This window comes from Pipistrellus kuhlii, unplaced genomic scaffold (genome assembly GCF_014108245.1).
Source record: "Pipistrellus kuhlii isolate mPipKuh1 unplaced genomic scaffold, mPipKuh1.p scaffold_m20_p_14, whole genome shotgun sequence".
Taxonomy (NCBI): Eukaryota; Metazoa; Chordata; class Mammalia; order Chiroptera; family Vespertilionidae; genus Pipistrellus; species Pipistrellus kuhlii.
The window spans coordinates 42,532,333-42,604,421 of record NW_023425449.1 but is presented as its reverse complement, the minus strand read 5'-3'; positions in this window follow the sequence as shown (position 1 = coordinate 42,604,421).

Sequence of the window (72,089 nt, the reverse complement as noted above, 5' to 3'; positions counted from 1 at the left end):
GCCGAGAACCATTTTTCTCAAGCACAAGCAGACACAGGCAAGGAGTCATGAGCCCTGTGCTGAGAGCTGGTGCACATCACTTCCTCTTTATTCTATTGGCCAAAACCAGTTTCGTAAGAATGAGCCGAGAGGAGGGGCAGCCACCTGTTTGTGGCAGTTACATGGGAGGGGATATATTACAGGGAGGTCAGAAGACCTGAATTATTAAAACAATAAATCTACCTCAATAGTTATGAGTTCAAGAGCTTCACTCTGGTAAAGACCCTCTTCCAAGGCTATAATAATGCTTTTCATTATTTGTGATGTTATTAGAACAAGCTTCCAGGACTTAGATCATATTATATGACTACTTCCGCTTTGGTCTGATTATTTGCGGTGCCTCTTAGACATAATAGGTATCACATAAATAACAGTACCCTTATGCTTTATATATTGGGGTTTTCCAGTATAACTCACAAGCAATCCAATCTAAAAATTTTTTATACTGTAACATTAAGTTCTAAAAATGATAATAGTTATGTCACCTTAAAAGGTATATTCACATATAACCCTGTACATATAAAGAGAGAACATAGAATAACTGCTTGATGTAAAATAATACAAATGCAACACCTATGCTCTCTGAATGAGAATTGTATGTATGTGAGGTACACATTAAATAACAAAGTTGAAGATCTAATTATTTTCAGTTGAGAAGACAGGTTGTGGATGTTGGTAAATACTTTAAAAAAAAAGAAAAACAACTAATTTGTCAGAGGGAAAAGTACAAGGAAACTAATTCTGTCTTTTATATTTAGCAAAATCATTTGAGCAAAATCATTTAACCTGTCTGAGATTCATTTTATTCAGCCACCATATATATTAGGCTGCATTATAAGAAATTGCCAATATTCAACTGTTGGTGATTCTTTTCTTTTAAACAGCAATTTCATGTGATTTAATACAAAAGAGGATGTCAACCCTACAATGATTGTTAGAGGGTTAAGAGTCAATATTAGCAGATTTTGAGTCAAACTAGGACATATATAATGGTAAACATGGGGAGAAATACAGAAATTATGACATTCTATCAGGACACTCTCTCAGCAATGGCACCACAGCATTTGCCAGGAAGCATCTGCTCCTTTTTAATAACTTTGATCAAATTCCAAATGACAAAGATGAGATCACACAAAACTTTGAGTTGCTGGAAACAGTTGAAGGTGGCAACAAGATGGAAAAAGTGTAAAAGAAAATAAATTTTTCTTTAAAAACAGAATGAAGAATAGAACAAAAGATTAAAAATGAAGTCAGGGTTTCTTCTGAAATATTCCTGTGGGGGGATGGATGACTCTATTTTTTGGATTCTCTAAAGCAATCAAGTTACCCTAGAAATAGACACAGCTACAATGCTGCCTTTTGAAGCTGGATAAAAAAAATAAAAATAAGTCAATGAGTTAAGTTTGGAGGCAAGTTTCCTAAAAAGAGAATTTAAAAACAACGAGGTGATAAAGAGATAATATGCGCACACATTGTCATTAAATTCCTTCTTAATTATAAGAAAAGATGCTCAATTGTGACTCAGTTCCTATACTCAGTTTCAAAGGACTACAAAACTCTTCTTTAAAGAGCAGTAAAAAAAATGAAAACACTGTAATACTTAGATTAGTGGTTCCAAAACCCAATTAAGCATGAGCGTTACTTTCTTAACATAAGAAATGAAGTACAAAAACCACACCCCAGTTGACAGAATTAGAATCTTTAAGCTTGAGGTTAGATCTCCCCCCCAACCCCCCAAAATCCACAATTCATTTCAATCACCCAAGTTAGAAAAAAGCTCAGATAAACCTTATGTTCTTTTTCATTTATTTTAACTGATCTTGTTTCCACATACCAGAGGCCATCTTTTTCCATATTCCTTTTATTCTCACTCTGGTGGTTAATCACTATCCATCTTGCCAAAACAGAACACAAGAGAGTGGGGTGGCGCACACAACGGAATTTATCTTCTCACAGCTCTGGAGGCTGGAAGGCAGGGCACAGCCTGGTTGGGTTCTTGGGAGGACTGTCTTCTTGTCTCGTGGAGGGCCAGCCAGCTTCACACTGTGTCCTCAAATGGCCTTTTGTCTGTGCGTGAAGAGATACAGAGGGAGGGAAAGAGGTTGCTCTTTGGTGCCCCTTCTCATAAAAACACCAATCTTCTGGAAGTGAAGTCTCACCCTTAGGATATCATTTCACCTTAATTACTTCCTGTGAAGCCCCATCTCCAAACTCCATCTACTCAGGGGGATTTTGAGGACACAAACATTCAGGCCACAATAATAACCAATTAGTTCATTCAGCAGAATTAATCTAATTGGTTTCAAGATGTTTTAGAGTATCATTTAAGATGGAGAAAAATACCTTACTCCGAAATGAACTGTGATTAGTACATAATTTGTCTAAAATGCACAGGTATCCAGAACATTGTACAATGTCTAAAACATTCAACAAGTGGTTGCATATTAAATATATTTCTTCTCTTTAGGGGACCAAGGAGAGTATCATGATGTCCCTCCCTGAAGCACTGGCCTGGTTCTCTAGCCTCATGGGCAGAAGGTGGGACTAATGTGTTCCTTATAAAGGGACCTGAGAGCCCTGGCTGCTGTGGCTCAGGTCTGGGCTATCGTCCTGTGCACCACAATGTTGTTGGTTCCATGTCTGGTCAGGCTCATGGAGGCAGCCAATTAATGTTAAGCTCTGACACAGATATTTCTCTCTCTGCCTCTCCTTTTCTTCCTCTCTCTCAAAAAAAAAAAAAAAAAATCAATAAAAATATTGAAAATAAAAGGAAGGAAAGAAGGAAGGAAGGAAGTTAAGAAAGGACATGTTGAGATGAATCTGCACGTGAAAAAGTCTCCATTTATGAACACAAGTTATTGGATTTTTTTCTTTTTAGAAAAAGATCTTCTGGATTTAATCCATTCATGCTGTCTTCCTGATTAGTTCCAGATTAGATTGGATAAGAAAGATTGGATACTGGTCGAATCAAAGAAAATAAATCTCAGCATTAGTCACAGCAATTTCTAGGACTTTACTTGAAGAAAATATTCAGACATGAGGTTTGATCAAAGACACAGATAAAGGGTGGTCACCAGAAAGCAATGTCCTCCGTCATTTCCTCCTTCTTTCTCAGCTCCCCTCTGAGTGCCAGTTATTCTCAGTTTCGTTCTTCATCCTCCCCTCTTGCCTTGTGGGCTTTACAAACAGAAGGACACATTTCTGCTGAAAAACCTATGCACATTCCCGTAGCTTCAGCATGCTTCCCTGAAAAGTTGACTTGCAAAAAACATGATAGCTATGGCTATTCAAAAGACATGAGATGAAACCACCACCCAGGAAGGGGGGGTCATCGGAAGCTTAGAGAATTCAATTCATTCCTGAAGAAAGAAAGCCGAGACAGAGGAGGAAGTCCGGGGCAGATGTCTAGTGGGCCAGCACCTTGTGAATGAGTTATCCGCTGCCAGCCCCCGGAGCCTGCAGCTGAAACCTGCTGTCACAGCATTGGAGCAGCCAGATGAGGACTCCCCACCAGGTCTTTCCAAAAGTCCCAATTTACACAATTGTGAGCCTCATTAAAAATTGTTTTTAAGGAAGTAAGTTTGGGGGTAATACCTTACATAATTTTAATAATTGAAAAAGAAGAGCACCCAACTTCTTATTAATAGGAGTCCCATAAAGACAGAAGAGAGCCGAAACCGGTTTGGCTCAGTGGATAGAACGTCCGCCTGTGGACTAAAAGGTCCCAGATTAGATTCCAGTCAAGGGCATGTACCTTGGTTGCGGGCACGTCCCCAGTAGGGGGTGTGCAGAAGGCAGCTGATTGATGTTTCTAATTCTCTACCCCTCTCTCTTTCTCTCTGTGAAAAATCAATAAAATATATTAAAAATAAAAAAGACAGAAGAGAGAAAACAGAAGACAAAATTATTTTTTAAAATTATGACAAGAATATGATAAAATTCACCAGTTTTCAAGAGAAAAAAATAACTGCTTTGTCAAACAAGCCCATGGAGTGCTAAGCAAGTGGAATGAAAACAGATGTGAAATAGATATGTAGTGAAATTTTAGGGCATCAATATTCCCAGCTCCGTACCGGTCAGCTGAGCTACCAGGGACTAGAGGGCAAAGTCAGGCAGCTATTCCCATTCCCCCTCTACCAAGAATGACCTGGTTAATTTGTTAAATATTCCATGGAGTAGATACACACACTCACATATCCGATTACTACACATTCATTAGGCAGTATGAGTGAGAAACAAATTATGATTTAGCCCTATATTTCCTGACATGGAAAAAAATGGCCACCAAATATTATTGAGAGAAAAAAGCTGATTACAGAAAAAGAGTTTGCAAAAGAAAAATCAAAATTTGCTAGATTGGGAGATAAAATAAAGAACAAATAGGCTTAGTGGTCAAATAGAACAGCAGTGATTGGGCCTATGACAATTTCTGGACTGCCATTTACTGGAAAACGTTGATAAGAAATGGCCCGGATGGGTAAATCAAGCCCCTTCCCTACAACTGCTTGTTAGAAACAAACATTAATTATCTTAATTCTTCACTCTCATTAGCAATTCACTGAAAATGAGATATTCATTTCTAGTAACACACAAATGCAAATTTTTTCATTGCTTTTTTACATGATTCAGATATTAAGTTGCTGATAATGCAAAGTTTCTATTCTGTCATTTATGCTATTGAGTCTTACTCTTAAGTTTACAACACACACTAGAATTTAAGTAAAACGAAGGAAATGGAACAGAAAGTAAAGTTTAACACAGCAATGACAGATCAGGTATAATTTAAAATACTGTTTGATGTTTAAAGTTTGTGAACTGTGTCCAAGAATGAGCATTGACCTCTACCCTTACTTTCTTAATCAATCACTGCAACTGCTATGGGAGACGACCAATTGATGGGTCTCTCTCATATATCTGTTTATCTCTGTTTCTAATGATCCCTTCCACTCCTAAAAATCAATGGGAAAAATGTCCTCAGGTGAGGATTAACAACAAAACAAAAAACTTTTATATATATGAAAGGCTAATATGTAAAGTATCCCCTAGGGAGTTCAACCAGCAGACCTCTTGCTATGATGTGTGCTGACCACCAGGGGCATCTTGGAACAAAGGAAGGTCCTGGCAGGCAGCCAGCAGCTGGGGAAGGGAGGGCCCAGCTGGCAGCTGGAAGGCCCCTATCAGCCCTTATTGCCATCCAGGCTTAGGGACCCTACCCATGCATGAATTTTGTGCCCTGGGCCTCTAGTTTGTATATAATACAGTAAGTGTATTACCTTACATAATAACAAGTCCCAAAGTAGCAACAATCAAACCAGCATTTTAATATCAAGACTGTTATTGACAACTTTAGTCTCACCTCTCATTTTATTAGGATAACTATAATATCTCCAGCCATTGTGTCCCCATATAACAAAGTGCAAATTAAAACACACACACACACACACACACACACACACACACAAATGCTGTCTTAAGTATCTTTTTCTTTTTCTTCCTAAGTATCTTTTTGAGCAAAGATAACTTTCCCAAGAAACTTCTCCCCTGTGATTGCTCTCAGAATTTCATGTGATGCCCAGTCTAACAAGGACAATGACACTATATGTTGGCTTAAAAATATTTACTTCACTCCTTAAAATATTGATATAAGAACGCCCCAACAGTTGAACAAACTAGAGTTCTGACCACCAGAAGGATGAATGTAAATGTGTTTAGGAGAGCTATATCATCAGGGTCTGACACAATCAGTAAGTAGCTATCTCATTAGAATTACTGCATCAGCTCCTCGGTGGGGCTAACCTAATTAGTAACAAAAGATCTATGCATTTTCAAAACTCTGTGGGTGGGAATGTTGAAGTGGAAGATCTTTTGAAAATTCTTTATTTGTTCAAAATTATTTTTAGTGGCATATAATAAATTTTAAATAGCTTTTTTCACACTCCAAAGATAAATCAGTACTTAAACTATTTGTTTATCCTTCTGATGACTAATATTAATGGAGATTATGTGATGTTTTAAAATATAACCATGCATTAACCTGAGGTAGGTGAAAATGCAACCAATGAAAGTTCACTTTTGGAATATTCTTTTGGGTACTGACTGCACCCAGCAAGTTGAAGACATAGACAGGACAAATATAAAGAGGGTCAAGAGCATGTGATGAGCATGTTTTAGAGTAGGGATGTCGAACTCAATCAGAGAAGGGGCCAAAATCTAAAATCCAGCCTAAATCGCGGGCCGAATGGTTTACTGAACAGTCATAAACTGTCATTGTGATGGAAACGCAGCGGAGTGCAGTGATGACAGCGCGGTGCAGGCCACATTGCAAGGCTTGGCGGGACGGATTTGGCCCGCGGGCCTTGTGTTTGACACATGTGTAATTTAGAGAGTTTACAGAAAACTACAAAAGTTCTCCATAAGAAAATCAGAAGAAAAAGACAAGCAGATATGTAACAAATTTTTAGAAAGCAAATAAACTCCAAAAACTGCAACGTATTGAAATTGTTGACAACAAAGATGAACATACTGTCAAATCTGGGACTATTTCCATGTTTCAGCCCAAATCCTAGATTATAAAGCAGCAAATCTATAATCCAGCCCCTTCTCAGAAATTAACAGAACAGGAGGATAAGGCGATAAAGTCTCCACACGAAGTCAGGTGGGCAGAGCCAGGCAGGTGGCATCTCACCAACTTCTCAAGACGAGGTCATTTTTCCTCTATGGAACAAATAAATTGGAAGATCCAAAAACCACCAGATGACAAGAGGACCTGAAAAGACCAATGTCAACACCTCTTCTTGCATCAATTGTATGGAAATGTGAACAGGCCCTCCTGACTCCTTCTTCCTGAGGCTGGGGTTGGAGAATAGGAGGATGTATTACATCCCTTGTTTTGACCACAGTAACCCAAAGAAGTGGGTCTCTTCTTTTCTATAGTTAATTCTTCAAATATAAACTGCTTTTTAAATTCCCCAACTGAAGCTGTTGATTTGGAATGGATGTATCTGGACAGGTGCTCTGACCCTGCCTTTTTCTTCACATTGCATTCCTCATGCTATTGGGTCGAGCGCCTATCATTGCCTATGGTTGGCATGGCAGTTAGCAGCAGGTGTAAGTGGATGGCTAATGCACCCTTCTGTCTTCAGGAAGCTTTAAATAACGAACAAGGAAGCTTTACGTTTCTCCTACTAGAAAGCATTCCATGGAGAAGACAAAGTCTCAGTGTCCCTACTTTAATTTCAGATTGACCTTAAATGTGATTAGATCTTTTATCACTTTCTTTGTCCAAATAAAATACATAATTCCTGGGGTTGGCCTAGGAGAGATTGCCTTTTCAGGTGTATTGCTCCTTTTCTCCTCTTCTTTTGAAAAGTAGTTTCAAAGAATCATCAGATTTCCAAATTTTAAGAAGTCTCACCCAGATCCATTGAATTAATTTGTCCTTCAAAGGCATAAGTACTTTCATTTGCTTTCTAACCAGAACATAGCACTCTGAAGTCACCCTGAGGACAGGAACCAATGGCTCCTGGCTGATCAGTGCTGGAAACCATCTGCTTCCCTAGCTCTCCATGCTGCTATACCCTTAAGCACTTTCTAATTTTTTGGTCAGAGGGGAAAAATTCTTCTTTAGATTACAATATTCCTCCCACACAGTCCACATGCTTTCAAAATGCCTTCTGTGCAATGCAGACATTATTAAAATGGCTCATCAAGTGGGGTGGAAAGGAAATTTGGTACCCCAACTCTGATTCCTGGCTAACTGGAGTGTGGACATCAACACCCGCTTCAATAACAGATGTCACGGTGCCCTTCGCTGCCCTCCCCCTCTCCCTCTCCCCCACCCCCCCTCCACACTTCACCCCACACCATCTATTTTGAGTTCACTGCTTCAGGAGAGACATCTACTTACCTTTCACCCACTTGTCCCTCCTTCTCTCCTCATATATATGTGCTTGTTATAATATGTGCTCAAATTATTCCTGAACTCTCACTCATTTTTAAAGAACATGCCATACAGCATACTGCATGGACATTTATTACTAAATGATAAACATCTAAGAAATTCTAAGTACTCTACAGAACTGAACAGCACTCTGTGTAATAAAATGTTAACTTGTAACTCGGGGTTCAGTGTTGAATTGGCTGGGACTGACATTCATTCTCCACACATTCTCTTTTCATTGGTCAGTTTGTTATAAATGACCATAAAAAGAACTTTCAGTGGAAAATTCATCTAGCCACCTCTGGTCCAGCTATTTTTTTAAAAGTAAACAAGTAAATAAATGTGAATGATCCTTTCTCTTCTGGGAGGTTGTAAAGAATAGAATGTTTCAGTTGCATGCATCTTTAGCATTAAATCCATCCTGAAGAAAAACTCAGTGTTATAAATAATTCACTGTAGTCATAAAGTTCTGGTATTCACAGGAACCATATTATAATTTTTTATGTTTATTCTATCAAGAGAGCTAGAATAGGTGAGAACTCACGTTCACTTATTCATATGACAATTTCTGTAATTTCTGAAAGATGTTTTTGTTGTTGTTTTCATCAAAGTGTAAGAAAATGAAAGAAAAATAGTCTCCTTCTGAAGATGATATACACTTGGGTCTACTATATGTCGCACATATAGTCTATATATTGTAAACATTTGCTATATTCTATCTAATAAAAGAGAAACATGCAAATTGACCACACCTCCGTTACACCCACAAACCAGGCCCACCAGCCAATCAGGAGTGAGTATACAAATTAACCCAACAAATACTTTGGCAGCCACAGAGCTGGAGAGAGCAGGAGGTTTTGATTTCCCCTGGCAATGGAGGAAGCCAAGCTTTCTACCTGCCCTGGCCTGCCTTGGCCTCCGCTCAAGGCTACAAAGTTTTAATTATAGAAGTTAAATAAATCCCAGATACCAAGGCCTCTGCTTGGGTTGCTGGGGGCATGGCCAGCCTGCAAACCACCAAAGGCCCTTCTCCCAGGCTGCCCCATGCCCCAAGGGAACCTCCAACCTGATCTGGGACACTCTTCAGGGCAAACCAGCTGGCCCCCACTCAAGCACCAGGCCTCTATCCTATCTAATAAAAGAGTAATATGTAGGTTGACTATCACTCCAACACACAAAATGGCTGCCCTATGTGGTTAAAGATGGCTGCCCCATGTAGACACAAGATGGCCACAACAAGATGGCCAGGAGGGGAAGGCAGTTGGGAGGCACCAGGCCTGCAAGGGAGGACAGTTGTGGGCAATCAAGCCTGTAGGGGAGGGCAGTTAGGGATAACCAGGCTGGCAGAGGAGGCAAGTTGGGGATGACTGGGCCTGCAGGGAAGGGCAGCTGGGAGGGGGGACCTCATGCCTGCATTGGAGAGCAGTTGGGGAAGACCAGGCCTACAGGGGCAAGTAATTGGAAGGGATCAGGCCAGAAGGGGAGGAAAGTTAGGGGCAATCAGGCTGGCAGGGGAGTAGTTAGGCATCAATCAGGCTGGCAGGCAGAAGCGTTAGGGACAATCAGGAAGGCAGGCAGGCAAGCAGTTGGGAGCCAGCAGTGCTGGATTGTGAGAGGAATGTCTGACTGCCCATTTGGGCCTGATTCTGATCCTATTGGGCCTTAATGGGCAGTCAGACATCCCTCGAGGGTCCCAGATTGGAGAGAGTGTAGGCTGGGCTGAGGTACACCCCCCATGCACGAATTTTGTGCACCAAGCCTCTAGTTACATATATTGTACTTATAGTAATCTTATGTAATATTGATTGGTAGGCAATATTCACATTTGATGCATTGGACCCAGAAGCTCAGCAAGCTTAGGTAACAAACTCAAAGTCACACAGCCAGGAGTAGTAGAACAGTTAGTCTAAGTAGTCTAAAGCCCACATGCTTCCACTCGATCATGGAATAAACAGGATTCTAGTGAAATGTATCTAGTGAAGATCAGCCAAACAGATGCTCTACCCAAGTCATCTCTAGAATGTTGGCCAATGCCAGAGGCAAGGCAGATGCTAGGGGTAACCAAAAGGGTTTAAGTCTCCACCATCAGCAGCTGAGTTAGAAACAAACAAGCAAAGGAGGAAAACCCTCAAGAACAGGGAGTTAGTTAATACCTAACAGCAGCACTAAGAATAGGTTAAATGTGAATATATGTCATGCTGAATGAGAGTTAAAAAAAGAAGTTGCTTAAACTTCATATAAATGAAGGGACACAGTAGCTCTTACTAGGTGCACACACTCAGATGTGATCCCAGATGGCGTCTTTTTCCTGTGAAAGAGAAGGTTGGTACTCCCTGAAGTACCTGTGTGTTCATCTCCAATATGTTGGTGGAAGTAGGAGTTTAATGAAAGGTGATGATCTATAAATTATCTTCCCCAAATGACAAGCAGGAAAGCTAGCATGCTCTATTTTTCTGCTGACATAGAATGACTAGCAACAACAAATGTCAAGTAGTAGAAACAACTCCTAAAGAAAGGTATTGTACAATAGAGCTACTGCTAAAACCATGAGAAGAGTGAGGGGTGTGGGAAGAGATTGGACAGAAGTGTTACACCTATGAATAAAGACAGTGGCGGGGGGTGGGGGCGGTAAGGGCAAGGGGTGGGGTGGGGAATCAGATGGAGGGGACCTATGGGAGTGGGGGAAGAGGAACACCTGTAAGAATCTGAACAATAGCCAAAACCGGTTTGGCTCAATGGATAGAGCGTCGGCTTGGGGACGGAAAGGTCCTGGGTTCGATTCCGGTCAAGGGCATGTACCTTGGTTGCGGGCATATCCCCAGTAGGGGGTGTGCAAGAGGCAGCTGATCGATGACTCTCTCTCATCGATGTTTCTAACTCTCTTTCTCTCTCCTTTCCTCTCTGTACAAAATTAAAAAAAAAAAAAAGAATCTGAACAATAAAGTTTTATTAAAAAAAAAAGAAGAGCAACCACAATCTATGCAAACAGATCATTAAAGTATTCTTTTGAATCACCCTTAATGATGACAAACACTTCCTCGCCAAATTAGTGAGCCACCAGGAGCAATCCAACCAATGGAACCCACTGGCAGCCTCCATAACTGCTCCATCTCTTAGAGCCTTGGTAGGGAAAGCAGCTTTGGAGGAGGAGACGGAGAGAAACGCTTCACCCATTTCCTTTAAAGGCTCTTGCTGCTTATAAAATTAGAAATTTTGCTGCTTAAGAGCTAAGACAATGGAAGTAAATGGAAGAAAATATTCTTTCAAATACACACTTCTACTGTTGACTTTAAACAACAGATCATTAAAGCAATCAGAACCAGTGCCATTTTCTCCAAATACACACAAACACCGGAGCTAATCAACTGTCATATTGTGAAGCTCAATCACCCACAAGCCTGTCCGCACTACTCTAGCAATGTTCTTCCTCTCCTGTTACTTCAAACATTGACTTTGAAGGTAAATAAGGAATCAATTTATTTTGAAGGGTGTTGAATGTATGAGTCTTTTAACAAAAGGACATTTGCAAAAAGGAGAAAAAAAGCATGTGTCATGATAAAGGTAAAATAACACAATCTCTTATTCTTAGAAAATAAGAGCTTTAAATTAAAGCCACAGTAACACAGTTCAGATAAGAAGGGTTTCTGTTGATTTATCTTCTGAACCATCCCAAAATATTTAAGTCTAGTATAAATTCACCTTACATTAGGTTATTCTTCTGGAAAAGGCAAAAAATAAAGCTCTCCATTAATTTTTAAAACATGGCACCATGGAACGTAAATAAGAACCAACAGCAGGATGTGTATGGCGAAACAAAAAGCTTCAAAGACAAAAAGTCAACAGAAGGGTAGGAATTGTTTTCTCACAGGAGCAGATATTAATTAGTTTTACTGATTTCAATACTTCCCTGGAAATGCCTAAGATCTGGTTGAAATGGCTCTGTGCTAGTCACCCATTAAAAGAGGTGTGCCTCTTTATTTTTTGGCTTCTGCTGATTCTGATTTACACACACTTGGTGAATAAAGGGAGTTGCTAAGGGATTTTTTCTAATATACAAAGTTTTCTGAAAAGCCCAATATCTAGCTGAGAAATCTGCTTCAGTATTTAGCAAACATAAAGCATATGGTCTGTGAGGTTTCTTCCACACATTTTGAAACTAAAGCTTTTAAAGAAAGCAGCTTAAATAAACTCCCTAAAATCCTCTTATAAGACAATGATAGAAATTTGTGAAAAATATCCCAAAGGTAGCTGCCTTCAGACACTAGAATTAATTTTCCATTGAAGAGTTTGATCAGACATAGCATAATCTCTCATTAAACTTTTCAATACTGGACAAATTTACAGACATAGAACCAAAAGTTTACTTTCAGTGTCAAACTGGCTTCAAATATGTTAGATTAAAAATTTATCATAAAATTCGTATAGCAGATGTATTCATTTTCTGTTGCTGTATAACAAATTACCACAAATTCAGTAGCTTCTAACAACATCTGTTTATTATCTCACAGTTTCAAATGACTGAATGGTCATAATTGGTTCTACTCAACTTCTTCCCCAGATTGAAATTCAGCTGGTAAAAGAAGCTGGGGTCACATCTATAACTCGGGATCCTCTTCCAAACTCATTCAAGTTTGGGCCAGCATTATGCTCCTTGTGGTTGTAGGACTGAGGTTCCTGGTTCCTTGCTGGCTATAAACTGGAGGCTGTTCTCAGCCACATGCTCTCTTCCCCACATGGACCACGGCTCCTTCAAGAGCAGCATAAGAATCTTCCTCACTCTTGATCTCTTTACCTCTTTTAAGAATTCACCTGAAACCTATATGATCAAATTAATTGATGTCAACCTAATAAATTTAAATTTAAAAAAGGGGGGAAAAGAATTCACCTGGTTAGATCATATTCTGAAGATCAGAGGGGTGGAATTGAAAGTTTCAATCCTCTAATTACTGTATTTTTCGGACCATAAGACGCACTTTCTTCCCCCCAGAAGTGGGGGGAAAAAGTCCCTGGGTCTTATGGTCCAAATATAGCCTACACATATACTTTTAAAAAAAAGTTTTTTTACTTGCCCGGCTCTGTGTGGTCTCTGTGTGCTTGCCCGGCTCTAAAATGGTTCTAAATGCTGCTGTTTACTTTACAGGGTTGATTATGACTGTGATGTTGGGTTTTAATGCACATAAAATATTTTAGGACACTATTTGTTTCAGAATCTTTTTTTCTTCAGTTCCCTTCTCTAAAAACTGGTGCGTCTTATGGTCCGGAGCGTCTTATGGTCCGAAAAATACTGTACCTGGTTGGTTCCATTGGCATTCACTCCCATCCTTGGATGCTATCCAGAAAACACCTCGTTAACATAACAAAAGATACCTCGGTCACTCTCAGCACTTAGAAAATTCTAAGGGTTTTGGGAACTGTGAGCCAGGAACTGTGGACTAAGACCAAAAATATATGAGAAATAGATTTTGATCATCTGAATGATCACAACATTGCAGTCCCTAAGAGTACAAATTTGGTTAAGGCTAAGAAAGAAGCTGAAACAAAACTCTCAACTACCATAAGAAAGTGAAAAATGAACTGTCTTGATGTCAGCAAGCATCAGCAGGAGGTTCCAGGTTGAGATTAATGGAGTGGGATGTGATTTTGAAATCCTTTTCCATAGTCACCAGCTGTATCCCAAACATTGGCTACTCTTGTTGGGCGTTTAATCCAAATGCTTGTTATGTTTGATGCTCCTCATTGTGTGTTGTGCTTTTCCACATATCCGTTGTCTATTTTGCCTGGGCTATTTTTTTTTTTTCTTGCTGAAGTTGCCAAATTCTACGTGGGTGGTTCTGGTATGTAGCCCTGTTGCAGGCTGAGTTAGTCCAAAGCATAACAGTTCAAGGGGGAAAAGGGCTTTTTCTTCTATTCCTCTGCTAGAACCCATAATGCTTATGGGTGGGGTAGGGATGGGGAGATACAGTATACATATTGTTCATGGTCATCAAGTCTGGAGATTAAACCTATGGTGATAGGTGTGAACAACCCATAATGCAGACTGCAGTAAGGTTTCTTAAGTGGAAGTACAGGGAGGGAGAATTCTGAAAGTTGCTCTTCCAAATGGAATCAGTAGGTCCAAATTTATTGAAGTTGGAAGGAAGATTTTACACCTGTCATTGCAGAGCACAAAGATTTAGGGCAGGATCAAGAGAGAGGCCAGAAATTAGCACATGGATAAGAATTCAAAACACAAAATGTATATTATACATGTAACTTTATCTATATAAAATCTGCAAGTATAACTGACTCACAGCAATAAAACAGATGATGAGATTCATAGCCGTCTTCTCTTGAAATTCTGATCTCATGAATATCAGGAATTGTTAAAGCTGGATGACGAGCTCATTTTACTCTTCCATAAATTTTCCTATTACCTCACAATGTTCTGTAATACCAAGCGGTCATTCTAAGAAAATTATTACTTTTCTTAAGAACTAGTGTCTTATTTTGGTAGCACTTAATATTTTCACCAGTCCAGGGGAGGGGAACGTCCAGCCCATGGGTCACAGAAGGCCTGAGAAATCATGTGGTCTGGCTTTCCTAAGGCATTATGGGTGAGTACATTAAACGTTTGCCCAAATACAGCAGGCTAATTTTTATGTTGATAATTTTGTATGGATCACAAATGATGTTACATATTTCCAAATGGCCCTTGGCAGAATAAAGGTTCCCTACCCCTGGGCCAACAGAAAAGAAACACTTGTAAAGTCAAATTCCTAGGTGGACCTTTTAAAAACCAAGAGAAGTTTCTAGAATGTTGTAACTACCTAGTTATTCAAATTATTTCAATCATAGCTATGAACTTTTGGAAGTAATTTTCCTTCTTTTCCATGCAATACATTAAGGACTTCAGCCCTTTTGTTTTATTAAAATGCAAAATAACTGCAGCATCTTGCTCTTTTGGAAAATTCAATTACATTGAAAATCAAATACAGAATATTGCCCCTGAGCTACAGTGATTCAGTGAGCCACAAATGTATGCAGATTATCATGGAAGAAAACAGACAGAGTAATAATGGCAGCTGCAATTTGCTCATCACTTTCCCATTTACAAATCACTGCCACCAATGTAATGCTATTTTTTCCATCCAATGTTCTATATCCACCCCCATCCCTGTCCTCTCAAACCTCCCAAATGAGAGGATTTCAGCAGTCGATTACTAGAATCAAGAAAAACCATTTAAATGTTGTTTGTTGGGGAAGCATGTTTACCAGTTCATACATTTTTGTCCCTAACTATATAATTCACATGAAGAGTATGCATGTGAATTAGATTTCATGACCCTCAAGTACTCCTTTCCCACCTTTCAAACAATTAGGACAGAGTTCACAGTTCAAAAGACTGGTGTCCGGATCCCAGGTTATAGCAGACAGTTCTATCTTAACCTCTCCCACTCGAGACTCCCGTAATGCTGACCACAGGAGGCAGGTGACCTTCCCCACGTTTGTAAATTCCTGTCTGGCTTCTCACCTTGAAAGGCCTGGGGAGGAGTTATAACCAGCGAAGATATGTCTGCAGACAGTGAACTCCATGAGCACACTCTCCTCGCAGTCAAGAAGAACCTTCAAGCTTCCTAATGCTCTTTCTTGGCCTCTGAGTTGTAATAAATTATCAGGCATTTTATGTTGCAAAAAAAATTAAAACAAATACAATAGAAAAACTTCACATATTTCAGTGATTGACTAAATGACTTAATCTGCCAAATGATACTTTTTATCAGATTAATTTTGAGAGACAACCCATTTATCGATACTTAAGAAAACTCTTCTGTCCCCAGTGTTCTACTTAATTATTGATTAAATCAAATTCAAGATGAAATAGAAATAGACTTGCAAATATGGGAGTCTTTTCCATACAAGTAGGAATCATAGTTAATGGTAGCATGAAAAGAGTCCCTCCCCACCATGAGCCAAATGACCACAAGAAATACATTAGGCGAAATCCTAGAGTTTAACAATAGATTTTTTCCTGTAAATTGTGCAAGCAGAGTGCAACACATAAACAACCAGTACTTTCAGGTGAGGAGGATAATTAACAGGACAAGCTTATGAAAGAATAAAAACGATGAAAATGGATCCAGTTCACCTTGAGAAAAGACCCTGAGTGACAAGTTAATATGGTTGCTAAGGAAACATCAACCGCTTACAAAAGAGGATTAATGGTGAGAAGGAACTAGACTCAAATAACAGACTGCTCTCGCGTTTGCATTGTTCGGGCAGGATAACAAATGGAGGAGGGCCTGCCAATTGAATCTGCAATATCCAAGCAATGCCACACATAATCATATAATACGTATGACAGATATGGCTTACCCCTGGAAAGATGGAAAAGCACCACATATGATCCCCCCAAATGCACTGGCTTCAATGTACACAACATACATGCTAGAGGGATGCAGAAGATAAGGCCGCCAGTTCCCACAGTGAACTCATGTGGCAAACCTCAGGGGGGAGAAAAGGGGCATCTCTTTCTTCCACAACAAATAACAGCCCCTGGAGCAGGGGGCGAGCAGCCCAGGACAGCGCTTCTCACTGTCCTCCAGGCAATCACGCCTGCTGCTCTGAGCGTGCACATGATGCCCCGTGCTGCTCTCTGTGACCCCTGACAAACAGCGGCCAAAGCAAGGCTCCGCCTGACAGCATCCACCGCCACAAAGGAAAGAGCTTTAAAAGGGCAAATGTCATTCTCACCTCCCCGAGAACTGAGCATAGCTCCCAATGCCTTGATGTCCACGCCAACGCATCTGCAGAAGGCCTGTATTAGACGCAGCACAATCATGTAAGAAACATATTCTCCCTGCAGGGAGATGCCAGGGAAGCCAGCGGGTACAGGCTTCCAGCAAGAAAAGCTGTGGCCACACTTCCACGTTCTCCCCTGTCTCCATCCAAGTTCTGAAATTGTTTTCATCTTTGCCTGCATTTTCTTCATCCCTTGCCTCTCTCCATATGTTTGCTCTTTGCTCACCCTATATAATAAAAGGCTAATATTCAAAACGACCGAATGGTGGAACGACCAGTCACTATGACGCACACTGACCACTCAGGAACTGCTCCCTGGTGGTCAGTGCGCTTCCACACGGGGAGCACCACTCAGCCAGAAGCCGCGCTCATGGCTGGCAATCACAGAGGTGGTGGTGGGAGCCTCTCCTGCCTCTGTGGCAGTGCTAAGGACCCCTCAGAGGATGTCCCACTGCCAGTTTAGGTCCACTCCTAAGCCAGCACTGGAATCTCCCCCAGGGGGTCCCAGACTGCAAGAGGGCACAGGCTGGGCTGAAGACCCCCCTGCCCCAGAGCATGAATGTCTTGCACTGGGCCTTTAGTAAAGCTAAAAAGATTTTGTATCCTTATCTCCAGAATAACTTGAGCCTCAGGAAAGATGGTGAGTGGGTTTGGGAGCTGATGGAAGCTCTGATACCTCCAGAATCCTGTGAGAAACAGATGTTACCTGAGGTTGAGGGTGTCCTCACACAGAGTCCCGGACATGGCTTTGTCTGCTTTGTCCCTGTTTCGAGCAGCAGGTAATGGAGAAAAGAGGCATTGATGGACAACTGGGAAAAGATGGAAGCACAGTGAAGGACCAGAGATGGCTCCTTGGCAGATAACCCTAGATAGAACAGAGAAGAGGGAAGACAACCCTCTCCTCCTCTAAGTCTACCCCATCCCCAATCCTACACAAATATTGAAAAAGCTACCACGATGAGCCCAAACTTTAGGCAAACATTGTTTTATGAAAAAAATAAAGAAACTATATGTTTCTTTAACTCACTTTATACTTTGAGTCTTTATTGAGTAATGAAAATGGAATTTTAGTCCGTTTAGTCCCTCTCTTCTGAGGTTACACAAATTCTGGAGGGCTCACAGAGTGCTGAGGCTGGTGTGGCTTGGGAGAATAGGCTCTGATGAGAGTTGATTCCCATCAGATTGTGGCCAACAGTTGACCAGAGAGATGTCATCCATGCTTCCTGCCTGCAGGGGCCTCCGGGCCAGCTCTTCCCCAGAGGTTGCTAGCTCTCTGGATAGTATTGCAATGCATGTATATACCACACGCTCTTTATCCATTCATCTGTCAATGGACACGGGTTCTTTCCACACCTTGGCTAGTATGAGTAATGCTGCAATGAATGTGAGAATGCAAATAATTCCTCAAGATCCTGATTTGGATTCTCTTAGGGATCGACCCAGAAGTAGGATTGCTGGATCATGTGGTAGTTGTATTTTTAATTCTTCAAGGAGCCTCCATACCGTTTTCTATATTTGCTGTACCATCATCTTGGATATGAGACCAAAAGCACAGGGAACAAAAGCAAAACTAATCAAGTGCGACTCTAGCAAATTAAAGAGCACAGAAAGACTGCAATCAACTGAATGAAACCACCAGCCTCCTGGGTGGGAGAAAATATTCACACAACATTCGTCTGATAAGGGATTCATTTCCAAAATATACAGGGAACTCCAACAACTTAATCACAAAAACCAATCAGATAAAAATACTCCATAGTCGAAACCAGTTTGGCTCTGTGGATGGAGCGTCTGCCTGCGGACTAAAAGTTCCCAGGTTCGATTCCGGTCAAGGTCATGTACCTTGGTTGTGGGCACATCCCCAGTGGGGGGGGAGGGGGGTGCAAGACGCAGCTGATCCATGTTTCTAGCTCTCTGTCTCTCTCTCTCTTTTTCTCTGTAAAAAATCAATAAAATATATTTTTGAAAATATTCCATAACTTTTTTTTTAAAAAAGATTAAGACTATTACTATACTGTAAGTTAGGTCTTTTTGTCCTTTTAATTTTTATTTTCTTATTGAACATCTTGGGTAAAGTGAGAAATAAGGAAGGAAGAGGTCACAGAAAAGCAATGAATGTTATAAGCCAACGGAAGTCTATTATCTTTCATGTTTTTATATTCATATTCAATATTTGTTTTGGAAATTATCTCACATATTTTACATTTTCTGTTCCTTCAGGTCTTAAAAGTCCTCCACTACAGAATGGAAGGAAAACATTGAGAAAGAGTGGATCCTTCCACACAGTGCCATAATCTGAATATTTTTCCAGAAATAAGTAAGACTGAACTCAAGAGAGAAAGGTGTCTCCAGACAAACACCAAATTGGGAGCCCATCTTATTGCCAAGTGCTAATTACACCATCACTGCCGTGCCCTCGGCACTTCGGGAGAACGGATCTCCTTCTAGCAGCCTCTCTAAGTTCACTACCAATTGACCCACCTTTTGAAATTCCTCCTGCATGTCTCTCCTTTTTATTTGTATGCCTATACTTAGAAAACCCTGTTTGTTTTAACCATATTAAAGACACTAGAAAACAAAATATGTTCTAGAATAAATGGTTCCCCAAATGGGACATCTAGAAATCACACTACATCATCTTAAAGATACACACATTAAAGGGGGTCGAAATAGCTCCCACTAAGAGGCCATGAGCCACCTGTGCAGGATCCCTGCTTCCCGGGTAGGATGCCTTTCCTTCGGGAACTGCTACTTTCCCGGCGCCTGAGCACAGAGCTCACGTCGCAGAGGTGTCCATGGCGCACATGGCTAAACCCACGCCATGTCATTCAGCTTCTCCTCATTTCTCTCCAACTCAAAACCTTTAGTTCGAATTTTCAATGATCAGGAATCCAACCAATTATGTCTCAGTTTCAACTCTGGGAAATGGTCACCTTGAAATGTTGTAATTTGAAAAGGCCTGAAGAGTCAAAGAGGTCATCCGTGAGTGTATTCAGTACCTATTCTACCATAAGTATTTCTTTTATTTTGTTGTTTAAAGCATTACAAATAGTAGTAAATATGTCTCCTTCCTCCCCCTCCCCACCCTCCCCATTGACCTTCCCCTAGCCTTCTCTACCTCCCGGGACATAAGTATTTTAATGCAAAAACCATTTTAATAATCACTTGTGAAAATCAAAATTTAATGTTTACTTTCCATTTAATCCCAAACTTCCAGTAGTAGATCTGTTTTGGTGCAATTTCTCACCCTTTTGTTTATACAATAAGTTATGCATCCCGGAAGCACCAATTTTCTTCTCTTTTCAAGGAGTTTATTATTCAGAACCATCCTTTTCTTCCTAACTGCTCATTTATCTGTGTGAAAAATGCATGCGCATAACATATTTTCTTGTGAAAAAAGAACCTCTGCATGATTCATGATTCTCCAGCGGCCGTGGAAGGGGAGTGCTCCGCTGTTCCACAGCATTCCGCTCACTTCCGCTCATCGCTAGGAGAGAACCAGGCCCGTCTCCATGAAAAATGCATGAATGCAGACTGAGTTATAGCATTAATGTAAAAGGTTTGAGAAAATTAATAAATTAGACTATGGAGTCATAAGTTGCAATAAAAAAATTCCCCATTTCTTTCAACTGGCTTTGGAACCGACCTGATTCTGTCTGGTCTGTGCAGACTTCTCCCAGACATGGCTGGCTCTGGCTGTACCTCTGGAGCCTAGATTGTTTCCTTTGCCAATAGGAGAAACACTTCTTGGCTCTTGATGTCTGGCATTGTCTTCCACGTGACCCCAAATCACTTTCCTCAATCCCTGTTCATTGCTAACCAGAATATATGACCGCCCTCCCGCTCCCCCATATTTTTGGCATCCAAATACTACCGTGTTTCCCCGAAATAAGACATTCTCCAAAAATAAGACCTACTTACAGGTTTCCTTCTGAGTGAAATATAAGGCATCCCCCTGAAAATAAGGCCCCCCCTAGGCTAAACATGAGAGTTTTGGTCCACTGATTCTGAAAGAAATGGAGTCACAAGAAATTCACCAGGAAATTCAGGAATTGGATTGTTATGATGATGTTCCAGAAGATGATGACATGATTGTCATTGAATAAATGAGCAAATTTTTGATACTGTAGGATTCACAGTTTGTCTGGTTTCTGTTGACAACTACCGTACTACTGTACTGTATACAGGTAATAAATTTCCTTTATTTTCATTTAAAAATAAATGTGTACCATATTCTTCTTCATGGAGAAATAAGACATCCCCTGAAAATAAGACCTAGCACATCTTTGGGAGCAAAAATTAATATAAGACACTGTCTTATTTTTGGGGAAACAGGGTATGTCTAAAAGCTGTCCTGCATCGGGCATCCAGAATCAGCAAACATGACTGCTGCTGCAGCACATTTAGGTTCATTCTTTTCTTTGCAACCTAAGATCTTCTAGAAGAGGAAGGGATCAGAGTGTGGCACACTGGAAGGCTCTGGGTTCAAATCCAGCCTACGCCTGATTGTGTGACCTTGAGTAGGTTCCCACCTCTCTGCATCTCATCCATATACTGAGCACGTTTAAATAAGATGGGACAGGAAAACCACCCAGCATGTACCTGATACATAAGCCCCATCCTAGCCTTTGGAGGCCTTCATAGTATACTTCATAAGAATCTTTGCATAATGTGTACAGCCTTTGTTCTCATCACCTACAATCCTGTTTGCTCAGTTAGCCATGTCCCTGAGGCCTTCCCCTCTCTGTACCAGCACAATTTTCAGTCAGCTGTGAAGGCGGGCTCACAGCTGGTGAGCACAGCAGTGGTGGCAGGGAGCAAGCAGGCAGACATCCCCCGACTTTGAGAAGGCACAGGCCAGGTTGAGGGACCCCCACCCCCAGTGCATGAATGTCATGCACTGGGCCTCTAGTATGTAAATATTTAAGGCTGAAGCTGTAGGCAGAGGTGTCTGTATTTACCAAAGATCTTAGACTAAAATTCTTCCAGACTCATTTGTTCTGAAAAGGATGTCATTCTTCATCTGTGGGGTGCTCTATGCGGCTAACAGAGACTTCTTCCCACGCCCCACCCCCAGCTGCATTGTCTAAGGGATGTGACTGTAGCTGAGCCTCCCCACCTCAGCCACGCTGGGCTGCCCCATCTGGCTGCTCCAAAAACTGCTCCATTGTCCTGCAGTGTCTACCTGCACTCTCAGCCGGGAGGTTGCTAAGCAGCGAGCAGTGCTTCTGAGCTCAGAGACTGCCGTGGTTCAAGAGCCCCTTGCTTTGGACTGCCTGCTTAATGACAGAGAGATCCAATAAAGCAGTATTGCACATGCTTTTAATTTAAATCTGCCCCATGCCCGTTACATACAGAGCATTCTAATCATGGCACATCATTGGTGTTAGGATCATGACATATGTTGGACCTGCAGTGTGATTCATCCAGTCCAATGCCCCCAGTTTACCAATGAAGAAATGGAGGCTCAGAGAACCGGAGGGAGTTCTGGAAAAACAAATTTGTTGTCCTTCAAACTCACACTTCAATGGATCCTATTCTAAATGGTTTGATGTCGGAATCCATTATATCTGGAACTAATGATTATTTAATTTTTGTGGCTATTCATTGAATAGTTATTATGTTCTATGTGTTTTTCTAGGAGCTTTCTATGTATCCAGGTATTCAATTCTCTTAAAAACGCTGTGTACTATTATAATGCAGGATTACATCATACAGACGAGGAACATGAAACACAGAAACATTAAGGAACTTGCCCAAGATCACAGGCCAGCCAGGGGCAGTGGCAAGGCGGCAAATCCTTTTCTACAGAACTTCACTCAACAGGCCCCTGAGCGTTGTGAGAGTGTTAACCAGAAAGGGGCACCTAGCATTTGCCTCTGAGCACTGCATTTGTCTCCTAGTAGACCAGAGTCCATAAACAAGTTTGAGATACAGAACAATTTAGTAGAGTGGTATAAATGCAAGTCTGTTCTAGGGCCAAGAGGGCACAGAACATCTAGGAAATGGAGATGACATAGCCCCATACCTGGGAAGCCCTCAGGAATTTAGTGTCACTTGAAGACATAATATAAGGCACCAAAATATAAACTGTGTATTGTTTTAGAAATAATGGAATACATTTAAGTAGGCATTGGCCAACTTGGCTGGAAAGATGCTAAAATTCAGTTAGACAATTCTTTATAGTTTTATCTAAAATTCTATCTGGAAATGGGAAGAATGTCTCTGAGTTGTCAAAACAGGGAAAGTTCTTCCTCCCTTGTTCTACATCTCTGGTTTGTAATGATTTGCACACCTTACTGCCCACCTCTCTCCAATCTCAGATTGAGAAATCCTTGAAAACTGATGTTTTCATTTTTATTTTTTGTATTTTTTGTATTCTTCAGCCCAGGCAGGGAAAATGAAACCCATCTCACAGGAATGGATGACTTAGGACAAACTGCAGGTGAACTAGTTTTTGCCTTCATGCCATTGGGGTCTCATCTAAGTATGACTTTCATAGGTCACAATAATGAGAAAACAGTGTCTGGGGACACAATATACACATATATATATAAAAAATCCAAATAAACATCATTTTGTTTAACACATGAGGACAATATAAGATTTTATAATAATGTTTGTAATTTTTATCAGAGAAATCATATATGCTCACTAACAAATCATATTTTCTAACAAAGTCGGATGTAAACTCACAATATCACACCCAGTCCTCCTTTGTTAACATTCTGCTGTATTTAAAAAATATAAATATAGATAAACAAAATTGGACTCATTGCTTATTTTTTCATTTTTGAATCCTCACACATCAATTGTGTGTTTTGGGAGGGAAGCCCTTCATCCTATATAATAAAAGCCTCATATGCTAAGTGTTTGGTTGTCTGGTTGTCAGTTCAACCAATCAAACCATAATATGCTAATGATGCACTATGTTTCACATACCTTCCATGAGATGACAGATATGAATGGTCTCTGTTTTTAAGGGGCCAACTGTCTTGTCAATAAGTGTCAAAAAATAATTCAAGGAAGATTTTCCTATATAATCCTATATAATAAAAGCCTAATATGCTAAGTGTCCAGTCGTCTGGTCATCCGTTCAACCCATCAAAATGTAATATGCTAATGATATGCTAAGGACACTCAACTGCTCACTATGACATGTACTGACCACAAGGGGGCAGATGCTCTGACCAGTAGGTTAGTTTTCTGCTGGAGTCTAGCCTATCGAGACTGAGCCAGACATGCCAGAAATGCCCTAGAGTCCTCCCATGGTCCTTATCTGGCTCTGATTATGCACCAGTGGGGTCCCTTAGCCTTGCCTGTGCCCTCTCGCAATCCAGGACCTTTGTGGGATTCGGAGAGTCGGTTTCGGCCTGATCCCACAAGCATAAAAGGCTAATACACAAATCCACTGAATGGTGAAACGACCAGTCACTATCACTCGCATTGACCACCAGGGGGCAGATGCTCAAAACAGGAGCTGCCCCGTGGTAGTCAGTGCACCTCAACAGCCAACCTCCCGTGGCCCCTGTCCCTGGTGGCAACCCCAATCAGCCTCTATCGGGACTGAGTGACATTGCCCTGATTGCCTTGATCCCTGGCCAGGCCAAGGGACCCCACGCATGCACGAATTCATTCACCAGACCTCTAGTTAGTCATATTTGTCAACATCAGGGAAGATCATGGCTTTTTACACTCACTGACTTCCTCTCCCAATTTGAGGCATATTTATGTGTGTGTTTTGTCCCATCAAGTTGCTGATTGGAACTGGCTGCCACTTAGTACATAATTTTGTCTCAAGCTTTTCTTCTTTGACATCCACTGAAAATTACTAGGGCTCCCAAGGGCATTTTGTTAGTTATCATCTCTGTTAGTGATCATTAACCAAATTATGAATTGGTTTCAAAAGCACCATTTTTAAGAGCTCTTTTGGGTCTGGTAAGCTCACAGTAAGACAAAGCAACACCAACCAGGGCTTGTATTTACCGTTTGTCATTCCACGACACTCGCTTTGACCCTGAGCAGGAGATGAACCACATCCTGACCATCCCTGGCCAGGAAATGTAAATCAAATGACAGTGTTCCAACACCTGCAATGAACTAAATTTTAAGCAGAGAGACAATGATGGCATCAGCATATTTTGTTTGTGAACTGAAAAAAAGCCCACATGTGAAGTTTAAACTCTCTATTCAAACTTTATTTCATAAACTCTCTATATATTTATGGATCCTATAAAAAATTTAGTACCGTATTTTCTGGCATATAAGATGACTCCCTAATTTTACAGGTTTAGGCCTATATTCGCTGTATAAGACTACCCCCCACTTCCGAGGCAACACCAGTTCTTTTTTTAATAGACCGCCTCTCTGACTCTGGCCAATCTGATCAGGCTTTTTACTAGAACACAGTGTAGCTTCGGGTACAGAACATGTATAATTTGCATGCATAAAAAGCCTGCTTGGATTGGCTGAGTTAGAGAGACGGTCCGAGCAGCCTTGCAGTGATTGGTGCTGGATTGAGTTGGAAAATTCTTTTAGCGGCATATTGAGACGTTTTTCGGGATATACTCGGAGTATAAGACGACCCCCGATTTTTCGGTTGACTTTTTTCGTTTCAAAAGTAGTCTTATACACCGGAAAATATGGTACTCTTCTATTTATTTTAATAATAGATGCTAACACCTATAGGATTCTTATATGTACCAAAATGTCATAGGCACTTCATATTTTGTTCCATGTAAGCCCAATGCTATGGACTTAGTGGTTGTGTTCCTCCAATTGCTAAGTTGAAGCCCTAACCCCCAATTTGATGGGGCCTTTGGGATGAGATCATGAGGGTATGGTCTTTATTATAGGGTTAGTCCTTATAAAAAGAGTCTAGAGAGCTTGCTTCCAACTCTCTCTCTCTCTCTCTCTCTCTCTCTCTCTCTCTCTCTCTCTCTCTTTCTCTCTCTCTCCCTCCCTCCCTCCCTTCCTCTCTCCCTTTCTCTTCCTCTTCATCCTTCCTTCCCTTGGGTGCCCAGACAACTGCTTATAAGCCAGAAAAATCTTGGATACAAACCTAATGCCACCCTGACCTTGGGTTTTCCAGTCTGGAGACTATGAGAAATAGTCTTAAAAATCACCCAGTTTATGGTATTCTTTAAATCACACATGGAGAAGACTAAGACGTGGGAATAAGTACTGTATGCTTATAGTTGAAGAAAAACTTGGGGAGACAAGGTAAGTTACATAAGGTCATTTTTCTACTGAGTAGGATTAACCCACGCCACTGATTTTAGTGTCCACACATCTTGACTCCCCTCAGAGAGCCAAGCATGGAAAGAAAACCAACCTTTCCATGAAAATGTAAGCATTTTCATGTGAAGCTGTTCATACTGTCAAGTCAACCTGGTCCTGGGATTCATGACACCCATCTTATTGGTATGGTACCGAGTATCACAAACACAAAAACTTCTAGGATAGTAACAATTCAAAAGCTTTATATTACCTACCGTGTTTCCCCGAAAAGAAGACATCCTCCGAAAATAAGACCTACTTACAGGTTTCCTTCTGAGTGAAATATAAGGCATCCCCCCAAAAATAAGGCCTCCCCTAGGCTAAACATGAGAGTTTTGGTCCATTGATTCTGAAAGAAATGGAGTCACAAGAAATTCACCAGGAAATTCAGGAATTGGATTGTTATGATGATGTTCCAGAAGATGATAACATGATTGTCATTGAATAGATGAGTAAATTATTGATACTGTAGGATTCACAGTTTGTCTGGTCTGTGTTGACAACTACAGTACTACCATTCTGTATACAGATAATAAATTTCCTTTATTTTCATTTAACAATAAATGTGTACCGTATTCTTCTTCATGGAAAAATAAGACATCCCCTGAAAATAAGACCTAGCGCATCTTTGGGAGCAAAAACTAATATAAGACACTGTCTTATTTTGGGGGAAACAGGGTATTTGACCAGAATTTATCTATGTAATTATCATAGTAAAGTTAATGTTTTTTTTTTAATTTTATTTAAAGTATTACATAAGTCTCCTTTCCCCCCTATTGACTTCTTCCTGGCCGCTCCCCAGCAAATGCCCTCACCTCCCTCCTCCTATCCCCAGTGTCTGTGTCCATTGGTTATCTTCATATGCATGTATACAAGTCCTTTGGTTGATTTCTAACCCCTTTCCCCCCACTACCCTACCCCCAATTTCCTTCTTAGGTTTGACAGTCTGTTCAATGCTTCTATGTCTCCTCCAAAGTTAATGCCTTTAAAAAAAATTAATTAATTAATTAATTAATTTATTTATTTATTTATTTTTATAGGAATTGGGTGGATACCGACTTTACTTTTTCATTCACTCAGTAGCAGTTATGTACTAGACTGGAAGTGAATAAATATTTTGCCTTAAGACATTCACTCTTTTTCATTCATTTATTCAGTACAGACATATTTAGTGCCTACTCTGTTTAGGGCACTCTTTAGGGCATTAAGGAAACATTGATGAACAAGATAGGTAAAGATACCTGTCCTCATAGAATTTACATTCTGGTGGGGAGAGGGAGACTGATAGCAAACAACCAACCAATTAAATCAGTACTTAAGTCCTGATAATGAGAAATGTTATGGAGAAAATAAAACAAACAAATGAAGGGGTGGGATCAGAGATGATCTCTTGAAGGTGCTAACAGTTGAGTCAGAAATTTTTGGGGAAAACATTCCAGGCAAAGAGAACAGCGAGTGCCAAGTCCTTGAGTTGGAATTGACTTTCAGGTTCCAAGAAATAAGGCAAATAAAACCTTTTTGGAGCCACTGTCCAATTTCCAATTTTCGTTGGGTCCAGTTTGATTTGCTTTAGACCCTAGGTATAAGCCAGTTTGCTTGGCTGGATTAAATAACCCAGTGAACTCTGACCCATGTGCTTGGGCATTAAGGATGTCAAGTACCCATTTGGGTTTTGTTTATTTCTTCTTTCCTGTCCAATGTCTTCTGTACTTGAAATCTTCCCAGTGTTGACTTTAAAAAGGAAGCATAGGTCATTCAAATGAGAGAGCAAGCAGACAGGAGATGCTGTAATCAGAGCATTAATGATCATGATTGGATTTTGAACATCTTCCAAGAATACTCTTTGCATTCTCTTGCAACCTCTGTCGATCTAATTGATTTATGCTAGAAATTATGATCTCATGTTACAGTCTTTCATGGGTTTTCTGCTGGCATGCTGGTGTTCTGCAGTCGCAGTGACAATGAGCATAATGAAGGTCATTAAATTATTATAGCCATTAGCAGAGGAATCTGGGGTGGGAGATCTCATTTTCTTTTTATTTGTAAAGGGAAAAGTATTTGCCAATCAACTTTGCATATTTAATGATATCTCAAGCAAGTATATTTAAGTATTTATTTTAAAATGTAGTAAGCCATTTTGGCTACTGGGGTTTGTTTTTCGTTATTCCATAGAGTTCTATAACCACCCTATTATTAGCTAATATCATAGAAATGCTAATGATGCACCTTACTTGGGGTAGACAAGTATCATTTCCCCAGAAGCTTTAAAAACAACAACTAATTACTGCATTTCAATTTTAGAATTAATTTTTTTTTTTATACAGGACATTCTCCCTAGTGAACAAGTACTGTACTTATTTTTTTTAAATACGAAATTTCAAGTTGTTGCTGCAGTGTGTCTGCCTGGGTGGAAGTGGTATGCGATCCTGACAATCGCAGTGGTAAACTAAGAGAATAAATTGCCTTTGCTATTGATGCTCTGGAAACCCAGAGATTCGGAATTACATGGGGACGCAGGCACCTCCTCAGGCTTCTCTGAATGGAAAACAGTCTATCCAGTGGGATTTATGGTCCTAGGAAAACATGGAGAGAGTGCTACAGATGCCACTCTAAGCCTTGGTACTTTCTCAAGGGACCACCTAGAATGCCTGGAATTCCAACATAATTTATTTTTGGGTGGTTCCTGGCATTCAGAAAATCAGGACCACCCATCATGGTTCCTTGTTGAAGAATCAGGTTGGGTTGATCCTTACCAGCATCAACATTTTTTAAAGCAGAATTTCTGTGAAATATCTATCAAAGCAATGATGCTTACCCCAGAGCTGCTGGTGGTGGTCTAGTTAGCATCTTGATTGAAAGGGCAGCACTGGACACCTTCTTGTATGGTAAGCTGGAGAAAAGAAAACAATTTTTTTCAATAGTTACCCAGAAGTCAGTAACACCTAGCTAGAATGAAAAAGGACCCATGTTTTGCTTTTTCAAAGGACAATTAATATTCATCAAATTTCAACTATGCATACTTATAATCAGATAAGACACTCAAGAGAATTGCCTTAGAAATTATTTTGTATTACCTGAAAGACAAGCAACATTTTACATTCTAAACATAACCAGAGGATTATTTAATAGTTATATATAAATCTATTAAAGAAATATGTAAACATGAGGTAATATGAAATTTTTGCAAGTCATTTATATTCAGAGCACTTGGAGTTTTTGTTCATCATGAAGGACGTTGAGAATATTTAAGCTCAGTTAATAGCATGTCTTTAAAGAAGACATATTAAACATTTATTTAAGTCACAGTCTGGGAAATGTTTACAAAAGCAATTTAAATCACTAGAATTACTTAAATTCATCTAGACTTTCTTTTGATCTAGAAAATTACTAAAATATTTTTATAAGGAAAAGAAAGCAGGATTCAAAAAGAAGTAGCTGGTTGACCGTGATTTTAAACCTGGCTAAATAAGAACAATGATTTATTAGGAGCTTAATTTATCATTTGGCTGCCTAAAAGGAGATATTTTAGGTTTGTTAGATAAATATTTGTTTTAGATATGCCAGGTTCATGATGTCTGCAATTCTAGAAACATTGTTATCATTGACAGTAACATTTATCATCACTTAGATGTTTGTATTGGAAAAGATAGAAACGTGTAATACAGCATTACATCAAATTTTGTTGCTTTGTTTAACTTTCCACAGAAGGGATCCTCATCACATACTATTGAAAGTCTTTTTAGTATGTAATTATTTAAATATTTTCAAAAGCCTTTAAAACTGAGATTATAAGTATTACTCACTGCTTTCCCAGGTTGTAATGCTAATATATCCATTCATTTGTTAAGTCAGTGAGTTCCCACTGTGTATGAGACTCATTCCAGACGCTGGCCATTCACGGTGAACAAAACAGGAAGAAATGGTCCCAACTGTGAACAAAACTATCAAGTAAGCACAAAAATTATAAAAATAAATGGGTCGTCACATTGGCCTAAAAGGTTTCAAGAAATGACATTTGCTCTGAGAAGAATAAAGTATCAGGATAATTTCACTTGTGACATAGTTGACCTGCCATAACTCTTACTTCTTAGGGGAAATATATTCCTTAACTAAGAATCTGATCATAACTTCTCACTTATTTTTTATTAAAATAAAAAAATCTATAAGTAGAGTAACATCTAGATAAATATAATGATAAACACAAAAGCCAAATACAGTGCTGTGCACCCATGGTCCTCTAATATTCTTCAGAAGTAGTTCAATTAGTTGATGGCTAATAGTCAGGAAGGATTTTAAAATATGATGTGAGCCAAAAGTAAAATTATTTTGGCACAAATGCTGTGGCAATCAGATAGATGAACTAAACTCTCTCCATCCAGTTAAATGACTTAGTGATATGGAGGTCCCAGCTAAAAGATCCTGATGGGTTTCTAAGGATGCATTTCAATACACGTGTTACAGAAGCTGATTTACAGTTATCCTATGATGCTACCAGATAATCAGATTTCCCTGTCGCTCATGAAGAGAGAGATTCTTGGGGTACTGCTGAAATGAGAATCCCAGAAGCCCCCACAGTAGAACGAGATGTGGTAAAAGGCTTTATATACTTGAAGTTACATTTCTCAACTTCCAAAGTCCCCTGCCTCTTAAGCCAGCCCTGAAAGAGGTCCAGCTGGGGTTCCAGCAGAGCCAAAAGCAAGGCCAATGTCCAGAGCTTCCATTCCATGGCGCAGCCAGGTGTAGTTCAGCATCCACTCTAATTAAAGTCTATTAGTCCATTGTGTGGAGTCCCCCGGGGCTGTGAGCCACATGGGCGAAGGGGAGTGCGTCCCCTGCCACAGGAGAGCCAGGAATCCTGGGCCAGAGAGAGAGGCTCCTTGTTTAAAGTTTAAATATTCTGGTTTCCAGGGCTTGCACTGACCACGCCCATCGTGGCTACTGACTTGTTTCCAGGTCTGACTGATGGCAAAGTACCTTTCCATGTCACTCAGACCTTACTGGGCATGTGTCTAAACTGCCTTTGTCCAGTCCCTTCTCCCCCCCATCAGTGGGGGCAGACTTGGAGAGTGTGAGATGCAGCTTTTTGGCAGAGCTGTATAAATGGCATGCCTGTGTCACCTGATCTCCCCATTCACTCCTTTCCTGTTAAATAATAACCAGGTTATTACAATGGCGTCAGTGACATGGGAGGGTATTTGATATCTCTTACCTTCAAAAGCTTCTGCTTCTTTAATTTGGTGTCATGAAAACATGGAGTTTCTATCAAGCACTTAGGTAATCATTAGAGCGGATCCATTAGACTCTGAGCAAAGTCCTAGCCGTGATTTCAGGTTTCCCCGTGGGCCGCTCTTCTGTTCTCAGATAGTAACGGTAATAACAGCCATGGCTACCCATTATTATTTTGAGAGCATTATACTAATGATAAAAGCAATAACAGTTTCCATTTGTTGACTCACTCTATGCCAGACCCTGTAGTAAATGCTTTATTTTGCATTTTCTCTTTTAATCATCCAAGCAACTTGAATTTTTAATAGTGGAAGCTGAAACTTGAGGAGCAAGTAAGTTTCACAATTAGGCAGACAGTAAAGGGGGGCCGGGACTTGGCTCAGATTTAACCAACCCCAAAGACTACCATTCCAGTAAAAAAAGAAAGTCTCAACCCTCTGCCCAGGATGTGGAATCTAAGGTTATACCAATCCTCTTGTAACCACAACCTAGATAATACCTGATATCTTGGTTCTTCCTAGCAACTTTTATTTTGAGGTCTGTTGAGGAGAAAAACAAATTTCTCTGTCCTTCTAGGTTCTTCTGGAGGGTATAAGAATAAATTGAAATGAGACAGATTAATAGAAGAAAATAACCAAAATTAATTATGTACATATGTGTAGGAAGTGGTTATAGGGTTAAGCCTCGGACTGACCTGCTGGCAAAGTCGCAAACAAGTCCCAGCTTGGAGGACACAGCTCTACAATTAAGCTTGGTCTTGTAACTGCTCCCTACATCTTCCCTGGGTAGCTAGTGGGCTGTGGGAGGGGCAGCAAGTGCTGCCAAAACAAGTGAAACTGACAAGGACATTGTAAACTACCTTGTTTGTCCCTGACTATAAATAAAGCATCAGCTTTGCAGTCTGGATCTGTTCTGTGGCCTCAGCAAGGCACATAAGATCCACCTAGACCCAGCTTTTTCTCTTTGTCTTCTTCATCCTTCACTGGCCCTCTCTCAGGCTCGCCGACCCCTTGGCTGTGCTGGCGCGGCACACGTATGTATGATTGAAGTAGAAAAATATGAGGCTCCAAGACAAAGCAGTGGAGGCTCATATGCCATCTTGAGCGGAGAAGAGGGTGGTGGCTGGGAATTTCACATGGAGGTGGAAAAACAGTTGTTGGGTAAACACCTGTTTGCTGGGCCCTGCAGAGAGGCAGAGACAATGAGACATAAGAGACAGGACGCTGATCTTCAGGCCTTGTGGAGTCTCCCCCACCACACACAGTCCATATTCTTTATAGATGTGTCTGCTGATAGCTCTATTCCCAGGACAGGCCCTTTCTCCGAATCCTTTCATGCAGGTAGGGGAAAGGCAAGAAGAAAAGCTTTCTTTCTGTTCCTCAAAAATAATTAGCCCAAATTAATCCTAATGCCAGAGAGACACATATTGGGGTGGCCAATTTTGTTCCCCCACGGAAGTTTCTCCCAGAGCACCTAGCAAAGCTTAGCAGTATCAGTGGACATTCACAAAGAATAACCTAAGAATGTTAATCATAGCATTTTAGGATTAATTTAATATTAAGTCAGAAATATAGATTAATTATTAAATTAGTTTTTGCAAACCAGAAATTCACTACTATTTGTTTTTAAATTTTTATTAAATTTCTTGGGGTGACATTGGTTAATAAAATCATATGCACTTCAGGTGTACAATTCTATAGTACATCATTTGTATATTGTATTGTGTATTCACTACCCCAGCTCACCTCTCTCTCCATCATCAATTACCCCGCCTTTACCTTTTCCTACCTCCCCTTTGGCAACCCTCAGTCTGTTCTCTGTGACAATGAGTTTTTATTTTTTCTGTTTATATTGTTCTTTAGATCCCACAAATAAGTGAAATCATATAATATTTGACTTTCTCTGTCATAATACTCTCTAGGTCCATCCATGCTAGGATTAATTGTTTTAATGTCTTGATCCTGAACAAGATACTTATCTAAATAGATGGCTCTCCCACCTTTGGGTGGAATTGAGTCAAAACGAGGGAGGAGTAGAAAGTAGGATAGAAACGTGTGATGAGCATTTGAGTTGAAAAATTGGCTGAACATCAGTAGTCTCAGGCTTTGGCAAGTCTCTACGTTCTGTGGACATCACTTTCCTTCCTGAAAATCTGAGAACATAATAATTATTTCATATAGTTGTCATGAAGCGTAAGCGGTTATGATAGAGCTGGAAACCTGTGCTACTGCATTATTCCCCTCCCCCCAAAAAAATATTTCTAAAATAATAATTCTTCCTTGCCACTGACACTTAACTACTTGGTCTTTGGTGTTATTGTGTCTGTTATATCAAATTACTAGTAAAATTAGATATATGCCAGGACAAGTAAATACCATTTATATATGCATTCATGTTAATGTTGTACTTAAGATCATGCAATCTGTAAAGCAGAGCAATTATCCAGGGGATCTGATTAGTGGAATCAGATGTGTTAGTTTCTGAGTGTGTGTGTGTGTGTGTGTGTGTGTGTGTGTGTTACACATAGGAGGGAGGGGAAGGGATGGAGGAAGGAAGGGAGTGAGAGAGAGAGAGAAAATCAGAATTCAGATACAAGTCTTCTAATACTGTTAGATTAAAACCAGGGGTGGGGAAACACCCATGTGTGTTGGGAGGACTCTGGGTGCCTCGCAGCTGGTGTATCACTCCCTGGTGGGGCCTGTTTGGACTCCTGACTCTGGTATACAGCACATTAATCATGGCACTGGAACACCAGCTGAGAAGCGACTGAGGAGAAGTCTGGGCTGATGGTCCTGGCTTGGTTATCTGTTGCTGATTAACAAGCTGGGGGCAGTTAAGGGCTGTGCCCAGAGCTTTCACAGTATAGCTCTCACAGTATTCTAATCGGTGAAACAGTTCAGAAAGCATAGTACAGCAGTCATGGAGAAGCGGAGCAGAAGAGAGGCTGAATTAAAGACTATCTCAGCATTGAAGGTGAGGGTTAAAAAGCAGTGTTGATTTTGAAATAGGAACTTGCTACTTCTGGCAACCAGACACCCTGTTGATAAGTTTGTCCTCCAGAGCAAGTGACCAGGAAGAGCTGTCACATGTTGGCCATGGGCCACCTCTGCTGGAGTGTGCTATGAAGCAAACACATGGCTTCCTTCCTCCCAGCCCAGTCCTGGCAGGTGTGCCTCTGACAGTGAGTGCTGGAGCCAGGAGGCAGTGGCATCAGTAGAGACACTGATAATGACAGGAGAAAAGAGGTAAATTGCTAAACCAGAATAACCCTCAGTTGGTTTTCTATTGCTTCCATAACAAACTGTCATAAAGGGAGGGGCTTAAAGAGCAGAAATGTATTATGCCGAATTCTGTAGGTCAGAAATTAAACACAGGGCTCAGTGGGTGAAAAGCAAGGTGTTGGCAGGACTGTCTTCCCTTCTGAAGAGGAAGGCAGCCCCCAGCCTTTTCCAGCCTCTGGAAGAGCCTGTGTATATTGGCTCTTGGCCTCCCTCCAGTTCCAAAGGCACCAGCGTTGCCACTCTGATTTTTCTTTCTTTGTCACATCTCCCTCAACTCTGTCCTCAGCCGGGAAAGGTTCTGTGCTTTGAAGAACTTGTGTGGTTAGGTCTGGTCCAGGATAGTCTACCCAAGTCAGGTCATTCACCTTATCACACTTGCAGGTTCCCCTCTCCCTTGTAAGGTACCTTATTCATGGATCCATCATAGGGTTTAGATATCTTTGGAGCCTGTTCTCCCACCAATCCTTTAGTGATGAAGAAGCATTGTCCTTTCCTCTTGTTCCTTCGCTCATCCCACATCCTTATCTGTTTCAGGATTTCTGGGGTACTTAGGTTCCACCCTCACCCGTGACCATAGCACTAGCCATGGTTACCAATAATGGTGTCAAGGGAAATGTGATGGGGACTCATATCCCTGGTAGGCTGACGAGATGATCAAATGAATTCTCAGGCACCTGTGGACCTCTAGAAAAATAGGAACTATTTGAAGAAAATCTGGGGGAAAGACAGGACTTTCTTATATGAGCATTCAGAGAGCCAGAAACAATAAAATTTAGGAGATTACGTATGAACTACTTCTCAAAAGGTGGTGATATTCGGGACATGCCTGTAGAGTTGAATGAATAAATAGATCGTTCCTTATTGTTGCTGCTTTTTATGCCACACTCAAATGTCTGACTGCTATTTACAAGAATAATCACTGAGGTACACAAATGTGCGCGCACACACAGAGGGACAGATAAAATAATTTTTAAAAAACAAAACCTCTGTGGATATACAAGATTTAGCTTCCTCTCTCATTCCCCTGCAATAGTCTATTACCAGCATCCTCTAGTATGTAACACTTGGGAGAGGTTTCTTTACTGCTGAAATTTTTTCACATCCAAAGCTGTTTCATTTGGGGAGGCTAGATCCAGAGGAGCATTAACTGGGGTGCTGCAAGGTTGTAGTGCTTTAAAAATTTACATTCAATGAGCATTTTCCTTGTAGCACTTATTAAATCCCATACTTGTCATGGAACAAGGAGTACCAGCATTGCACAGCCATACTCTCCTGCCTGTGAAATCTTAAAATCTGAATAATGGAAGCAGTAAGTCTGGGACCTATGAGACCACAAAGGCCGGGGCGAAGGTGAGGAAGGAAAGGAGTGGCCTGGCGTTTTCACATTCAAGAAGCAGTGTTGATTGACAGTGGGCTCCCAGCACCCTACGACAGTTCATTTTCCAAAGTGCAGTTTGGAGCTCTATTTGGGGCACAATTTGAAGAGAGAGTTTCACTTATGGATATGCCAAGAAACAAAGCGTCTTGCATGTGTGCCATAGCCTTCTTTTTTCTTAATTCTGGCTGGAATGTTGCATATGCTGCATTGATATACCCTCCTTGGGCATGAACACGTGTTAGAGAGAAAAGGAAGAGACTTGATTAAACATGTCATCTGTTTCATGAACTTTCCTTCCCTACTTGCATATGAGCTTAAAATTTAAAGAGAAAATAATTCGGTCTATGTTTGGGTTTTAAATGCTATGTCTAATTTATACAGTAAAGCAGGCAGCATTCTCCTGTCTGGCTGGACTTGAGTATGACTCATGGCTGTCTCAGCCTGGGCCCATTGCATCCAATAACTGGAATAATGGTCTTGGTCACCTTTTATGAGAGAATTCTTGGCATCAAGGGAGAAAGATCCTAGGACACTCCATCTTTCTATCTTAAAAGGTCTGTAGTAAAACTTTAGGAGAAGGTTGAAGGCTCTGTGTTTTGGACAGAGCTGCCTCTTCAAAGAGGTGGGTCTGTGTGGACTTTAGGGATCCATTTGTTACAATTTGGAAAATGTGGGTGTTAGTTACTCTGTCCTGATCCAAACAGTTACTGATTTTCATTTCATGTTTAATTTTGAATTTCTCCCAGGCTAGAGCTCTCTGCTCCAGAAGACAACACATTCTCAATCATGTTTTAAAGTCTTCCCAGAAGGAAGGGGGAAGCTTACATCCCTCTTAGTACAAATGGGGCTTGCTTCTCAAAGGTTGGCTATTGGATAAAGAATAGATGAGATATGCCAAGCCATTTGGCTTGCTCTAATGAAACTAATCAGACTTGGAGTCAATAGGTCACAGCTTTAGTTTGACTCAGCAATTTATTAATCTGTATGACTTTGGGAAAAAGAAGAAAATGTGGCATATACATACAATGGAATATAATTTAGCCTGAAAAAATGAAGGAAGTTCTGAAGTGTACAACTATGTGGATGGAGCTGGAGGACATTGTGCTAAGTGAAATAAGCCAATCATAGGACAAGTACTCCATGAGTCCACTTATCTGAAGACTCTAATGTAGTCAGACTCACAGAGACAGAGAGTAGAATGGTGACTGTCAGAGGCTGGAGGAGAAGGGAATGGAAAGTGTTAGTCAGAGTGTTTGAAGTTTTAGTTTAGTTCTGTACTAATAAGTTCTAGGTCCCTGCTGCACAACACAGTGCCTTAATAATATAGTACTGTGCACATAAAAATAAGAGGATAGATTGACAGTATGTTAACTATTCTTACTGCATTGATAAAAAGAGTCTAAATTTTATGTATTGTCTGATCCATGTAGCTTCTCATTTATCCTCATGAATACTCTTGGAAGTTTATTTGATAATCATCCCTATGGTAAAGAAAGAGGAAGTGAACTTCACTCAGGTAAACCAATTGCTTAAAGTTTCACTGTAGCTAAGCTATAGGGACTGATCTCAATCCGAAAGTGTTTCAACTCTAAAGTCTCTGCTCATTGTGTCTCATACATTATTCTTCCTGAATACAATTTCTATGGTTATATAGTGAAGTGAACGGCACCTGACTTGTACAATTGCTGAGACAGGTAAAAATAATGTGTGCATGGTAGATGGCACAGAGGTTGAATAAATTTAACCAAGTTACTGGGGAAAAAAAGTTATTGACCACCTGTTATGTACCATGCATGGTTGTAGGGGCTAAGGAACCTGGTGGCAATAAGCATGGCCATTCATGTCATGGGCTTTTCCTGGTTTGGTATTATCCCATTTTATTATTTCAATGTGGGGGTGGGGGTAGAGTGGAGAGTGTATTAGTCTGCCAGGGCTGCCATAAAAAAGCACCACTGGCTTAAATAATAGACATTTATTGTCTCCCAGCTCTGGAGGCTAGAAATCCAAGATCAAGGTGTTGGCAGGGCTGTGATGGAGAAGCTGCACTCACTTCTGGTGCTTTGTTGACAGTCTGGTGTTCTTTGCCTTGTAGAAGCACCTCCCAATCTTTGGCTTCATCTTTACATTAAGGTGTCTTTATGTGCATCTGTGTCCAAATTTCCCCTGTACATGGACACTAGTCATAGAGGACGAGGGCCCCACTCCTCCAGTATAACCTCATCTTAAGTAATTGCATCTGCAAAGATGCTACCTTCAAATATTTTCACCCTTGAGGGGATTGGAAGTTAAAAATTCAGTGTACGATTTTGAGAAGGGGCCACAATTCAACCCATAACGGAGTTTCTCAATAACAAAATTTTGATTTTTCTTGTTTTGATGCAAAAAAAAAAATATTGCAGTCAGGCCTTTGTGCAGGGGTAAGGGGACAGGAGATGTTTTCACAGAAGTGAATGTGCTGGTGCTGTGCTGTGGGTCTGCATCTCAGGGAATTGTCATAACAACCTTTGAATAGGTACCTTATGGGTCCTGAAATAGGACCAGATTTCTCTCACTAACTAGTTTCTCTGGACACCAGATTGTTCTTCTCTGAAAGAGAATTGGATAATGGAACTGCCCCTGCCCCTAGTGCGAGTTTTCAGCTTCTGATGCATGAAAAATAACCAACACCAGAGTCTGCTGTGTTCAGATGGATTGTGGGACTGAGTGGGAGCAGTTCATTCAGCCATTCAATAAGCCTTTGCTGACAGCTTTCTGAACACAAAGCCTTTCCAACAGTAGGATAATTAAGAAACATATTGTGTGGTCTTTGTCCAAGAAAGGCCAAATGTTGTCCCCCTAAATACCAAGAAAGCAGCAAGCCTGACCATGTGTCATCCATCTCACCTGATACTTATGAGGGGAGAGGAAATAACCAAGTTTCAAAAGCTGATTAACATTTATTTATGGATTGCCTAGTTTTTCATGCATGTTTTTCATTTCCTTCTCCTGGCAACCTTGTGAGGGAGAAAAAGGAAGTCACCAAGTTGAGTAACCCATTGAAGATCTCTCCAAGCTGTTTCCACAATAGCACGCTGAAGTAACTGGCATTATGCAGGACAAATGGGAACATGGAAACCTCGGATTTTGATTTCAAACATATCCTGCTTTTGGGCATTCCCGGGAATCTCAACAAGGAAGAGAGGAAATGCTTCCAGAAACCCAGGCCTGCATCACTGGGGGTTCTGCCAAAAGAGAAGTGCCCCCAGGTGCCCACCTTCTAGCCCTCAGGAGATGCTGAGGACAAACCACCGGATTCTAGTATCCAACCCCCTTTCATTGCATGACTCATCTGTGTCTCCATCTTCTTCCTCCCAGCCCTTCCCCATGCCAGTTCCTCCTGCTCCCTGTGGATATTACATCTTGTCTTTAACAAACTCTCCTAAATTCTTCACCCCTTTTCTTATCCTTCCTCCCTCTCCCTTCCATCCAAAAAGAAACATATTTATGACCCTGAATATCTGCTTTCACTCCATAGACCTAAGTGAAGGCCACTCACCTCCCCACCCCTCTGCGGACCCCCCCAACCCCCCATCACCTCACCACTACTTAGTAAGTCAGAGTTCCTCGGCACATTTCCCAAGACCCTGTAAACTCTATGATACTCATGATCTTAATAAACAACCGTGCTGATCAGAATTGTGAAGAGGATGTTAATTTCCCTGGTGCCTGCAGCCATGTGATTCTGGACCTTTTCCAGATGTTGAGAGTGTTCCTTATTGCTCTTCTCAGACATCACGGATGAGACACTCAGGCTGTGGCACTGTTTGGTTTTCATTAGGTTTTATCCAGCCAACCTGACTATGGTGCATGTCTCGTGGCTGTCCCTGACATGTAGAGAAGGCAACTAATATTTTTTACTTCCATTTTTTTATAGTTTAAATTTTGATTACAGTTTACATTTAATATTTTTTATCTTTTAAAACTTTATTGTATTTTTTAAATTCTTTATTGTTAAAAGTATAACATATGTCCTGTTTCCCTCCCATTGACCTTTCCCAGCCCATCCCCACCCCCTAGCCCAGTCTTTTACCCCGTTATTGTCTGTGTCCATCGGTCATGCTTACATCCCAACCTCCCCTGCTTTCCCTCTGAGGTTTGACGTCTGTTCAATGCTTCTGTGTTTCTGGTCAGATGTATAAGATAGTGGTTAGAGAATCATCTAATTTACTGAATGGTTCCTGGTATTTCAAATACCCACCTGGCACCATACATAGTTATTACCATATTAGTGTCTATACTATAGGCCTGGTGCACAAAATTTGTGAAGGGGGGTTGTCCCTCAGCCCAGCCTGCACCATCTCCAATCTGGGATCCCTCGGGGGATGTCTGACTATAGTTGAACATCCCTCTCACAATCCAGGACCTCTGGCTCCTAATCACTCACCTACCTGCCTACCTGATTGCCCCTAACTGCTTCTGCCTGCCAGCCTCATTGCCCCTGATTGCTTCTGCCTGTTGGCCTAACTGCTTCCCTGCCAGCCTCATGGCCCTCAACTAACCCCCCTCCCCCTCCTGCCAGCCTGGTCACCCCCAACTGCCCTCACCTGCTGGCCATCTTGTGGCAGCCTTCTTGTGGTGGCCATCTTGTGACAACATCATGTAAGGGTGTGATGCCACCTAGGCTTTTATCATATAGGATTCCCTACGCTATGCTTCACATCTCTGTGACTATTCTGTATCTACCAATCTGTACTTCTCAATCCCTTCTACTTTGTCACCCAGCTCCATAACCTCCCCCTCTGTCATCCATCAGTCTGTTCTTTGTGTCTATGAGTCAATAGGCAGCTAACTTAAGGGTGGCATGGAGGAACTCCATGTTGTGGAGACAAAAAAGAGAATGATAAATACGAATGCTCTTGGTCTGACAATGAGTCAAAGTTTCTGAGAAACTTGTTTTTACTTGTGTTTAATTAAATCCAGGCTTCCCTTCCCCTCCCAGAAAGTAAATCATTTGGGCAGAGGAGGAGAAGGAAAGGCCAAGACTTCCATTTAATCAATGAAATTCAAAGCCCAACTTGAGGGCCATTGATGTGAATTGCTCAAGTACTTTTGATGTACAATGGGCTAATATCTATCAAGATTTAAAAAAAAAAATTAAAAATATATTTTATTGTTTTTTTTGTTTGCTTTACAGAGAGGAAGGAAGAGAGAGGGATAGAGAGTTAGAAACATGGATCAGCTGCCTCCTGCATACCCCCTACTGGGGATGTGCCCACAACCAAGGTACGTGCTTTTGGCTAGAATTGAACCTGGGACCCTTCAGTCTACAGGCCGATGCTCTATCCACTAAGCCAAACCAGTTAGGGTATAACTATTAAGTTTTAAAGTCCATGTACCACTCACACTGAGCATAGGAAAAAACCTAAAGAGACTAAATAGTTTATTAGGTATAGTATATCATATTCCAGCAATAAAGAAAAATCAGCTATGGAAAGCATTAGTAAACTTTACCGTAGTGTCCTTGTAAATATTGAGATAACATTTCCTTTACTAAATATCAATTGTCCACTGATTTCTCTACCTTACAATAATTCAATACTGAAGTGAAAAAAATTTTTACTTTTTTGATATGGAATAAAAAAGTATTTGACAAGCTTCATGCTTTTACTTTTATCTACAAATTATATGTTTTAAACAGAATGGCAATACTTCAAAATACAATTTAGTGCATGTCAGTAGTATCTCTTAATGACTCATAAAGAATATAATGTTATATCATGAGCCATAAAGAGTACAGACATATCAAGTGTCTTATTCTGTGGAAATAATTTCAAATTAGTTGACTCTTGTGTTACATTATATGTGACATACACCTTAACATTGCTGTGACTTCGTATGGAGATCTAGCTTCTCAGAGAAATTTAGAAAAACATGATCAAACAAGGTTTCATTGAGAAAAGAAGTAACACATCTAATGATACAACTCTTAATTCTCTGTGGGCTTTATTATTTATTGAGCTACGGTATTCTGAGTATTTAAAAAATGAAATAGAATTGAGTTTTACACTACCCTTCACTTATTTGGGTAACTGACAAACACATACACCGCCCCCCCCCACACACACACACACATATTCTCCTTTTTCATACAATTTTCTAAAAGTCCATGTAATCTAATTATCCTAAATAAAACTCTGAAGGAAGTAGCCCTTCATCAAAGGAGTTCATTTTTCTAGAATTTGTGGAAATCGCTCATCTACCTTACCAGCTTCCTCTTTTTCACTATTATCTTTTGTCTTGGTGGGTTTGCAGCTTTTGCATTCCCTGTCTGGGTTGGCTCCAGACCATGGGTTAGGTGACCTAGGGCTTTTGCAGTTGCATTCTCATGGTGGAGTGGCTGACGAGGAGGATACTTCTCGTGGCAGAGGCCAGGAGCATAGGGACTCAAGTGGACATGCAGGTCCTAAGATCTCCTCTTGGAACTTCCCCTGTCACTTCTATCCATCTACCATTGGTCAAAGTCACCTGATACCCTCAAATCAAGAGAGTTTGGAGGCATGCTCTGCCCTTAGGAAAGCTATAGCAAGAGCAGGAGAGGGAGGAAGAATTGTGAGTAAATGTTACTGTCTTAAATAAGGAGCGGAGAATCACATCCATCCTTTTCCTGCATACCTGTAGAATTAAATGACTGTTCAGGTCCCTCAAACCTGACCGAATGCTCATCAGAATGATCTAGAAAATTTTTAAAAATATAGAATTGACCACCGTGTTCCAGAAACCCCTTACAAAAAAATTTTGGGTGCTGAAACTGGGATTTATTTATTTATTTTTAGAATGTTCTGTATGATTTTAGTGCAGGGTTGGAATCTTCTGGTCTGAATCATAAGTTTCATCACCTACTTTCTACCACATTCTTAGACAACATTCACAAGAATTCTCTCGACAGCTTTAGATTTCCTCTTCCTTTAGTTTTTTTTATATTATTCTACTCTGGCTACTAAATAGCAGCTTTGAGACTTTAACCAATTTGTCAAATTTTGCAGAGGTAAAAATTGCTAAATCTAGTGTTTAGACTCTGGCCTTCTGAGTCCAGGACACTGTCCATCAGATTCCTTTAGAGAAAAAGAACCCCCAAAAGCTCAATATTGTGAGCCATTTTTAAAAAAGATTACATTTTGCTCTTTGGCTTAATGGGATTCATTTTCATGTATGGTATGTGAGATAAATGATTCTAAGCTCATATTCTTTAAGAGTGATCTGATGGTTTCATGTTTATATGAAACTATGCCTTAGTTTTCCAGCCTTTCAGATTTCTACCCTCATTTTCAAGAAGACAAAAAGGGAAATTTGTTGTGAACACTCACTAATAAATGTTAGTATTCTGGGATGCTCACAGAAGGATTTTAGTTCCTTCTATTTCTTTCCTGTCTAATTCATATGCCCATAATGTCATCCTTGTCCTGAAATTCTGGCTTTTGAAGTGTGTTTATCTGCAAGGGTAATCTACTTTAAAATTTGTAATCAATTTCTCAAATTCCAAAGAAACGGTCTAGGAACATGAATTTTAGGCTTAAGATGTTGATTTGAATGATAGTTTTACCATTAATGAGCTAAGAGTTTGTGGATACATTTCTTAACTATGTTGACCCTAAGTTTTCTCATTTCTACAATGAAATTAACTTTTTTGCTTTATAGGGAGTTAAGAGAGCTAATTGGATAATGTATGCAAACTGTATCAATTAATCTGGATGAAAATATGTTGATTTCCTTCAGAGGTCTGTAAGTCAATCTCAGAAGGTGGGTCATGTACAGTCAAGACTGCTGACAGTACTTAGTAACGTGTAAAGGATGCCGGAGCCAATTAAACCACATTTCAAACACTGGCTCTCCCACTTACAGTTCAGTGTTTTTCATCTGTACGTTGGGATCATTATGAAATGAAGTTTGTGAGGTTCTACAAAGATTAAATGAAATAAAGAATATAAAGTACTTAGTAGTCCCTGTCTATACATTGTAGGGCTGTGGAAACAAACTGGTTTTATTATTACTATTTTCACTTGTACAAAGTCTCAGGGAAAAGGGAAATTTCTGGAAAAGGGGCTGTCGATGTGAGGACCAGCGGGAGTGGGGCAGTGAGGTCAGGGACTGCACTGCCCACCCCACTCTCCCTGTGGCCTCATACCTGACACTTCACCCAGCCAAAACTATTTGCGCAATGTGTGAACACAGCAGGTGCACATTTTAGATGATGCATGAAGTGTATTTCAAAATATGTTAAAGCCAAAGCACTTACCAATTGTATTTAAGTAGAAGACGCAGAGGTTCTTGAAAGGAATAACATATTGGCATTTTGGGGGATGAAAGAGTAACCAATTATCTCTGTTTTTACTTATTCTTACAAATAGAAACTATTTCTTCCTCTCAGAGATGCTCTCTTCATTGGTATCAAGTCTTGGCAAAGAACTGCCATCCAGGGGCCAGGCTTTTGCAGTACTTAGTATAGCAGTTGGCCCAGGTATCTACACTGTAATGCCATCATTGGAAAAATTCCTACAGTCTTTCCTGTGTGTGGTAGAGATTCGGGGTTAATTATACAATGAATGGCCCAAATAGAAAAGGCAGGCAATTAGGAAAAATGGGAATCTGTTCTCTATTTCTGAGTAAAATCAACACCACCAATCTCCCTGACTTCTGTCTCTATCTAAAACTCTCCCTCCTTCAGCCAATAACATTAACACTCATTCAGACTCCTTCACTTCCCCACACAAATCTATTTCATGCTGAATTTGAGGTCAAGATTACATAGCTGAAGACACAGAGAACTGAGTTGTAAAGGTATTCTACCATCGTAGTCCTCATTGCAGGGTTTTAGGGCTAGCAAAATTAGTATTTACTGAAATCCTAAAATAGCATTTATATTAATGCATCTATGTGTGTGTTGTGTGAATAATATTTTGAGCCTTACAACAACTCCACCATGTAGGTAAAACAAGTGTTATTTTCCCCATTTGTAGGAGAAACAAGTTCAGTGGGTTTCTCAAGGCCAGTCATGTATGGAGTGGTGGACCCAGAATTTGACCTAGGCTCTCAGTTCCATGTGCTTTCTTCCACCAACATAATGTTCCAAAATAATGAAGACTATACAAACCACAAACTAGTCATTACATCTTCTCTTATTGAGATAAACAGGTAGAGTGGGTATAAAGGTTCCTGTCTGATTGGTCGGAAGGCCAGGGTGAGTCCAGGGTCACTTGCAGACTCTTGGTGGGTGAGGTGAGTATAAGCTATCGGGGAATGGTACACAGTTTAGACAGAGGAGGACATTGAGCAAGCTCAACAGAAGCATTTCACTAGCTAAGCTCCATTTAAAACATTAATAACAACCTTAATTTTGGAAAAGTGCACCAGCTATATGCTGTTTTCTGTATCAGTGATTTCCAGTCACACTGAACATTTAAATTTAAAATTCAGGCTTCCCCAGTCAGATTCTCTCATTTGCCTGATGAAATGGGATTCTCTAAACTTCAGGAGCATTATCCACACTTTTTTATCCTTTGAGCCAGCCTTCCCCAGCTTCTCACATATGCATGTTGAGTCACCTTCATTTTGCTCCTGTTATAAGGAGCCATTGGATCACTTCTGATCTACCACAGATAAGGCTTAGAATTACATTAACTTGCTTATGCTCCAGATCTCTTTGTTGTAAAAAAAATATGTGAGATCCAAAGATGAGTCCTGGAATCAATGTTGCCCCAGATCTTTCTTCTTTACTGTATCAATTAGTTGCTGCAATATAACAAATGAGCCCTAAACTTAGTAGCTTAAAAAAAGCTGTTTATTAACTTCTGACTCTGTAGATTGATCCACTGGGCTTATCTGGCCTCACTCATGTGTCTGCATTTGGCAACTGTTGGGCTTATTTACACATCTGGCAGTTGACTGCTTCACAGCTGGGGGTTGGCTTGCCATTGAGTGGATTCCTAAATTCTCTTCCCCATGGCCTCTCACCCTCTGGCAGGCTAGCTTGTGTGGTTGTCAGATACCACACACAGGTCCCAGGTTGTCCTGTACTTCTGATGGAGCAGCTGTAAATCAAGGTGCCCAGGACCCCTCACAGAAAGAACTCAGGGAAAGATTTACTTGTGTTTATCAGTTTGTGATTTAATAAAGGATATGATGAAGGACACAGATGAATGGGCAGATGAAGAGACACATAGGATGAGGTCTAGAAGGGCCCTGAGCACAGGAACTTCTGTCCCTTCAAGTTGAGGAGTGCCATCTTCTCATGTATGAAGGCTTTCATCAACCCAGAAGCCCCCTAAACCCTTAGTTTGGGGGATTCTTATAGAGGTATCATCATATAGGCATGATTAATTTTTAATCAGTTTCCAGCCCCTCTCCTTTCTTTACTGAATGAGGGTGGGGATGAAAATTTCAAGTTTCTAATCTTGAGCTGGTCTTTGTGTGACCAACCCCCATCCAGGAGCCCACCCAGTCACCTCATTAGAACAAAAGACTCTCATATCACCAGGGTCAAAGTTCAAATATTAATAGGAACTGGGGATGGATATATACATTCTCCTACTGTCTTTGATGGATCTTCAATATAATTCCCAAATAAATATAAACAGATAGATAGATAGATAGATAGATAGATAGATAGATAAGGACTCCTGGTGGCTTTCAGGAGGCAGGATTTCTTCGGCTTTCTCAGAGGCTCAGGAAAGTGTAGAGAAGATGTCACAGCCACATGCCTGATGGTCATCCTCTATTGAGTTCAGAAGATTGTATCAAGTCTACTTTACTACAGGTTAAAGGTTGTGCTTGCCCCACTGTTCCAGAATCTTTTGCACAGAATCACTGTAGTCAGACCAATCACCTGCCAAGAAGGATGACCAGGATAGAAGGCTCTGAGCAGAAATTATGGTCTGTAATATTTGTTTTGCTTCATGTGCAGAAACAGCCTCCAGCTGCATCTCGCCGAGCCAGACTAAATGGCATTTGATTCATGGGCTTTGCTGCAATGAGTTGGATGACAGTATGGCAGGGGCCCAGCCTTGCAATTCTTTGGTTCACATGGCATTAAAATGGTGTGCAGTAAGTTAGATAAACTGAAGCTTTCTGTATCGTTGTTACTTACACAAATTAAAATATAGGACTTTCAAATCATAGAAATACCATTTCTCTCTCTCTCTCTCTCTCTCTCTCTCTCTCTCTCTCTCTCACACACACACACACACAATTTTAACACTTTCTATATGTGTTGAATCATTGCTTCATCTTCAGAGAGTGTTTTATCTAAAGTTTATTTTGCTCATTAGTTAATAATAGTAAAATATTAAATATATCACGTTACATGCTTTCAAATTATTAGTTTTTTAAATTTCACAGAAGTCCTCATTTAAGTAGACACCATTAACAACTAATGGCACCGAACTTGGGGAGGTTAAGAACCTGCCTAATGCCATATAGCTACTAAGTAGTCATTAGAATTTGGGCTCAAGTGATCGGAATCCATTTAGAGCTGCTGCCCATCCTACCTTATGGTTGTACTCACCCTCCCTCCCTCCTTCCTTCCCTCCCTTCTTAATTTAATTGGCATTTCCTGGATACCCATTTTTATATAAATTTAAATATAAAGAAGTATAAACTTCAGGCTCTTAAAGATGATGGGTGAGTAAATGCTGATATTCACTACCTCACACAACCACATCAAAATTATAACGAAAATACAGAACAACCATCATTCAGAACCACCTGAAACCTGGCAGGATTAAAGTCCTACAGCTAAAAAAGTAAAGAAGAAAGCACACTGAGACTGGTAGGAGTGGAGGCATGGAATGGGCTGGTCTGACACCCATGTGTGCAGTTCTTACACTCCAACTTGGCTCCCACTTACCTACCTTTGCAGCTATGTTCTGCTTGTCCATTTAAATGTTCACCTATAACTTCATACACATGAGAGTAAAGTCAGGCATGAGACGCAAGTCAGGTAGCATTTCTCAGCTTGTAGTTACTGTCCTCGTGCTCAATCAGGTGCCTCCTGGAGTTGGGGAGAACAGTTTGAATGGAGGAGTATTTAATTCTAAGTATGTAAATGTATTAAGTTATTTAGTCTCTAGGTGCCTGTTTCTTTATCTGCATAACAGGAAACAGTGACATCCACTCTATAAGGTTTCACAAGCTAATGTATATAAAGTCCTTGGCACTGTACCCAGCTAAGTGAATGGAGGTTACCATGAAAGTAACTCTAATCATGGAGACCTGTGTCTACTCTGAGCTCACATTACTACATGTCACATCTGGGCAGACCAGCCCTAGCTTCAGTCCTAAGAAAAGATTCCGACTGCCTTCTGCTTGGACACAGATGAGCCCTAAACTTAGTGGCTTAAAAAGGACTCTCTAGAGCTGTCTGATCAGAGCTTAGCCACCTCAGCTCCTGTGAGAAAAATGCCAGACCTGTAGCCCATCTTGTTGGTGCTCACCAGAAGAGGTAAACATTTTTCAGCCTGACTTTCATAGCTTGTTGTATGCTGATCGTCTCACCTACTTCAAAAGAAGTTTCTGTTTCTGACCTATATAGAGGAGCTAAGCTCACTGTGTTTTACTCCAAAGTATACAGAGTTTCTTCTCTCTCATCTAGAGATGTCCCCATCTTTTTCCGTGAAATTCTTTCAAATTTCATAAAATCAATCTCCTCTGTTGGTTTTCTCCACATTTCCAGCTTATTTTAAATATTCATTGGGATTTGACCATACAGAATGTGAGATTTCTTATTTACTATTAACTTTGCACAACTGTGAGAGTTGGTTAAACACCTGACGTACAGCTGCTGGTCCTGCATCTGGTCCTTGAAGGGAGTGGACAGAACCGACAGAGTAGTGGTGGGAGGGGTCAGATGCAGAAAATTGTCCTTCTTTTTGGAAGGTATATTTCACTGGGTTCCTAGAAATTTCTTGAGGTGGCCAGACTCAAGTTTTGTGGAATTTATTTCCTGGCCACTGGTTTCTTGGCTATTTCTAAACCATACCTATTTTCACACCCTTCCCAATCAGCTAAATATTACAAATAAAATGGATCATCATGATACCTCTCCACTGAAGAATGAAGAGGAAAATAAGGTCCCTGCATTGTAGATTATGACATAATGAAGGAGACTTGACATAGGCTGATGTAAGATGGTGATGAAGTATTGTCATCTCAGCCAGCTGAAAGGAAACTGCTTCTGATGGTCGCTAGTAACAGGTAGGGAGCAAAGAGCATTTGCCAGATCAATAGCCCAGTGCCATATGCCAGGGGATATGTTCATTTATTCGAGTAACAAAACCACATTTGAAAGAGCAACTGTGATTGGAGTCACCATCTGGTCAAGTGTATGAAAACCCACTGCCATTTTCCAAGATCCATCTGTCTTCCATGTAGGCCAAATTGACAAGCTAAGTGGGATGCGGTAGCAATCACTACCCCTCTCCAATTCCTCTAGGAATGCAGTATTGTTTCTGGTCTACCAGCAAGGCAGTTCTGGTGCCTTTCACCTGGCTTTTCCTAAAATGACAGCTTTTACTCCATAGATTAGGAAACCAAAGTGCATACTCTGCCAGTTTCCGAGCATGTCTGTTGCAATCATGCATTCTGGAATTTGGGAAATTACTCACAGGGTGAGTTTGAAGACTCCCTCATTCACTGTGAGATGGGTCTAAGCCTAAACTCCATTGACCTCAGACCTCTATTCATCTCTACTAGGACTGGTGCATTACAGGGAAATTTTGGTCTCTAAGGTTACAGTCAGCTATCTCTCAAAAGTCTGATTATTCCCTCATATGTAATTCACAGTCATCCTGGCAAAGGCGGAGCACCTCTTTGGGGAAAGTCTAGAAAATCTCAAAGATTGTCATCATGGCTTAGAGCTCCTCTAAGGGCTCAGCCCACTGGCAAGAACTGCCAACCCCATTTAAAAGAAGCTAGTTTTGTTTGATTTACTACTGACCATGGATGAATAGTAAAGCTAAATATTGTGAAGCTAAGTATTGACTTGTGGATCTATATGTTGTAGATGGTTTGTATTCAGAAGAGAAGTAATAGTTTTCTGACCAGTAGAGAAGATAACCCCAAATCATCCTGCTTCATTGCACCCAGGACACTAGCTACTTGGATTAACTATGGTTTGATTCCATAGCCCAAATGATGGAACAACTTGCTTCTCTTGTTCCAGACCAGATGGAACAAGAAGGACTAGACTCTGAAGCAAAATATTGATTTATGGTGAGTATTAAAAATGCCTCCCCTTAATTTTGAAAGTGTTACAGATGTCCCCCTTCCTTCCATTGACCCAGTTCCTACTCAACCCCAGGCCTTCACCACCTGTGTCCATGGATTATGTATATCCTATCTAATAAAAGAGTAATATGCAGATTGATAATCACTCCAACACACAAGATGGCTGCCCCCATGTGGTCAAAGATCCTGCCCCCATGTGAACACAAGATGGCCACCACAAGATGGCCAGCAGGGGAGGGGAGTTAGGAGGGACCAGGCCTGCAAGGGAGGGCAATTGTAGGTATTAGGCAAGCAAGGGAAGGCAGTTGAGAGGCACCAGGCCTGCAAGGGAGGACAGTTGGGGGTGGTCAACCCTGCAGGGGAGGGCAGTTAGAGGTGACCAGGCCAGCAGAGGAGGGAAGTTGGGGTGACCAGGCCGACAGAGGAGGGAAGTTGGGGGCAAACAGGCTGGCATGGGAGTGGTTAAGGGTTGACCAGGCTGGCAGGCAGAAGCGGTTAGGGGCAATCAGGAAGGCAGTCAGGCAAGCAGTTGGGAGCCAGCAGTCCTGGATTTGTGAGAGGGATGTCCCTTGAGGAGTCCCAGATTGAAGAGGGTGCAGGCTGGGCTGAGGGACATCTTCTCCCCCCCCCCCCCTCCCCGGTGCACAAAATGCTACAAGAGAGATTCTAACAGTTCTTCATTCGATAATGTCAAGAGCTGCGGTGGGCTTTCTGGAAATGTCTGCTTCATGATAACCTATTGGATTTGTCTCAGGTAAAGCTGAAGGGGGAGTGAACCTACGAGACAAGCAATAAAAGTGTAGACAGCCATAGGGGGCTTTCTCACCAGAGATCACTAGGCAGGTGAAGCCGTCCCTCCAACCAAACTTAATCCAAATGTAGACTCATAGATCTCTGGGGAAGTGCTCGCTGTGAGACACACTTTTCACTTTGGGTGATCAGGCTCCCACGTTAATCCGGGCTGGTGGGAAATCAGCCTGGGTCCTCTTGACCCATTCTGACACCTGGAGGGCTGGGGAGCTGTCTCTGCTGCAAGGCTCAGGACTATGACTCCGCCTGGGCACAGCTGCAGCATCACCTCGAGCTCAGAGCTCAGAGCTCAGATTGGTGCCGGCACAGGGACTGCGTCCTTGTGAGATCATTGCTCTCCATCATCAGGATTTCTCTTTTCATAGAGCATTAAAAACACATGTTCTCTGGAAACAGGAGGTCTCATGGAATAAATATTTCAAAACACAGCTTCTTTCCCAGTAATCATCTCTTTGAGAATATCAGTGTGGTTCACTGGGGAGTCATCGCTAAGGTAATTTTGGATTCACCGTGGTTTCCCCGACATCCATGGGGGCATCTAAAACTTAGTCTGACAGTCAGCAGATGTAGCAGACCAAGGCCCTGACTGGTCCATAGTGCAGTTCTCGAGTGGAGAGTCTGACCTGGAGCCACTGGTCCCAGGGGTTGTCTGGCCTCTCTGCTTTCTGTCGTCAGTGCCAGAGTTCACCACCCTAAGTGTGTTATACAGATGAGGCAGGTTAAGCCCATCTTATTTTTATTTTTATTGTTGAGAGTATTAAAGGTGTCCCCCTCCCACTCCTCCATTCAGATGTTTTAATTTAAATAAAATGACAGCTTATTCATTAATTTGCAAGAAATGATATCTACTCATATCATAGTTTTAAAATATTTATGCTCATTCTTTGATGAGTACTAGACTGGTATTATTATTAAATATTATTAGTACAAATTATTATTATTTTTAAAATAGCAATAAGTATGATTCATTGAATACTTATCATATCCAGAGGCTAGACTTACAAATGGAATGGGGGATATTTTGAAAATTGTTCATATCTTTCTGAGCACCTGGCCCTTATCCAATAATACCTACAGTGTCAGAGTAGAGACTGTAATTCATTGTGCTGAAAGAATGCTACAAGAGAGATTCTGACATTGAAAGTACAATCTACAGCAAGATGATGGCAGTTTTCAAAACTTTGAACATCTTGAAAAAGAATCTTTACATTTCTTTATCTTACATCTTTGTCACTCAATAGCCAAAATTGGCAGGATAGACCTAAAGCTTTATATATATATATATATATATATATATATATATATATATATATATATATATACACACATACATACATACACACACACACACACACACACACACACACACACACTCTAGAGGCCTGGTGCACGAAATTCATGCATGGGGTGTGTGTCTCTCAGCCCAGCCTGTACCCCCTCCAATCTGAGACCCCTCAAGTGATGTTTGACTGTTTAGGCCCAATCCCAGTGGGAAATCTCTCTCACAATCCAGGACTGCTGGCTCCCAATCACTCACCTGCCTGGCTGCCTGATCACCCGCTAACCACTCCCCTGTCAGGCTGATCGACACATAACTGCTCCCCTATCAGCCTGATTGCCCCTAACTGCCCTCCTCTGCCAGCCTGGTCATCCCTAACTATCCTCCCTTCCCAGCCTGGTAGCCCCTAATTGCCCTGCCCTGCCAAGCTGGTCACCCCAACTGCCCTCCCCTGCAGGTCTGGACCCCAACTGCCCTCCCTTGCAGGCCTGATCCCTCTCAACTGTCCTCCTCTGCTGGCCAGATCACCAAAAACTGCCTTCCCCTGCTGGCCATCTTGTGGCAACTATCTTGTGTCCACATGGGGACAGCCATCTTTGACCACATGGAGATGGCCATCTTATGTGTTGGAGTGATGATCAATATGCATATTACATCTTCATTATATAGGATATATAAAAGAATATTATAATAGTGATAGAGGGAAGGCAGCAAAGGTTATATATATGCGTGAGATTAGTGAAGGTCATTCCAAGGGCAGGAAGAAGCTCTAGCTGCTGCATCTTAAAAAATTCTGGAAAGAGGTCAGATCTTGGGTTTGGGAAGTAGTTATACCAGCCCTGGGCCACACAGTAGAGGATGCTGAGGCTAGCTTTCCTGACCCACTTTGGGTCACATGGGTGGTATAAACAGGACCCAGAAGGAGCTGAGCATTGGGTGGGGGGGGAGGGGAGGTGTTGAAAGGTGGTTCTCCATCATGACTGCAGTGTGAACCACCTGTCAGAGATCTAAGGTTTACATCCACCCTCTTGGACTATCAGCCTGTGCTCCAGTGCTAGGAAGTTCTTAAGAGAGATTTTATTTTGTTGGGATAGTCTGGTGGTCACACCTCTCCAGTGCACTCCTTACCACCATGAAGAATGATGGGAAAGTTATCTGATAGCCTTCCTTCCTTCTCAGAGAACTGAAAACCCTTCCTTTTTCCTATTTTCACACATAATACCATTTTCTTATTGCATTTGTGTGTGTGTGTGTTTAAATCCTTTCCTGAGATAAGTTTTTATTAATTTTAGAGAGTTAGAAGTGGGGGCAGGGGAGAGAGAGGTGAGAGAGAAACATTGATTGGTTGGTTACCTCTGGTACCTGTCCTGACTGGGGATAGAATCTGCAACCTGGGTATGAGCCCTGACTGAACCACCACGGCAACCTTTTTGGGTATGGGGTAATGCTCACACCAACTGAGCCAGGGTGCATTTGATTTTATAACATCTCTTCATTTTGGTGTAATTTCAACAGTGTGATGATGGCATTTGCACAGATTTACCATTTACTGCACTTCAGGCCTCCTGCTTCTGATTGCACTGAGGAAGAGGCCTTCCCCCTCATCTGTAAAATGATTCAGAACCAGGCGGCAGAATGAGTAACTTCTGGGAAGGTTTCCATGCTCAACACAGATGCTCTAATCTCATCAGGGAGCGTGACTTCTCTCTGGCCGGCCAGCAGGGAGCCCTGCTCTGTCCTGGTCTAATTTGCTTCCTGAACTTGGTATTTCTCATCTTTTGTCTTAAATTCTCCTCTTCATGCTTCTTTGTAATCTGAATCTCTGTGTCTGATGATTAAATATATAACATAGGTATTTAAATACTTCATTCTTTAAAAGTCCTTTTCAATTTTTTGTATTACTTCTCTTATAAGTCTAAGTCCTTTTCTTTTTGCTTCCATTGTAGAGACGGGAAATTTGGAGGCTAAATGATGTTATCCAGGAAAACCTGGAGATACACTGACAGCAGAAGTATCCAAGACCTTTCAAATCCTCTATCTGCCTTACTTGACACTTCCCTTAACATTTTACCATTTAAGCCATGATGAATAAAACATGAGATTTACATTCAAGTCATTTGCATATCTCCTTTCTCTGAGGAAAAGGCAGCCACCCAGGTTTCTCTCTCCTTGCTCCATCGTGTACAGGGATTAGAAGACACAACTGAGATGATAATGATATTCTGTGCCTGATGGGAACAGAGTAGCACCCCCGGCACCATATTCCCTGAACTGGACTTCCCCAGGACCCAGGCCATGGTCCATTTTGCTGTGTGAGGAAAGCAGGAGTCAGAAGACCTTAATCAGCATTCATTCACTTTTGCTTTGTTTCTAATCTTTGTCCTAATGCTGACATGTTCTGCTACGACCCTTCTGCCCCTGTTTATTTTGCATTTGGGGCTATTTTTATTAAACTTTTTTTTCAATCCCTAGTTTTGATTTCTCATGAAACTAGACTACTACATATTGAGTCTCAGTTTGCCTACTTAAAACATGAGGGTAAATAATAGCTGCCCAGGTAACATCTTTGTTTTAAGAGTTCAATAGAATATAAAATTATTTTCATAAAAATACCAAAATCATTAAAATGGCTATCACTGCTATTACTTCCATCACGACCACTGCTATCACTTCTACAACTGGTGAAATGTCCTCACTTGGAGGCCTTTAGGTCACCCATATGCAGCAATATTTAACACTTAGCAGTGCTCATTGCTTGCAAGGGAATTAGATCAAATTGCAGTTCGGTATTGACTACTCAGCCTCATATTCTGTGCTTTTTTAAACCAATTACTTTTTTTTTCTATGTTGCTTCTTATTAGCATTTACAATAGAATGTATGTTTAGAAACTCTGAGAGAAATAATTTCTTCCTTTTTTCTTTTATTTTATCATGGTTTATTTTCTCACACAAGGTTTTGATGTTCATTCTGAGGCAAGGGAATTGAGTAAATCTGTGAATCTGATTACATGAATCTGAATTGTTAGGGTCAACACAAATTTCTATCTTATTTAGGTTGTTCAATAATTACTGATTCCCTATCATACAAAAGGTATTAGTGGGACCAGTGGAACAAGGGGCTGTTGTAGAAAGGCCTGGGACAGCCTCACTGAGGATGTTAAATGTACAGGGTTGGAAAGATACCCATGCCTTCTCAACACTTACTTCGATGGTAATGTGTTGATAAATAAACTAATTTTGGTAATTCATCAGTTTATATACCCATTTTGAGTGATAAGTTGATTGAATGCATCAAATCAACTGGTTGGCTGGGGCATTATGAAAAACAATGCATTGAAACCAGAGTCAAAGCCAATGTGAGGGGAGCCTCCCCTATGTGCTAGGGCTGCTGCAGCGATCAGGGGTGAGCCTTTACACAAGCTACTTTAGAAAAAAAAAAGCATCAAAGTTGACAATGAACACAAAATCATTTAAAAATATCAGTGTCAAAACATTCATAATCAGTTCTATTTTTATATTATGTTAGTGTCTTTTTTACATCTTCCTATGTTAAATTGATGATGAAAATAACATAAAGAAGTATAATTTCTGAGCTAACAAACTGTCCCATTCTTAAATTTTATATGTAATTCTTTCTAGATTAAATATTAATGTTTTTAATCCTCACCCAAGAATATGTCTATAGATTTATTTATTTATTTATTTATTTATTTATTTATTTATTTATTTTTAGAGAGAGGAAGGGAGAGAAAAATAAACATCCACACCCCAACCAGGATTGAACTCACAACCTTAATATGTGCCCTGACTGGGAATTGAACCTGCAACCTTCTGGTATAGGGAGCTATGCTCCAATCAACTGGGCTTTTTGTAATTAGAAAATATTTATACTGTGCCCTCCATGTTATCATATTTGGTTGAAGTTCATACTTCAGTCCTCGAGAGAAAGGAGAATGAAGGAAATATTTCTAGATTGTTTCCTCCTTCACTTATTCTTCCCCAGGGAGACATAAATGGCTCTCCCAAAGATATGTCATTTCTCATGATTATACTTCTAAGAAAATATCAAAATCTGGAATGTAGATTTCCACCTGAGCTGTGTTCTTCATATTCTGTTTATTAAAACATATGTATTCATCTTATTTCTGTTGATTAGCAGTTTTTCTTATTGAATGGTTCCTAATTCAGAAACATAGTGAGAGGAGTGTAATTAAGTATAAACTCAGACTCAAAATATCTGTATTTCTGCTGACCCACTTTCATAAGAAAATTGTCACATACTGAATACTCAATCAAAATATTTTGATTAAACTTATCCTAACTGATTATATTGTCAATGGGAGAAAATTGATATAAAATTATCAATACTCAAGGTAACTGATATTTATTTAGCAATCTTTGTAGGTTGTTAATGACAATTTTTATAAAATATTTTAATGGATATTTCTGAATATTTGCTTCCACGTTTTCTTAGTTGATACAAATGTCATTGGCAAAATAATCTTGTCTTTTTATTTGTGTGTGTGTGTGTGTGTGTGTGTGTATGTGTGTATGTATGTACCATAAATTCTTTATAGGTAACCTTTCAGACGATTCGTTTTACATAAATAATATTCCCATCTTCTAATTTAAATCCATTCATGTGACTGTAGGCTGCCTGTTAGAATCACCTGGGAATCTTTGAGAAAATACTCATTACCAGGTTTCTCTTCTAGAGATTTCAACTTAATTATTTTAGAGAAGGGTCTGGTTTTGAATAGTTTTAAAAGTTCTTCACATATCATGTATGTCATGGTTGAAAACACTTCTCTGTACAGAAGTTCTGGAAACTAATTTTTCAGGTTACATGTCAGATTCACCTAAAAGCAGATATCTACAAAAATACTCATTCAAGGGCCCTAATGCCAAGGATTATAATTCAGTAAATCTTGGGCATGATGTTGTTGTTGATTCCAAAGTATGGTCAGGTTTGGGAGCTATGGCCTATATCACTTCATTTTACTTAGAGCTACTTTCTAGCACCATGGACAGCACCCAGCTTACAATTCATGGCTGCAATGCTAGAATTCTGTGCTTTTTGAATGAAAAAGATCTTTGAGATAATAATTTTTAAAAATACAAGGTTTTCCAGGTGAGAAAAGAAAATCATACAGAAAATTTTAACACATTTTACACAAGTCACCCAAGCAGGATGAAGAGTGCAGCTGGCCTTCTCTCTCACCATTCCTCTCATTTCTCCACCTACTGCTGGATTTTCTTCATTGCCCTCCCACAGCACCCCTTGCTTTGTAAACTCCTCACCAGGTCCCAGTGTCACCTCCTCAGGACACTTTTCACGTCTCACAGTCAGTTACTGCTGTCATATGTCATCATGTGCTTTTATAGATCCATGTCCCAACACTTCACATCTTTCATCTCGATATGAGATTGTATAACTAGCAGTGTGATTATTGGATTATAGTTCTCTTCTAGCAGACTCTGAACTCAGAATCTGACTGTTTTTGCTTATCTTTGTGCCCCTTCCCCTCAGCACAATGCCAGGCATGAACCAGGCATGCTATGAATATGTGTTTAATTGAATTGAATTTATCAGCAACCATAACACGATGAAATTTTATTTATCCTGATTTAAAATCTAATGAAGTTTCTTGCTCATGCTATTTACTTTTGACTTCCCTGTGCTGTTTATGACCAATACTAACATGTGTGAGGGTATTTTACTGTCAAATAAAAGTTGTTTATGCCAATAAGCTGTTTGCTGTTTTCAATTATGCATAAGTTATAAGAAAAAAAATGTACTGGTTTGTCAAGAAGCAGAGAAATTTTAGTATTTCTATGCAGGAAACTGCAAGATACATTTTTATTTTTTTCCCTATAGTTATATATAGAACTCTCTGTAGAGAGATAGGCAGATATAAAGATATAGATGTAGACATAGATATATGACATACTCTTCTTCCTATTCAACAGTACTCACTGTGTGAAGAATGATGAGATATAAATATTAATATGCTAACAGGAATATATTCAAATATTTACATTCAGTTTCTAGGTTCTCTCACAGATACATGCATAGCTTTCCATATCAGCATTCGATGATGCTTGGCAAATGTGTATGTCTCATCTTGTGGCCTTTCCCTTGAACTCCAGGCTGCTCTATGTTATCCTCTTACCTACTCAACTTCCCAATCTGGATATCTAATGAAAATATGCAATTGAACACATAAAAATGGGTATCTTGTCATCCACAAATTTATAATTCTCCCCTCCTCTTTCTATCTTTCCCTCTTCAGAAAATGACACTTTAATTCCCTGAGCTGCTCAGGGCAAAATAATACATTAAACCAAAAAATAATAGTCATTTAAAACTCCTCTGACTTCCTCAGCTCTCATTTCTAATGAAGTAGCATTTGCATCCCCTTTAAAAAATGTCTTGCATCTTACCACTTCTTACAATTTCCTGTGTCTCAACTCAATCCAAGCTAAACTCACTTTCTCTCTGACCTCTGAGCTTACTCTTGACCTTGATATAGCAATCAGAGTGGGTAGGGAATCAGACCATGGAATTCCTGTGGTCTTCTTCTCTAATAACTGCCCAATTCACACAGCACAAATGCCAGGCCCACAAAGCTAATACTTCCCTGACAACTTTGCCATCTTAGCTTTTGCTGTTTCTCCTTGTGCCCACCCAAGTCAGTTGCCTTCTTGCCAGGAATGTCACATTCCTGCTTCAAGCCCTTTGAAACTTCTGTTTCTTCTGCTGGACAGATTCCTCCCAAGTCACCATCTTTCTACTCACATTTCTTTTCACAGGTCACCGCTCCAAAACAAAGCCTTCTCTCCTTGGAAACTTTTTGAAATTAGCGTGTCTGCTCATTTTTTATTTTACATTCAAAATATTTGTTATCTGACAGATAATGTTTGACAAATTCTATCCAAAAGGAGATATAGGCCTTCATTACTTACAGTTTCCCTTAGGAACTGGGGGTCCTGGGATAACATGAGTACTTTTAGGGCCCATGGAAGTGGTTCTCATTTGGGATGTGAAAACAATACAATTTATTTGGAAGCAAAGAATGCAGTGTGCACTCCGAGAGGCCAAAGTTCTCAGACAAAAGTAATTCTGCAGGTCTTTGATGAGATGACTAAGGCATTATTATATCATTCGTATATTTCTCAACTGTTTCCTATAGAATTCAGTGATTTGGGGTGGGGGGAGGTGTTATTTTCTGCTCATTATTTTTCTTTTCCAACTTTGTCATTGGTACTTTTTCCATGTGGAACCCATAATACCCAAGTAATTTATAAAAGTAAATATTTTTTGTATGTATCTTATAGAAAGTCATTGCTCCTGATTAAGCCAGGGATACAAAGCTAAAGTCAAAAAATAACAAATCCTGTGTAATTCCACACAGAATTCGTTATTTTTTTACTTTATATGAGGTACCTAGAGTTACCAGGGCTTGGGGAAGAGGACAATGGGGAGTTAATAGGTACAGAGTTTAAACTTCACAAGATGAAAAAACTGAGGAAGATGATAATGGCCGCATAACATGTGAATGTAATTAATGCTGCATTTTAACAGTGATTAAAATTGTATATTTTATGTTTATATATAAAAGCCTAAGTGACCAGCCTACTGGCTGACTGGCTGGCTGGCTGATTGGCTTACTGGTTGACCAGCCAGTAGCTATGACATGCACTGACCACCAGGGGGAAGATGCTCAATGCACAGGCATGGAAACATGGAACTGACTAATGATTCTCAGAGGGAATGGGGAAGGTGGGAAGAGATTAACCCAAAATCTTATATGCATACGAGAGGCCTGGTACATGAATTCATTCACTGATGGGGTCCCTCAGCCTGGCCTGCAGGGATTGGGCCAAAACTGGCTCTGCCAGGTCCCCTGATGGCAAAACTGGAGGGACCCCCACCAGTGCATGAATACATGCACTGGGCCTCTAGTGTAATGATAATAATAATAATAATAATAATAATAATAACTAAAGGGATTGCCCCTGCTTTCAAAGAGTTTTTTGTGTAATTAACATGACATGTGAATAGCCACGACAGTGATGGGCCAGATTTGGGTTGCTGATGCATGTCTAAGGTCAGTTCTACTAGGTCAGTACTATGCTGATTGGAAGCCAGGGCATTGACTGAAAAGAGACAGTATCTGCTAGGTCAGGCATTGAATTCAGCTAAATATGCCCTTGATAAAATGGCTCAGCAGAGTGAGCTCGGAGGTCAGTTCTCTGTTCATGAAGACGGGAATGCTGTGTTCTGTCTAGTAGGGCTGTTGCCAGCTTGGCTGGGATGCTGATCACGTGTGAAGTTGTTCTTGCTGATCCCGAGGCTCTGGATTGCCTGTTCCTTCCAGCGGGGTCCCGTGGGTCACACAGAAGGCGCGAATGAGGCTTCTGTTGGGCAGTGAATGTGAAGAGCTTTAGGAAAACATTGCATCAGGTTTTGGTTTCATTTGTCACTTTTTATTTTTTATTTGGTCAAGGCAGAAAGCTTTGCAAATAAGCTCTTCAGATAAGATGACTGATGGTGATTGTTTAAATCCTGCCAGGGTTGCTGCAAACAACTAGGAAAGGAGATATGATAGCAGGGAGGTCAGGGAGGAAATATGTGTATGGGCATAAGACTAACAGGGCAGAAGTAATGGGAAGAAATAGTGGTAATGGATCCATCATGATAGGAACTAATTTAAAAGGGCTTAGTGGTGTCCAGGAATATTTGTTTTAAAAAGAACACCAATTACTTTTATAAAAACCTCGATCTAAGGTTAAAAAGAAAATCTCCTGGCTTGAGATGAATGGTCAGCAATAGTCTGCACTGACCACCAGAGAACAAGTCTAGAGAGTGAGGTCCTCATTTAAGATCATTATCTCAATGATCTTATCATTGAGCATTATCTCAATCCTTTGAGGTTCTGCTTCCTGGCAATTGTCAACAGTTTGGCTCAAATAAACTCACGAAAATTCGTTACAGGTTTGAATGTTTTTATGTTAATGCTAGTGACTTGGTGCACAAAATTCATGCACATTAATTAGAGGAATTAGAGGAAATAACTTAATATTGCTATTTGCCCTTTCTCTGTAATAGAAGTGTCAGAGATGAAAGAAAATTAGTAAAATTTATATGAAAACCTTCCTCCTATCAGAGTCTGGAGCACACCACAGGACCCAGAGTCATGTCCCAACCCACCCACATGCACCTCAAAATCATGTGAGATCCAGATCCTGCTGCACTGCCCCCCCCCATTGGGCTAGATCCAGACCCAGTCAGTCCCACCCTTGTCAAGCCCTTTCAGGTCCCCTGAGGCAGAAGGCATGGCCTGAGATCCCCTGTCAAGCCCTGCTGAGTGAGGAGTGTGGTCTGATGTCCCCCCACCTAGTCCCTGAAGTCCCCTGTCAAGACCTGCTGGGTGGGGGCATGGCCCTGCCAGGCAGGGGGGTGCAGCTTCAGGTCCCCCGGCCCAGCACTAGAAAGGGGGCACAGCCTTAGGCCCCTTGACAAGCCCCATTGGGCGGGGAACATGGCCTGAGTTCCCTAACCCAGCACTGGGGGTGCAGCTTGAGGTCCGCTGTCAAGCCCAGCCAGGCAGTGGGGGGGGGGGGGGAACAACCTCAGGTCCCCTGGCTCAGTGTTGGAGTGGCAGTGGGGCATGTCCTGGGCTAGGGAACAACCTGAGATCCCCTAGTCCAGCACTAGGATGGGAAGTCCACCTTGAGGTCTCCCGTCAAGCACCACCAGGCAGGGGGGGTTGACCTCAGGTCCCCTGGCCTGATGCCAGGGCAGGGTGCACGGCTTGAGGTCCCCTGTCAAGCTCTTCCAAGTGGGGGATGTGGCCTGAGGTTCTCTGTCAAGCCCCACAGGGGTGGGGGAGGGTGTAGCCTCAGATCCCTGCTGATTGCTTGTTACGGCTCCTTATGAGAACTTGGCCTCATCTGTGGGTGGAGCCAGCTTTGTGATGGAGTGATGGTCAATTTGCATATTCCCTCTTTATTATATAAGATGGTGTTGTTATGGCAGGATTCCAAAGAAGCTCATCCAGGAACATTCCTTGGACCTAGACTCAGTGCTAGGATCCAGCAAAGGGCCCATTGCGCCTACTGGTTTTCTGCCCATTGGATAAACTTGGGAATTATTATTTAGCAATAAATTATTGTCTTGGAATGTTATATATTTTAGAAAAGCAAAGTTTTTTTTTTTTAATCAAATCTATAACCATGCCACTTTTAAATTTTGTCATTCATGGATAGTCATTGCTTTACTCCAATGCATTTGCAGGTATATTATATCTTTAGAAAAATCCATGAAAAGGAATCTGATGTACTCTAAATTTCAGGCTTCTAAGGAGGTTATGTCTTGGAACTGGATGAAGATTTATAGGACTTCAAGGAATAACTGAATTACCAAAAAACCACTGGCAAATAATCAGGATAAATAAAAATAGTTATGGTACTAAATGAATTGAGAATAATTATTTTTATGACTGTTTAAAATATTGTCAATTTTTAAATATTTTGTTTCCCAAATATAAGAACAATTAAAAAGCATACCTTATACATTTTGTTCATTCTCATCCAAGAATAATTTTTTTCCCATTGATATTTTTAGAGAGAGTAAAGCAGAGGGGAGAGAGAGAGAGAAACATTGATGTGAGAGAGACACATTGATTGGTTGCTTCCTAAAGGTGTCCTCATCAGGGCTCAGGGACCAAACCTGCAACCCAGATATGTGCCTTTGACCGGGAATTGAACCTAACTCTTAGGTTTACAGACAGACACTAACAACTGAGCAAACCAGCCAGGGCTATTTAGTTTTCATTTCATAGTATTCTCAGGAGGCAAAGATTCAAAGACTATGGCAATCCGGAGATTTTTGACTATTGGAAAATACGTTAATAAAAGACTCTCTCCAACAGTGTTAAAGGAACCTTGCCTTAGTAGGTTCCTAACCAAGAATGGACATCTGCTCCTGTCTCTGACACTTACCTTCATCTCAAGGATGAGAAGCCGCCAACTACAGAGGAAGTAGACAGCCATCCCAGGATATCAACAAGGCCTGTGTGCTCACAAATTGATGCTGCTTAAGCCTTGCTATATCACCTAATTGTTATACTGAAGGAAAAAAAAAAATCACTGTTGCCTGGATCTTCATGGAAAACCTACTGCCTTGTTATGAAATGGGTCTATCAAGCAAGCGGTCCATTATATCTATTGATTGGACTAATTGATAGAGTCAATAGGCTATTTCAACATCATTGAAACAGCATTTTTTAATATCCCTGTTTCTTGGCTTCTCTTATATAAAAAAATATTTTTCTTGTAAATTCCTGGTAAGGTCACTGAGGAGCTTTGAAAGACTGTAATGTGTGTATGTGTGGGGGAGGGAAATAGACAGGCATGGGCTGGGTCAGAGTCTGTCTCTTATCTCTATGCAGTTGCCGCCACCATCAGCACCATGACTGCTATCATCCCCCGGTTTCCAGCACAATTAGGCACAGGCATTTTTCTACCTTCACAACAACACTCTTGGTAGGAGTTTCCACTCTTTTTTGCAGGTGAGTTCTAGCTTAGGGAAGTCATAACTTGCCCAAGATTAAAGAACTAGAACATAATAATACAGATTAAAAGTTGCTCCCGACAAATAGTGGACTTCCTCTCCACCCCAATGCTAGCTGGATCACCCAAGAATAATATATTACCTGTAGGTTAATTTCTTTCTTTTCCAAGTGGAATTAATATCTCACAGTGTCATCGTGAGGATCAACTGACATAGTAACTGACATGTAAGTTACAAAGAAATGCTCATTCTCCAGTGTAGCTCATACTCTTTCAATCCTCAGACTCTATTCCTTTCATACATAGGAAAGACATTTTTGTTGGGTATATGGACTCCCAGATTGAGCCTGCCCATGCCCCCAGTGCTTCTACACCTGACACCTAAGTGTGGACTTCTACCAATGAGATGAAAGCAGAAGCAATCTTCCTTTCCTAAGATAGCTGCTCAGTGCCCTTTCCTCAACTCCCTTCCTCTCCTCAATTCCAACTCCATCTTAGTCACCTGCCTGGAGATGGTGAGGAGAGGAGAGATAGGTCCCCAGGATCATGGACAAGAGCTATATGTGAGCCCCCAGACATTTGTGAGAGAGAAATAAACTTTCTTCTTCAAAATCTTAAATAATATAATGTATCTGGTAGATACATTATATTATTTAAGTTAGTCACTGAATATTGTAATATTACTATACTAGTGTCCAGGAGCATAAAATTCATGCACATTAAAAGGTGATTAATTAGCCGAAACCAGTTTGGCTCAGTGGAGAGAGCGTCAGCCTGTGGACTGAAAGGTCGCAGGTTCAGTTCCTGTCAAGGGCATGTACCTTGGTTGCAGGCACATCCCCAATGTGTGCAAGAGGCAGCTGATGGATGTTTCTCTCCCATCGATGTTTCTAACTCTCTATCCTCTCTGTAAAAAGGGGATTAATTAGAGGAAATATTTTAATATTGTTATTTGCCCTTTCTTTATAATAGAAGTGTCAGAGATGAAAGAAAATTAGTAAAATGTATATGAAAATCTTCCTCCTGTCAGAGTCTGGGGTGCACCATGAGACCCAGTCAAGTCCCAGCCCACCCATGTGGTGCGCCTCAAAATTGTGGGAGATACAGACCTCCCTCCCCCCCTCCCCACGAATTGGGCTAGATCCACACCCAGCCGGTCCCACCCTTGTCAAGCCCTGCTGGGTGGGGGGAACATGGCCTGAGGTCTCCTGTCAAGCCCCACCAGGCAGGGAGCACAGCCTCAGGTCCCCCAGCCTGACACCAGGAGGGGGAGCGCAGACTCAGGTTCCCCATCAAGCCCTGTTGGGCGGGGGGCATGACCTGAGGTTCCCTGCCCCAGGGTGAGGGGAGCAGCCTGAAGCCCCCCAGTCCAACTCTGGGGTGGGGGGGTACACCTTGAGGTTCTTCTGTCAAGTCCTGCTGGGTGGGGGGGGTGTGCAGCCTGAGGTCTCCTGTCAAGCCCCACTAGGCTTGAGGCATGGCCTCAGGTCCATGGCCTCAGGCTTGGTGCCAGGGCAGAGAGTGTGGTCTGAGGTCCCCATCAAGCCCTGTAGGGCTTGTTTGACTTTCTTGTCCCTGCTGATTGCTCCTTAAGGCTCATTACAGGAACTGGACCTATGCTATGGCGGCAGCCATCTTGTGTTATAGAAATCCCTGCCTCCACCGTGGATACTGCCATCTTCATGGTGGAGTGATGGTCAATTTGCACATTCCCTCTTTATTATATAAGATGTAATCTTGTATTAGCCATAGATAATGTCATGTATTTTATATAATACATGATATTATACTATATATTTGGATACAGATAATCTGTATATCTATTTATACACAGAGAGATGGATAGATAGAATTGTTTTTAAAGGGGAATGGAAGTGAAATATTTTATAGGAAAATTGATTTTAGACTATAAAAATTAAAAAAATTGATTTTAGACTGTAAAGATTAAAGTATCTATTCTAGACATTTTGATATAAGGGGGATCTATAACTGCACAAGCCTGAGGCTATAGCTACTTTAATTTTGCACATGTTATTCTGTTATTTTTTCATATGAGTTTTAAAAATCTAGTCTTCATAAAAATATGTTTCTGAGAACACTGAACATTCCCTTGGGATGTTAATGGATGCTGTAAGAAAAAGGATTTGGTAAATGTACCGAGACTGACGAGATTCAGTGGCACTCTCGTTCACAAGCACAATTAGGACTTTTCTAATTCACATAACTCTTTTGAAAAGCAATTTGGCATAGGCATCAGGTGCCATGGAAATAGTTAGGTGTTGTCACCCAGTATCCTATGTTCAGAATCACAGCCTAAAATAATCCAAAATCTAGCTAATTTCATGCAAGTAGACATGCTCATCTTATCTTTCTGTAACATGAAAAATATAGAGTAGTAACAAGTTGATCAGACAAAATCGTTGACTTTGTTTAGTGTTTAAGTATATTACAGACTAGATATTCAATTGAAGACTTGCCAAACCTACCTCATATTCTGTCATCACTTCCCCTACGCCCCTCTGGAAGGAGAACGCTCTGTTTTTATCCTTTCTCACCAAGATGTCTCCTCTTTAACCCTCAGATCTTACTTTGAAAATCACTTCCTCTAGAATGTCTTTCCATCCTGTGTTAGGCATTCTTCTTAGGAATTGTGAACAAGATCTTCTTTGTCTCTTTTCTCAACACTTATCACATTGTATTGAATGTCCTATTTATGTCAGCATGTCTTCTCAAATAAATGGTCAGTACCCTGTAGGAGAGGGTCAAGTGGTGATGATTATTTCAGAATCTATCACAGTATTTCATATTTTATGTAATTGAGTTCCACTGTTAAAACATTCATTATGAAGACACATTACAAAGTAAAATATAAATTCTCTACATACCATAAGAACTGCTTAAAACGGTATTTTAAAACCTGTGCCCAATGAAACACTAGTTACAGGAAACAGTCTGTGGTCAAGAAAGTCAAACATAGTCTGCATTCGGCATGCCCTTGCAGGAGCTGCCCATTTCTTTTTTTCTTTTATACTTTTATTGATTTCAGAGAGGGAGAAGGAAGAGAGAAATAGGAACAGCAATGATGACAGTCATTGATTGGCTGTGTCCTGCATGCCCCATGCTGGAGACTGAGCAGGCAACCTGGGCATGTGGCCTTGACTGGATTTAAACCTGGTACCATTCAGTACCCAGGCTAACTCTCTATCCAGTGAGCCAACCCAGCTCAGGCTACGCCCCTCCCCCCCTTTTTTCCCCCAGCAGGCTTTAAAAAGTAGTCAGAGTGTAACCCAGTGATGCAGTGTTTCCCAACCTTCTCTCATGATGAGAATCACCTGGTGGAGCTGTTAAACTACAGATTCCTGAATCCCAACTAAGAAGTGCTAAACTAGAATTTTTGGGAACATATAGGTAAAATTAACTAGAGCACTAAGTTAAGTATACAATTTTACCTATATGTTCCCAAAAATTCTAGTTTAGCACTTCTTAGTTGGGATTCAGGAATCTGTAGTTTAACAACTCCACCAGGTGATTCTCATCATGAGAGAAGGTTGGGAAACACTGATCTAGAGAACGGGCATCATTTGCCTCTAAAGGTCCCATGTGTAGAGAGGGTGAGGACTCAGTGTAGCATGTCAGGGTCCGGCCCAGCACAGTTCCTTAATTCCTGGTAGAACTATCCTCAGCTGGCTGGGAGTTGCCTGCCCTGAGGGTCCCTGCTCTTTTGGGATCTGCACTTGCCTTGCTCTTGAGGAGCTGCCCATTTCTTTGGCGTAAAAGCATCATGGGGACTTGTACAAAAGAACCCGATTATTCTTTGTTTAATTCGTTATTTTTCAAAATGAATTCAACACCAGAAACCCCTTTCCTTGTAGCAGCGATTAACATCTCAAGAGAACAGTATTCTCAGGAAAAATGTTAAAGATCAGAATTTTAAAATGATATTTAAAAAGAATAGAAGGAAATTTGTAAAAATTTTAAAAAATTATAGCTCTAGGCTTATGTAGTTTGGGGATAGGTTTTTTTTTCTTTTTATGTCAAACATTTTGTTACAGGGTTAATTCTGGCATATTGTTAATTATTTTTATTATCTAAAAACACATATATAGCCCAAACCGGTTTGGCTCAGTGGATAGAGTGTTGGCCTGCGGACTGAAGGGTCCCAGGTTCGATTCTGGTCATGGCATGTACCTTGGTTGCAGGCACATCCCAAGGTGGGGGATGTGCAGGAGGCAGCTGATGGATGTTTCTCTCTCATCGATGTTTCTAACTCTCTATCTCTCTCCCTTCCTCTCTGTAAAGAATCAATAAAATATATTTTAAAATAAATAAATAAATAAAAATTTAAAAAATTTTTAAAAATTAAAAAAATAAAAACACTTTTATAAAAAAGTCAATATTTTTGTTCCCATTACCCTTTCAAAATGAATCAATATGCAAATAAATGTGAATGCCCATGTATAATTGTCCTTGACAACAAGCAGCTTATTTTTCCAAAAATCTTTATTGTGGTAAAATACACTTGGATTTTATTCATATGTACGTGTACAGTTAGTTCAGTGGTATCAAGAGCATTTATATTATTATGCAACCTTGCCACCATCAATCTGTAGAATGAGTTTCCTTTATAATACAGAAACTGTGATATTGACTACCTTAAGTACCTCATATAAATGGAATCATACATTATTTGTCTTTCTGTAATTGGCTTATTTCACTTAGCATATTGTTCTCCAGGTTCATCCATATTGTAGCATGTGTCAAAATTTTCTTCCCCTTTAAGGCCAATATTCCATTCCATACATCTCTCTTTTGATTGCTATTTGCATGAAATATCTTTTTACATCTTTTCAACCTGTGATTGAATCCTATGATGTGTTGGATTTACAGTGAGTCTCATGTAGACAGCATATAGTTGGGTTATGTGGGGTTTTTTTTTATTTTTTATTCCTTACCTGAGAATAAGTTTCTATTGATTTTGAGAGAGAAAGAGACACACAGAGAGAAACATCAATGTGAGAGAAACATCCATCAGTTGCCTTCAATACCGCCCCTCAACCAGGGATCTTTCTTCCTTCCTTTCTTTTATTTTAGATAATTTCTTCTGCTTTTCTTTCTTTCCTATTTTCCCCTTCTTAGCCATATTACAGTTTTTCCAACTTGGCATATTTCCACCTAACTTATTTCCATTTGGAACAATTTGGCCTCTGTTATTGTCAAACCTCTTTAAATAACTTGTCATGTCAGGTATTTATAGACAGAGTTTGTTTTTAAGGATCTAGCTCTGAGAAGGTCACCCTGGCTTTTCTTTCCAAAGTGAGAGCAGAATAGTTAAGATCATCGGTTGAGGAAAACTGTGGTGGCTTCCTGAGTGAGCAAAAGGGCATTATGGCAGAACTGTTTCAATGATGTTAAATGGAGACGACTAGACTCAGCTGAGCTTTGCACCTGATTTTGCTGTTGCAACTCAGCACGTGTTTATGAATGTGCATGTTGCATGTGACAGAGCATTTCAGGGCTGTCTGCCCTCTTCCTCTGCTGGAAGGCACAGGCATCCATCTCATTCCAGATGAGTTGACTCAGCTATGAATTTGCAGGTTTGAGCTGGACCTTTAAGGAAACTTGGTTGGAGGAATCTGACATACTATACTTGCTATTTTACCTCTCTAAAGGTTGTATGTCTGTGTCATTGCTCCAAAGTACTCTAGGATGTTTTGCATAGCTCTTTCTAAAGAAAATCCCCAACCGAAAGTCTCTGAATAAAACAGTAGTGCTCTGTGGTCATGCGTTTGGGGCTGAGTATATTCATGCTTTAGCATAGCATAGTAATAATCTGCTGTATTATAAAAGCCAAGAGTGAAAAGCTAAATATGATGTAATTTTTATAGAAATGGCAACAAATGGTACAGAAATGTGCCCCAGCAGTCCAGTGGAAAAAATAGATGAGAAAAGTGTACAACAATTATTGAGAAAGAGCTGCATAGGACCTCTGTGGAGAGGAAATAGCCACACAACCATTATAATTTAGCCGAGGACATGAAATACACATGGACTTTACCGCCATAGGAATCACCTGAGGGCTGGAAGCTGGCAGGCTTAATGCACTAAGTGAGGAGGTGAGAGCAAATGCCCGGAACTGGAGCCCAGTGACATGGCTTCACAGTCAGGCTTCTCTCTGATGCTTCTTGCTTGGTAGGCAGACAAGGTTGTTTCCCCGAGAAAGGTGAAGAACTTCATACCTCGAAATGATAGTCATCAATTCTGGGCATGACATTTAAAAGTCTTTGGAGAAATGCAAATATGCTGAAGGATAAGACAATTGAGCATTTCCATCTGAACTGCTTTGGCACAGAAGACAATGGGTTTACTGAAGAGATCATTTAAGAACGAGATCTCTGGAGAGTTTCATATGAAGCGAAATAGGCCAGTCAGAGAAAGACAAGTATCACATGATCTCACTCATGTGTGGAATCTAATGAACAAAACAACCTGCTGAAAAAAATAGAACCAGAGACATTGAAGCATGCAGCAGACTGAAGTATTTCAGAGGGGAGGGGAGAGATTAACCAAAGAATTTAGATGCATATATGCATAGCCCATGGGCACAGACAACAGGTGGTGAAGGGTTGGGAGGGTATGGGAACCAGGTGGAGGGGGTCAATGGGGAAGCAGAGGGGACATCTGTAACACTTTCAACAATAAAGGTAATTTTTTTTAAAAAAAGAACAAGATCAGTGAGTGATAAGGAAATGGATTTGATTAAAGAAACACACACAAAAACAAAGAACTCAAAATCACAACTAGTTTTTTAGTAACATGGACTACAAGGGTTAAAGGAATGGCCAAAACACCAGGAAAAAGGACATTTTTTACACAAACACAAATTAGATTACACAATGAAATGTTCAAAATAGATCAATTTCTGTTGCCTATACATTACAACATACAGTTAGAACTTCTTATTTCATAAACTTCCAGAACTGCGGTACCATTTAAATGACATTTCTAATAATTAAAATAAATGTAAATACTCCACTTAAGAATATGGGTTCTTCAGCCTAATTGCCAGGATCAAATCCTACCTCTGGCAATAAACTGCTGGGTATACTGGGGCACATTGCTTAACCTCTCTGTTCCTCAATGTTTTTTGTTCTGTTAAAAGGACCTTATTTTTCCCTGCCTCGTAGGGTGGTTGCTGATATGAAATGAGATAATGCATCTAGAGGGTTTAGAATACTGCATGGCACAGAAGAAGCCCTCATTATGTATAAGTACCATGAATATACTTTAGTAATATATCCATTGAGATATGCACACTGACGCTTCGATTGCATTATGCCTACATATTACTGACCAAAGTAAAAATTCTCCAAGACATTATTCTCCAGCATAAAAGGAGGTAAAAAAAAATGAATCTTAAAATATGTAAAGTTATCTACATTTCATGAGTTTCAATGAGTCAATGTTTTCAGAAGCCTGAAAAAGAATAAAATCATTGGCTTCAAGCCCTTATGAATTAGCTTTTATAGAATGGAATTACACTGACAACACTTGACAGTGATGAAATCCTTAGGTGTGTGCTCCTTGTGGTCCATCCAGTGTTCAAAAATGGGAGACTACCCCACTCCCAACTTCTGTTGGTGCTTTGCAGATATGAACCATCTCTGTTTTTCCTGGGGGAGGGTTAAGGGGCACTTAGAAAGGTGAGATGATTGAAACTGTATGATTAAAATGTATGATTTAATGAGAGTGTGGAAATATAGGACAGCATCTGGTCACCAGGGGCGGGCATGACAACCCTGCTAGGTAAGAGTAGGGATTCAGAAACCGGTTTCCGAGTTCCTTGGAGAGGCCTGCTGGGGAGCCTGCTCCTGTTAGCACACTCTTTGGTGCAGGCTGCTGTCAGCAAAGCATCAGGGGCGGAGGGGACTGGAATGGTGAGTGGGTGGAGCTGGAGCTCTCTGACTACACAGGAGCTTTGCTGAAAGACTCTGTGCTCTTGGGTCAGGTCCAGACAGACATGAGTCGGCATTCCTGCAGGGCACAGCGTGAAATGGTGTCAGGACTTCTGCCTTCAAAATGCTGGGCTGGCTCCTGGCCCCATTGTCCCTTCCTTGCTGTGTAGACCTTAGCTAATAATGTGAAATATCTGTGTTTCAATATACTTATTTAAAATAATAATACCTGTGTAATAAAGTTGTTATGATGGATAAGAAAAGTAATAGTTCAATCCTTTTCCCTCTCCCTCTC